Raw genomic sequence first — 72089 nt, 5'->3', positions numbered from 1 at the left:
TTTTTTTTTTTCGCCTTTAGTAAAGATATAAAATGTTTGAATAAAATATAATACTGACTATACATGTAATGGTGCAATCTGTATTCTTTCGAAATGTGAAGAATTTTTAGAAATTGATTTTGTAATATTTATATACGGGGTGCGTTATTATGACGTTGATCTTTTCCCCGATTTGTGATCTTGCCTTATTATATACCCACCATGTGGTAATATTGCTACTTTGATTGCCCACTCCTACCTTGGCCCTTAACCGGGTTGGCAGTACCGTGAAATAATAATCAAGCCTCAACTACCTTTTTTTTACACGCGATTCAAAACATAGCAGCTAGACTTGCAAAACACATTGCAAAAAAAAAAAGTAAGAAAAAACTGCGAACGGAGGAGAACGCACAGGTACGAAAACGTATAATCAACTGGTAAGCTGCGCTCATTGGGACTCAACCGAGCACTGACCTCAACTGTTCCCCGAGCTGAAAAGGCGAGATACGCTGGTCCGATGTTAGTATCAATGCCAGTAATTTGGTCTTCCACCATTTTTGCCTCGAGTAAAACCGCACCATGATCATCAGTCAGACGGACCTGAAAGGAAAGAACGAAAGAAAAAATAGATTGACTCCACTTATTACGCAATTCTACTTACACCGGAACTGAAAGCTACGACCTTATCTTCTCCCCCTGCTATAATGCCATTGACGCTACAGGTGTTTGAAAATAAATATATAATTTCAACCGAACAAAGAATTAGGATCATTAGCAACGCTCAGCCAATTTGAAACTTTTAATCGCATTGAGAATTTGAATAGTTACTTTATCGGAACTGAATTGACACGTCCTGTTCTTTCTAAACCTCACAAGTATCTTATACTGAACGCTCACTAGCCGAAATAAGTTCGCCAGGTACACGTAAGACTGCTTACATGTAAGAATGCGAAAACATTCCTACACGCAGCGCATTCTTACAAGCACCGCGCCACGTCTTCCTTTCACACAAGGTGGTGACATCCCGCTCCCCCACTGCGCAGGCGCAGCGATTCCCGCCGGCTTCACGACGGCTTCCGCGACGAAGCATCTGCGTTGCTGTGCTTTTCTTTGTGCTTTATCAGAAATGGGAATTTAGGTGCCGTTCCGCTCAGCCAACGGGAATTTAGGTGCCGTTTCGCTCAGCCATTGGGCATTTATGTGCCGCTTTTCGCGGCTACAGACAACGATAACTACGGCTTTACTCAGATAACGCTGACTTCGCTCCGTGGGACAGTTAATGCTTTCGCACTAATAAAAATATCTGATATCACGATCTCTGTAAAAAAACATACGAGCACTTAAGATTTCTTCTTTCTTTTTTTTTTTTTTGTTCCCGGGGGAGAGGGGTGGGGAGGCGGGGGGTCGGGTTGGGGGAGGGGAGTTGGAGTGGCGCTTTGAGGCAGAAAGCACACTATTTAGTAAATAAATAAATTTAAAATTTACTCACGCTGTTTGGATGGTCGGGATCCGGCAGAGGGTGCAGCAAGAGGTAAGGCACCTTCTTCACTTCGTCGAAACCGCTTTCCCTGAGAGAAACCTCAAGATAGTTGACGATGTCGACCCCGTCACGCTCGCTGCCGGACGGATGAGGCTTTTCCGCGAAGAATCTGGGGTGGAAAAAAATATTTATTTTGCTTGAAATTCATTGTACACATTATGAAACCCCACGTATTCGATGTCGCTGAAATTTTTTGTGGTTCACAAGACTTAAGACCATAAAAATTTCATTTGGTCCTGTTTCTATACAAAATCCTCAGTGAAAGTATTGTATGCATTCCCTCATATACGCTGAGAAGAAAAAGGAAATATAACAGGATGGACAGTGCACAAGAACACATGTGGCAGGGCATTGTAGCGAGTGGCACTATGGTACGACATTGCCTCGAAACAGCTATCACTTGTCGTACTTTGCGAAATGCCACTCGAGTGAGCAGCGAGTCGTTTTGCGACCCTGACTGTGGACGCACTGTGATTCATCCGCTATTTCGCCGATTTTAGATTCCCGCGACAGGGATATTAAATGTTAACTTAAAGAACCATGGCGTCCCACAATTGTCCCGTCAGAGCATTGTAAGCCTTCTTCTAATTATAACATCTCAGCCACCACCTCCTCTTGGTCATGCTGTTCTATACATACTTTGCCTTGACTCCAAAAGTCTCGTGACCCACATATATTTGATCATGTCTTGTTACATGCGTATATGTTGTTCTCAAAACAAAAACGCACTCATGACGCATAAGGCTCTACGACGAATTCCTTTTCCTCTCAGTGATTCCGTGGCTACTTAAAACTTCTGTGATGTCCATTCTTTTTGGAGCTGTATCCAAGGTTGACTTCCTCGGGATGAGGAGTTTCGTTCATGGTTCTGGGACCGTATCATAAACGAAAAATACGGAAGTTTCAACACAACCATGCGTTGAACCCTTTCAGTTTTACTTGGAATTGCAAACAAGCTCGTGGGAGAAATTGTCGCCGACTCTAGTTGCGCTAGTCATTAAGCACAGGGTCCGAAAACATTATATGATCCAGCGTTATTCAGGCCGGGACGGCAAACAAGCCACGCGGGAAGCCTCTGGTGTGTTAAGCAGTTAAAGAAAAAAAAAGTGGGTTGGAGCGGACTGTCAGATTTCCTATGATCGGAATGGGGCAGTCGGTTTCATAACTCAGCATGTTGGAGGCACCCAATACGACATATGCCCCCTTTTCGCCAGAACTAAACTGGGCCAGCTCATATTGTCGCTGACTGAACCTACCAAGCCGTCCATTGCCCATGAACCTCTCGTCTTCTTTTTTCTAGATATTGTTACATCTCAAAAACTACAAAGAGAAAATAAGGCTTCGTCTTTCGTACGGGGCCATGTCAAGGGCTTTTTATCAGTTTTCTTTTTTTACAGATTATTTTCTCCAAACGAGGAAAGAAGGGAGGTGGAACAAAACTTGACATTTCAGCTTGACGAGTCCTCTACCTCCTTTTACAATACAGCGCAAAAAAAGAAGATCCGCAGATGCACACGTAGAAACAAACAAAATAATAAGAAACACTTGTACCATATTAAACGCGATTGAAAATAATACTAGCTACGTCTAAAATGATTTTTTCCCATTTCTATCCTCATCCATAAACGATATTACTCGCCACAAAGAGTTCTTTATTATTTTTCTTGCAAATCTTTCAAACTTCAGTGCTTCTCTCATTTAGTGAGCGCCGAAGCGCGGTTCTACCACGAATAGTTTTACCTAACTTACAAGAATGGCTTGCTAAACGAAGGCAATAGCAAATCATACTCTACCGATGATAATGCTTCAGGTTCGCCCTCCGGATTCCACTGAGTCCTTCGGTAACGGCGGCACTGTCGCCGAGGGAGTACGAAGGCGTTATCAGCGGATCGACGTCCTGCGTTACACAAGCGGTTTCTCAGTCATAGTCACTGACAGATCAATAAACGCAGTTCGGGGCGAATTCCTGACACCTTATCGTCGCCTTGCGGCCATTGAGATTACGGAAATCGCTGATAAGAATGCCACAAACGAACCACAATGCATAAAGATCATAATTGTCACTACCAGACATAACCTAACCTAACCTAAACTAGGCTTGGTTAGGTTAGGTTAGGTTATGTTAGGTGAGGTGACGTGAGGTTTGGTTAAGCTAGGCTAGGTTAGGCTAGGCAAGGTTAGGCTTAGCTAGGCTTAGCTAGGCTAGAATAGGCTAAGCTACGCTAGGCTAGGCTAGGCCAGGCTAAGCTAGACTAGGTGCCCAGCCAGTGAATATAGCCTTTTGTTACGCGTTTTAAATATACCAGCCCATCACGGCAAACAATAGAAGCACACCAGCGATTGACCAATTTCAGTATACGACTATATACCCCAAAAATGCGATGCGCGAAGAGCCTACGGGCATGACGTTTCAACTGCTCAACGCTCTTGCGCTCATCACTTTTTTTTAGTTCTACACATATTTCAAGATTAGTCATTCGCTGAAATCCGCCCTGATTGTTCGCCCTGACTGGCAGTTTCCGTGTTATCCGGGAAAGTGAATTCTCCGATGTTTTCTGAGAGTGTATTGTTACGTCTACAGCGGTGCACTCGTGAGATTACATAATAGATTAGAACGATATGTTTCCATTGTATAGTATGCAGAGTAAAAAAATCCTTGTATTCATACCATGTTCTGAAAACATTGACATTCATGAAGTGGAGGCAAGACAAGATGAAAAGAGACGATTTGCACTGCAAGCTGCAATGCATGTTGATGTGTCGTATACGTAAAAGCTCCCTAGTCTAAAGTTGTCTGTCCAGCCGTACACTGTGCAGACGCACTTCAGAGGATGGCTGGAGTATGTCAAGAAAGTTTGCTGGTCTACTTAAAGTTCATATCAGGGACAGTGCAGTAAACGACAAAGTTGACCAGATGTTAAAGCACCCTCTCTTTAGTCAGATATCCTGGCTTCCGGAACTATATACGTTTACCCGTGGAAGTTTAAACCGTACGCTGCAGTCTGTGACACAATTCCTTCGTGTACGACCTTTCAGGCGGAACCGGCTAAGCTGCTTCAGTAACTAAGCCACGAGACGGGTAGTCACCACCTAATGTACTGCTTTATTCAACTCCAACAGCTGGCTTCAGAGTAGCAAAAACTACATAGTTAAATAACTTTGAATGCATATGGCTACTCTGCTGAAGCTACTGACGCGAGCTACTTCTTTTAAGAATTTTTTTGAACAACACATCTTTTATTTGAACGACCAATATTCGTCATGATCTGTACAATATTTTCATACGACTGAGTATGAATGACTATCCCGGCTATCAATTTTATACAGTGTCAAGTATACGATCGAACTTTCCTCTGCTTCTAAATAATTCATGTATGCTTTGATGTTTTATATTTAACAAAATAGAACGCCCCAGCTTTTAATTCCCGCGACAAGAACGACGCCATGCTTTGAAAAACACGATGGTGCTAAAATTGCCTAACATTTATCACATTTGCCATAACATGTGTTCCTCTCCTACTTGGGATGAAGTCCGCCCACCATAGAAAGTAACGTTTTAGACGTCTCAACAGAATAGCAAAACAAAACAAGAACAGAGATTTAATATATATGCCTGTTAGTATAGATAATTAGATTATCTGCTTCTACGTGTCTTTATACCTTTATTATTGTACGATTGCCTTATAAGAAATATAAAAACAAAACGCCCACAGAAAGCTAGCGCACAAAGCGCATCAGACATTTTACTTCGCTTGGGGCCTAGCTCCGCAGGGATGATGAAAGCAGAACTTTGAACATTGTCCCGCTTGTCGACGTGCTTGTTTTTTGGTCTCTCTAGACAGTGGTGCTCCATCAAAATAAAAAAATTGTTATAAAGCTGTCCCTGACATCTCTGCAAACAATGCCGTAGCTAAAAAAAAATGTTTAGCTTGGTAAGGTATGAGTAAGGTTATACAGAAGGGCTCTTCAGTACGCCGAGACATTGAAGAGACTTTTACAGTTTTTCGCTCGCAAACGTTTTGTTTGGGTGTCGCTTTTATAAGAACATAAAGGTTTATCAAGGTTTCAACTGAACAAAAATTGCTTTGTGGGGCACACGACTGTGAGGAGAGTTTTATTATCAAGAAAGAACAAGAATGCAAGTATTAGCTTGCGCATTTATTACAAGCTTCAGTAAATTCCCGCGATTTCGACAGGTTTACAACTCGGCCGAAATGTCTATGACATTAAAACATGTCGCAATTTCGGCGGGCCAACTCGTATGTCTGCGACGCCAGGTCAAGGAAGTGGCGCAGACTGTCGAACAATGAATGCGCAAATGCTTCAATCTTCGACGAGAAAAGATATACTGTTAATGCGCTGTAGAGGAAATATTCGTGCGTATGGTCTTTTTTATTGACCAATTTTGTGACTCCCTGGCGTCATGTACTGTACGTTGCAGGGTGTCTCTGTAAAAACTGCGGGCATGCTCTCCTAAACTTGACAGCGTTAGTTATTAGCCTGAGCGTTCTTTCCTCCGTGCTACATTTGAAAGCCTTGAAAGTGCTTGACAATGCTTAACTTTACTCTAAAAAAAGCTTTTTAATAAACTGATGTCTCATATCTGTCATATGCAAGGCAGAAAAATGTATAAATAAATAAGTGTTCACTTTCTCTCCTAGCACTCCAAGCGTAGATAAGCCGGTCGTGATATATATATAGATATATATGAAAATCCTTTGAGCTTAAGTTCCACCCGAGCGGCAAATAAAACAATCTAGTTTCGCCCAAACCGCTATCGTTAGAATTAAATATGGTGACCTCCGGGAGAAAACCTCTCATAAACAACGATGTTGCGTACAGCTATTTTTCTCTAGCGAACATGGTCGATGTCGTTTTTGCAGAGAGTGCTCTGACAACGGGCTTCGGCAGCTGTTTCGAAACGCGCAGTCCACACCACCAGAATTGCCGTTGTTGACGAAAGGCAGGTTTTCGGAGCGCGTGCCTCTTTCGGCGCATGCGTTGTGAACAGCATGCTCAACTATGCCGCCGATATGCTCCCTTTTGCCTTACGGTAGACTGAAGCGGACCTATGATACATATGATACCCTCGATAACGATACCAGATAACGGTAGGATGTGTGCGCAGAGGCGGCGGCGGAGTATCGAATATCGTTATCGGAATCGTCGCAGCGATATACCAAAATTTCTCAAGTAAATGCGTAAAATGCGTGGCTGTTCCCAAAATCGCCGTGCAGATTATTGTTAAACTGCGGCAGCATTTTTCAGCGCATTGTACTGGGTAAACGTTTACTTTTGTCAAAAATGCTTATAGATACCCGTGAAAACTCTAGGAATATTTTTTGTGCAATTCCAGGAAATTTTTTTATCGCATTTAGAACCGTCTCGCCTTGTTTTCCGATCCAACTGCCAATTTCCCGCGACAAAACCAACAACCCTTGTCGATGCATACCAGCAATTCAATTGTTTCTCTCTTAACATATAGACGTAAGCATGCATCTAAATATAATAAAACCTTCGATTTCCGTACTGGTCGCTCAAAAGCTATAGTCACTATAAAAATACGGGTACGAATAAACCCCGCTGTTTGTAGGCCATAAGTACGATCATCACTATACTTTGATTTCCCTTTACGCTCGACGGCAGCCCGCACTGGGATCCTATGGAGCCAAGCAGGCAGCACAAAAAGTGCACCGTCACGGCGCTCGTCTGAATTGTGGGTTCGCTGTCACGGGCTAAACCAATCAGGCACAGAATAAAGTGCCGATTCGCGGCGCATTTACTTTGCGTTATTGATTTAGCCGGCAATATAGAAAACACAGAAAGACGGCAAGTGCCATCACCATGCAATATGTGGCTCGGCTTCAGTGGCTGCATCGATTTGTAGCGTCGACTGCGGCCGTTCACTTGGCGAAGATCGGAGCGTACCAGCCTGAGAAGTCCCGGGACGTGATTTATTATTTTAACCCTTTTAAGATTTTTGCTTCGTGATTTATTCTGGGGTTTTCTTATTGGCTAATGCCTCGGTCTGATCGGCTACGAAGCGACAACGCACTTTCTGCGATGGTCTATTTATAGTCATGGCTCAATCTATGAGCTCTAAGCACCCTAAACAAAAAAGACAACAAAAACATTACATAGTTGTGGCTAATTTCTCTATTAAATTCTGCATCAAAGATCGACTACCTGGGAACTATTGCAGACACCAGACGGCGCCGTCTAATGTGGAGAAGCCCTCATCCTCGTCCGACGGTGCTTTCTGGTGTCTGCGATAGTTCCGTGATAGTCGATCTTTGATACTGTGATTAATAGACAAATCGGCTATGCTTAAATGTACATTCTTTTAAGGAGGTTTAGAATATTCAGACTAAGTTATGACCATCGCAGAAAGTGGTTTAGTACCCCTTTTATGCTCTCGTTGACTACTGGTGAATTCCGGTAGTAGATTTCGAAAGATGCAGACCCGCTCCGCGCTCGCGCGCTCCATGACCGCTCCACACCTACCGGCTGAATTTGCCACATAATACGTCATATCACGTTCGTTGGGCTCATTACCTCTTGTATGCATAATAGAAGTAGGCATAAGTAAAAGACATGCGCGCCGGCTTCTTCGCTGGTTACAAACCGAGAAACGGAGGTGTAAGCGCGTAGGTCGAAGTGCGTAGAATTAAGCGGAAACGCCATAGCAGTTTTCTCACCTCACACTTTTGGGACTGGAAACCGCGGTAGACGAGCACGATGCAGAGGGCGAGAATGACCGCCAAGGCTATCACCAGAGCCACTCCGATCAGCACCAGTACCACCCGGCCCTTATCTTGGCCCATCTCTGGTCGCTGTTCCTTCTCCTGCCCCTCAATCACTGTAGATCCTGTAAAAAAAAAAATTGCGATATGTTTGTGTTTAGGGGGGTATCGGTCGCCGAGTGTGATAGCTCACCGAAGCTCGGAGAACGTGGACTGAAACCTCGCTTTGCAGAACCCAGGTATTTTGAATTCCGCCTCCACCCCAGCGCCTTTCGATCTGGGTGAGCATCGGGCCGGCGTGCGGTCGTGTTTTATTAAGGCGAAAGCCTTATATGACCCATTACGCGAAAAGGCGTCGGCGTTGTCCCCGAAAGATGGCCATAAAAACACGTCGTCAAGCACGCGCCGTTCAAGGTCAAAGCGGAAGGGCCTCAAAACTAAAACACAAAGAAAAGCACAGAACGCAGATGCTTCGTCACGGAAGCCGTGAAGCCGGCGGGGGCGCCGCGCCTGCACGGAGGGGGGGGGGGGGGGGGGGGGGGGGGGGCGTGATGTCGCTAACGGACTATAGAGCTTTCGCATTGCTACACGTAAGCCGTCTTATGTGTCTTCGGCGTGTCTTTTGTGTGTTACGCACGTTGAAGATCCCCCGGTTAGCAGTCGTTCTGCACTGGCAAATTGTCTCCGAAAAAGACACCAGACGTTCACCGTGGTTTACTAACTTCCTGCTGCCTAAACAAACACCCAAAACTGTTACTTTTTTTATGTTTAGACAGTCAGACGTTCGTCAGCCCCAATAGCCGTCGGGCGTCTTACGCTACCGATGAGAAATTTAGCCAGAGCAGTATCACTGCTAGCCTGTGGTCTCTAACGCGCACAACGCAGTAGCGACACGCAAACACACGCCGGCACGATGTTCGTCCAGATCAAAACGGTCAGGGGTGTGAAAATGAAACACGAAATTCACGAGTTCATGATCGCGAGCTTTCACTCCACTTGCTCCAAGCTGCAGCGCGCTAACACACTCGGCAACCGATCCCCCTTCATCTCTTGTCTGTTCTTCCACAGAGCAGTCAGAGAGTTAGGAAACGCAGTGTGAGAAAGAATACCGGCAATTGTTCGTAAAAACAAAACAAAAAATCACGCAATGTCTAGGTTTGCTTGTGGTGCTTATTATTATGTTTCACGCGCTTCCGTCATGTTAAGTGTTATTGCACAACCTGAATTTTTAGATCGAAAAGTTTTACCCGAATCTTCAATCGTTCTTCGAGAGATCTCAGGCAATGCGCACGCACATACATTTTTGGGGTGTTAATTTTCTGGTATGTGGCTTATATATACGTTTATGTTTCAACAATAACAGCGTGCGCGTCATAAACCCCTACGATCATAAATTAATACAAAATAATAGTATTAATAAATCTTGCGAACTATTTAGACTGCTTGTTATTCTGCTCCGAAAGGATTCATTTAGCAGCACCCAATGTGAGATGGTCGAAGATTACGATTATCGCCACGTTGAAATTTCGCCATGAATGGAAGAAGCGGTTGAGGGTGGTTGGCGTTCTGCGATTTTAGAACGTAAAACAAATCTAGAGGTGTCAGGGTACGTAAGGGGTGTCTTGCGTGTTGGTTCTGTTTTCTAGCTGTTCTAAACTTACCATGGTCAAAGAAAAGGAACCGTGCCACGTCCAGGAGGTATGTTTCGAGCGTGCGAATCGGCTCAAGTGTACATGCATGACACCAGTGATTTCCCTACACAACCCCCGGGAGGGGGGAGGGGGGGTACACCACCCTTGTTTTTCTGAAGGCAACCCCTTAATTCGCATCGACTCCTCTATTCTCAATGCCACTCCCCTACACCCCCCCCCCCCCCCCCCACCCCCACGCCCCCCCCCCCCCCCCCCTTTCCTGTGTTCGTTCTGTTTGAAGGACCTAAAAATACGGATTCCGTTAGATTTGGGCATTGCTTCAGGAGCTAACCCTTATGCCGACTAACAGTGTTTCAAGTTTCTAGCGTAAATGCGTCTATTGAAACGCCGTTTACTCACACCCACGGGAAGGCTTCTCTGAGGAGTCCCCAACAGTACTGCCTCTCTGCAAGTTTCAAATGCTGTAGCATTAATTGCCATGGTGCATGCAGCCATCTTTGGTTTGGACTGGTGGACTGGTTTCTAAGGCCACGGTGCGGTTTCCGCCGTGCCCTTTCACTGCGTTCGTTCACTAGTTGCTTCCACTTTCCCTCTTACGTAAGAAGGAAAGGGGCTTCTCTCGCGCTTTCAATAACACGTCATAGTTGACACGCACTCACTCCTTTTTCTATGGAACCCGGTCGCAGGCCATATGGTTTCATTTCCCCTTCATGCCCAATGCACGCGACAACGTAAACCCGTGGCGCAGTGATGAGACCGTTTGAGATACCTGCGGGCACCCTTGAGAAAGATAATTTTTATTTAAAAATGACACTTGGTCCGCGTCATTGTTGTTTGTTGCCGGCATAAAGAAAGTGACAATGCTGTGGTCGACGGCTTGGTTCCTTGATTGTAAAGGATGTGGGACACTAGATGGGGGCCTGAATGCATGATGTGCGTTCCGGGGTGGGGTGGTCCAGCTCTCCGAGCTAGCGGGCGTGGAAGGGGTTAAGAGGAGAGAGCTTAGGTAGCATGAACGACTGCGCAGAAGAACAGGTCCTGTTCGTGTGGAGGACATTGGGCCGGGTTGCCCACATGCACCCGACAGGATGGGTAGCCGCGACGTAGTTGGCAAGGGTGAGTGTTGTTTTCGACGTTCTGTACTGCGTGTCTTAGATCTATAGGTGTCCGTTCACGATGTTGGGAGCTCGGTGTTGATGCATCACGAGCAAAGGCATGGTGATTGGGCACCCACTTCAGTAGGACACGTGAGGAGTGAGGAGTGTGCTTGTGAGATAGCTACTTTGGAATAACTATTCAAAGCGATAGCCAAAGTGCCCTTCACGTTTTCGCGTAAAATTCCCTCTCACCCGATATCTGTTTGGGTGAGAGGGCATTTTACGCGAAAACGTGAAGGGCACTTTGGCTATCGCTTCGAGTAGTTATGATTGGGGAGGTGTGGTGGGACAGGCAAATGACTTCAGTTATGGCGAGTGTTTCGGCATCAGTGGATGATGGAAGGACCGTAGGTGGCCATCGAGTGAAGCTGTGTTGGCTGCCTTTGAAATCGCCGACGCCCAGGAAAACGCACTGGCTCTCTTACTACAACGGTATGTGGACCGTTGCAAGTTTGGAATCTTCATCCTTCGCTGAGTCGGAAGCCCTGCGCCAAAGGATTTCCACGGGAATAGGCGTGGCGAGAAAAGCGACTAAGACAGTTTTTTTGCCTTGTAAGGGCGCGCGACAGTCTTCGACCTGGTTTTTCGTCATTGTTTCTGTGTCAGCAAAGAGAAAGGAATAGTTTTTCTGTTATTCACGTTTGCATCTAGACTTCGGCCACTCATGGAGTTCTGTACTTATTTCCACGTCAGCGGATATTCGAGATGCTGTACGCAGTTATCAGCGCCAGGAAGCAAGAAATGCCTGTACAAAGTTCGAAAGACAAGTGGTCTGAGTGTATCTGAAAACATCACATTGACATTTGGGATGCTCTCATCCAAGGCATGGGTGATTTGCGTTTTTAGGTAAGCTTTCAGTTGTTTTTGACAGATTAACTGGAAGTTGGGAAACTGACCTACATGCTTCATAAATGCATCGCACTTCGTTGACGTGATGTGTGTCACTCTGACTATTGTATGAGCCCTGATAATTCCCCAAAACCTTAACGCTGTTCACATCACGTCGATAAACAGCTAACAACTTGTGGAACAAAATTGGGAAGATCTAGAGAATGTGAATATGATTAAAACAACCTCCGTAAGCTTATCCAATACACTGTGACTTTTCACACTCAATTATATTCGTTTTACGTTTGGTTTCTGGCTTGCTTTTCTTTGATTGCGTACTAATGCAAATTACGCATATAGTTCCTTCCTCTACTGCAACCGTGTAATGTATTTAAGAAAGGCACTCCGGTTGCAAGAGAAGGTGATAGCGTTTGCTTCAAAAGCATAGTCCTTTTCCTCTTTGCAGTTCGTACGCTTGATTCAAAAGCTATTGCCGACATTGACAACCTTAAGAAAATTGAATGTCATAGGCCAACAAAGTGCATCATAAACAAAATTGTACGCGTAACAATTTTTTGTTTGGTCCTGAATGTAACGTATATGTTTACAGTGTGCAGACTACTAAATAGCCGTTACGGGGGGTCACGAATGACACGTAAATTTATGCGTGGCTGTATCAGCCGCCTGTAACGCCTGAAGTGTATCAAACAAGTCTTGTCAATATCGGCGTGACATGTCGCGCCGATAGTAGGCGTGAAAAATAAGGCACTTTTTCACGCCTGCATGGCCGTTACCGGAATAAGTATGTCGCGCACCTCACCTTCCGAACGCCAAGGGCAGTTAGAGCTTTCGCCGCTGCGTGAGGAGGCTATGCAAATGCGCAAAACTCTTCTTGCAAAAAATAAAAAAATAAAAAGCTTTCCCCGCAAAATTGAATAATCTCGCGGAGAAATGGATGCTTCGCACACAAGATCGAAAAAAACGTTTTTTTTTTTTGTTTTTTTTTTTTTTGTTTTTTTTTTGTTCTGCTTTGATTTAAATTGCACACCGTTTCACACGAGGTTCGAGCCAAGCCGACGGCATATGGTACGGTGAGGCCAATCTAGCAGTGCGAAAAATTGAACGTCTCGGCCTCTCGCGTCGTCTTTGTGCGTTTGCAATCACCTGCTAAACCAGTCAAGCACTGAAAAAAAAAAAAAAGGCGGGGGACACGGCATATCTACTTTGCGTGATTAGTTTAGTATACACCAACAGACTATTTACAAACAAACCTGCGTTTCGCTCGCACCAGGTGTGGGCACTGCCCATGCGCAGAAACCAGATTTGAGTGACAGGAAGCGTCTGCCCAAGCGAAGAGCGGACATCAGCGCCACCGCAATAGCATGACGTCAGAGTGTCGAGCGGGTTTCCGTAGCGCAAGTTCGTCTGCTTCTTGCGGAGGGGTTGCAATGACGTTAGAAAGCCAAACTCTTATTGGCCAAATGAAAAACAAAATAGTGGGTAGACCTCAAGGTATCTAGCATTGAGGTCTACGCACTATCCTTTCATTCACAGCCAGTCAGAACTCGGCGTCGTTGTGACGTCACCGCAACCTCTGCGCACGAAGCAGACGACTTGCTCTTCGCATATAGATTCAACAAGGCGCACGGAACAAACAGATTTATACAAATGCAAACTCATGAGCGTCGTTAGTGCGCCTCGAGGGCATTTTCGAATAACACACTCACCCTGTTGGCTCGAATAGCTTGCGCTCAGAGAACGTACAAGCTGTCGACTTTCCCCCGCAGCGCTCGTTGTGTCGGACATTTTCAGCTACGGTACGATCGCAGGGAATGACGACGTCCCTGCAATTTTCCACCAATTGCGATTTATTTTTTTTTCTTCTGGCTCATATGATGTCCTTGGCTGAGTCTACTGTAAAAAAACAACACGTGACTGCATTTAGCCTCCCAGTATAACTGTGTCACTGTCGTATGCTTTTTACCATTTTGTTTTTCTTGTTTGCGGTAAGTTTTTGAAACGAAAGCGAGCGTATGTGAATTAAAGCTTCATTTAGGGCGGCACCTGCTGCAATATATGTTTTTTTTTATTATCGAGATTGCTTTGTTTACATGAGTGTAGTTGGATGTGCAATAAAACAAATCGTTTGATCTTGTTTCACGTAGAGTTGATTAGAATTTTAAGGTGATTTGTCAGCTTCTAGGGAAAAAAAAACAACCTTAACCCTCTCATGCATCCCGTACACACATGAGGACATATGTTTTTAGTTTTATTTTTCTCATCAGAATATGTTCTCATGCCTTGCCTTCCTCCACGGTGTCCTCACATGAGGACAGAAACAGTTTTTCTAGACGGCCGACAGATGGCAGCACTTGCCGGATCTCGCACAGAGGGCATCATACCTCGTCTTCATTCATGGAGAAGCCATACGCAACAGTTCGTAAAAGTAATTATTTTTTACTAGAAAAACATTGTATGAAAATTGCAAGGAAAATTGTTTTCAGACTGTTCTACACACACTCTATGCATCAGCAATGGAAGTTTTGAGATAGTTCCTTCCAATTTTTCCTTTTGATGCCCGCTATATCTGTCCTCAAATAGGGACACCATGCAGGAACACTGCTTTGCTCTCATTCCGCTTCGCGGTCTTTCAGGCATTTGCGCGCGAAAAACTTTGAGTTATGCTTGCATATTTTTTCTTACAAATTTTTCAGTGTCCTTGGCTGAACGAAAAGGTCTCGGTAAAAGTCCTCTCCTCTGCAGCGGGTGAAAAAACGGGCCAAGCATGACGTGCCACTTGAGAAGATGCTTGACGGTGGTGCACATTTCCCCAAAAAAATCACTTTGAAGAATGCACAGTGCTGTCGCAGTAGGAACTGTCGCAGCAAGACGCGGTACACATGTGGGCGTTGCGATGGTCCTCTCTGCCCTGAGTGCTTTGAAGAGTTTCAAACCTCGTGAGATGTTCACTTTCGTCTTTTTTAGCTGAGAGCTGCTTCGTTAGCATTGTGGAATAGAAATGAAATAGTATTAACGTGTTCTATCCCGAATATACTCATTATTTTGATTAAAATGACTATTGCACAAATACCAGAAATTGAATGACTTGACCACTGGAATGCACATTGTCCTCAAATGAGGGCATGTAAGTTCTTCTATTGTAAATAGGGTTTCATTTTTTTAGACATTTTTTTACATCATTGGTGGCTCACATGAATGCCACAACACGGTAAAAAAATTTTCTGACATAGTGATTATAATTTATGCATGAGAGGATTAATGAGTCCGGATTGTTTCTAACTATAGGCACATTGTTCTCCAGATGAAATTGTCTTTTAAATAATGCGTACTTTTTCGGGATTTCTTTTTAGCTATAAAATGGCGGTTCTGTTTTTTTTTTTTTTTTTTTTTGCCTATTTTTGGTGGTAGGCAAAACAATTCGACGCGGCCGTGGGATTTCCTAATCTCGAGAAAACATGCGTGCAATACAAAAACTAAAGGAAAAAAAAAAACGTACGGAGAAAATACTATGTGAAAAAAAAATATTTTTGTGAAGTTGATGCAGTGCAGATTTGTACGTAACGAGTTACAAATAACTGATTACTTATAATCAATTACATTTTATTGTAACTTTTTAATACTTCAATTACTCTTTCTTCTGTTTGAACGTTCGCTACCATCCAATGACTATTTTTCTGTAATGCATTCCAAGTAATCGAATATATGCTTCCGAAGCAGCTAATAGTAGTGAGTTGAGTTGTTTTTACGTAAAAAATCCTTCCCTCTCGCTTGCGCCACTCGTCTTTTGACACCCAAACAACTAAAATAATATACCAAGATACCATAAGGATTAAAATGTCTAGGCGCTCAGCGATGTTTTGACTGCCAAAAGTGCATCGTTTCCTGGACACGGGTAACGTGACAGTAACTTGAAAGCTAATCAATTGCTTTCTGGTAATTCTTTTAGTTCGTTTTGTGATGCAGTGTTTGCTTGCTGTAATCAGTTACATTTTTTCAACAAAGTGATCGTAATTGTAATCGGTTACTTTCTCTCAGCAACGCTTACAAGATTGATGAAATGTCGCACACGAGACGTATTTCGAAAATCTTGTGGAGTATGCCAGCACGACAGTTTCGGCATTACGATTGTCGCATTTCCACAGAGAAAGAGAAAAATAATGAACTTTATGTCTGAAAACCTCTAAACTCGTTTTTACTTCACAAACCGTAATAATAAAAAAAAAAGTCCGGATTTTTGCTGAGCATTATCAGTTATCCCTTTATGTAGAGAATTAAGATATACGTAGGTGCATTTTAGATTCTGTTAGCCTCTCAAAACGTTCACGTTTCAAACGCCCAAAAAATCGTTTCTTTCTCCGACAACCAAATATTTGTAAGAAATACTTCGCGCGGCGTATGAACAATGTGCAAAACTTCATTTTACTCTTGATGTGAAAAAGATTAGTCCGAGGCTCGCTGACAGTATATCACCTGATTTGCGGAGGAAGAGAGGAGAGAGAGAGGCAGAAGTGAGGCCTATCTATATTCGGTGACAGGTCCCACCTCTTTCCACTTTAGCAGTGCTGGAGAGTAGGCGACCTCCTCTCCACCGTTTGCTCCGCTGAAGTGGAAAGGGTTGGGAGCAGCGATCCACTTCGTTTTTGACTTGTCACCGACTATAGACCATTCCATTTAGCGCTCTCTGGGCGGCACCATTTTCTTCGACCGCAGCGCCCTCTCCACACATCCGGGAAGTTCAGCGGGTTCGGCGGGGTAAAACGAGAGAGAGGGCACGCGCCCGATTCCGCTAGCAGACGACAAAACGGGAGGTTGCCGTTCTCCATCTTTGGGCTGTATCGGCGGGCTCCACCGAACATCGAACTCTCGCTCGTGCTGCCGTTGTGAAGTGGTTCGCGTTCTTAGAAAAGTTGTGGCTACTCCAAAAATCAGCCTATAGCTCTCTGTTGTTCTATTTTGCTAAATGATCAACTAGCATATCTTTTTTTCCGTTACTTAAATAGCATTTGAGTCAGCCGGCAGTACTACCCTCAACTACTGCTTGTATTGCGGCAGGATAGCACGTTTTGTTTATTATTTCAGACTTCCACTCATGGTCGCTAAAGGCCAACACCAGTAGTAACTTTTGTATAGTAAAAAAGGTACAGCAACCGGATTTTCTTTTTGCCAAAGAGACCGGCCAATCTGACACAGTTTTCCCTATTTTTGTTTTTTATTTGCACGCAGGTAACAGCGCAATTCTACCCTGTGAGTCCTTTTATCTAGCATAATATTACACGATAACTGGCATACCAAAATCTGCGCATCTGCGCTTGAAAGTTCCAAAATGACGCGATTTTAAACAGAGTTTGCACGCCAGCCGGACGCTAGCTACAGCCCACTCGGCGGAGCGGACGACCTGCGGGGTGAGAGGGGGAGTGCATTTTTTTCTCTTTTACCCTCTCTGCTATGACCCTAATGGAACGGTCTTATTCCACTAGGAAGAGCGGAGAGAGAAAAAATACTCTCCCTCTCCCACCCCGGGCGTCGTCTGCTCCGCCGAGTGGGCTGTAGTACCTAACATCAGGCAGGCGATCAAGCTCGGACTAAAATCGCATCATTTTGGAAATTTCAAGCGCAGATGCGCGGATTTTGATACACATGTTATCGTGTAACGCTAGGCTCGATAAAAATACTAACCGGGCTCAATTGCGCTGTTACCTGCGTGCAAATATAAATATAAAAAAGAAAAAACTGTGTCAGATTGGCCGGTCTGTCCAGCGGAAAGTAAATCCGGTTGTTGTAGCTATTTTACTATACGAAGTTCGTACTGGTGAAGGCCTTTAACGACAATGAGTGGAAGTCTGAAATAATAAATAAAAACGTGCCCTCCCGTCACAATAGACGCTGTGGTTGAAGGTAGTACTGCCGGCTGACTCCAGTGATATTGAAGTAACGGAAGACATGCTAGTTGATCATTTACTGAAATGAAACAACAGAGCGTTATCGGCTGATTTTGGAGTAGCCATAAATACTCTAAGAACGCGAATCACTTCACAACGGCAGCCACGAGCGAGAGTTCGATGTTCGGCACAGCCCGCCGGTACAGTACAAACATAGAGAACGGCAACCTACCGGTTTGTCATCTGCTAGCAGAGTCGGGCGCGTGCCCTCCCTCTCGTTTTACCCCGCCGAGCCTCCTGAACTTCCCGGATGTGTGGAGAGGGCGCTGCGGTCGACCAAAATGGCGTCGCCCTGAAAGTGCTAAATGGAATGGTTTATAAACTGTTCCATTAGGGTCATAGCAGAGAGGGTAAAAAGAGAAAAAAATGCCCTCCCCCTCTCTGCCCTATGTCGTCTGCTCCGCCGAGTGGGCAGTACCTAGCATCTGGCTGGCGTACAAACTCTGTTTAAAATCGCGTCATTTTGGGAATTTCAAGCGCAGGTGCGCAGATTTTGGTGTGCGAGTTATCGTGTATTACTATGCTAGATAAAAAAGACTAACAGAGTCCAATTGCGCTGTTACCTGCGTGCAAATAAAAAAAATACGGAAAACTGTGTCAGACTGGCCGGTCTCTCCGGCGAAAAGTAAATCCGGTGGCTGTACCTTTTTTTACTATACAAAGTTCGTACTGGTGTAAGCCTTTAGCGACCATGAGTGGATGTCTGAAATAATAAATAAAAACGTGCTGTCCGGCCGCAATACACGCAGTAGTTGAGGGCCGGCTGACTCAACTGCTATTTAAGTAACGGAAAAAAGATATGACAGTTGATCCTTTACCAAACTAGAACAACAGAGAGCTCTAGGCTGATTTCGGAGTAGCCATAACTATTCTAAGAACGCGAACCACTTCACAACGGCAGCCACGAGCGAGAGTTCGATGTTCCGTACAGCCCGCCGATACAGCGCAAAGATAGAGAATGGCAACCTCCCTTTTTGTCGTCTGCTAGCGGAGTCAGGCGCGTGCCCTCTCTCTCGTTTTACCTCGCCGAACCTGGTTAACTTCCCGGATGTGTGGAGAGGGCGCTGCGGTCGAACAAAATGGCGTCGCCCTGAAAGCGCTAAATGGAATGGTTTATAGACATGTCTGAGTGATTCGCGCGATAGCCTTTATGCTGTGCGTGCATTGTGTGCGGTTTACATGGTGCACAGCCTTGGGCGTACGGTGTAACCCCCTAAATTTGGCGTCTAACCATAATATCACGTGACACCGACAATTCAAGCTAAACGTTTCTCGGGCTAAATTTAGCCGAGAAAAAACAGTTTTTTTTTTCTCATTCAAGGGCAGTTTTAATTCTGTATTATTTTTTGTAGTTCTCATTTTCATTAAAAAAAAACACTCGGAGGTCACTTTTGATTGCTTAGCGGAATATCCATAAAACACAAAACCCTGTTTATAACGTCTATAGAATCCAGAAGTGGAAGTTGTCGTTTCAGCGTGCCTTCTTCTTAAAAAAAAAAAAGAAGACAAAACGCGGAGTTTTTTTTTTGTATTTTGTTTTATTAATTGGCGAAATGAGTACCCACATGTGCCGTGACGTGTTGTGCCTAGGACATACTTGCTTTTCTGGGCGAATGGAGTTCCCGGGTTTGACACGTGACTTGTTACGTCATCAATCGGATTCCGCTCGGTAACAATCGAACATTCGGCGAAGATTTCCGTTCGCGTTCGTGGCCAGTTAGTGCAGGGATTGAAACCACCGAACTCCGACATATTCGACGCACACCACTTCCTGTAAGCGAGCAGACTCGACCGTCGCATCCCTAGCGGCTGAGTTTAGAACTAAACCCATGGCAACAGCCACATGAACTACAGAATGAGTCAAAGAGACCGATCGCTGTTTGAAGGGACCGCATAATTTGGTTTCTGAACGTATCGAGCTAGGAGGTTGCGCGGAGGTGGCCGAAGAACCTGCATTTAGGCCATAAAATACTAACTGAACAAACTTACCTGAGCAGAAAATTAGAAATCATAAATAAAAATATACAAAAAAATGAAATGCTCTTTCTTCCGCCACCTCTGTACAAAATCTTAGCTTTATACTTTCGAAAACTTGTTCATGCCGTGCCTTCAAACAACCATTGATCCATTTGATTCGTGCTATATTTGTTTCTGTCTATGACACAGCGCTCGACTGACGTAGTTTAATTTAGTGTCAGCGTTCGGCTGGGGCTTATTAACACCAGATCCAGCCGAATGCATGAAGCATCATTCTCGTCCCCTGTGAAAACACGGATGGATACGACTGAACCTTTAAAATTGGGCGGCGACTTGCGCCACCTAGCCGAGACGTTTAACAAGCTGCACATGCAAGGCGCCCCCTACATTTCGATCTCCTTGCATGATCATTGGCAATGCAGCCGTTTGGTTGTAATGAACACGGGCTGCACGAGCCAATCAGACGAATCGATCTGCACGTCACGAACGAATTAAACAAGACTTCGGAGTTTTCTTAGATGGACTTGCCTTTGCGGAGATGATTCCGGGATTCGTCAATCTTCCATAGAACACTCCATCCAAAAGCAGCGAAATTATACCCAGTACGTAACAAATAAAGCCCACGCTCTCGGAACAACATGTGCGAAGCACAGTACGGGTTTGAATATGAGCCGTGCGCAACAGAGCGCTGGTTGCCTTAAACCTGCTGTAGGCTGCGAGGGGAACGTGAAGCCATCCGAAAGAACGCAGTTGCGGCGCAAGCGGTGTATATAATCTAGACTTGTGCCCGTTACTTCAAAAATGTAATGGAGTACAATTACAAATCACCGAGCCTTAAATGTAATCGATTACCGTTACAGATCACTTTCGCTGAAAAGTAACGAATTACTTCACTCGTTACGCTACAAATTACTTTCACGTTACTTTTGCCGTGCACTTATCCAGAAAACAATGAAAACAATTGTGATATCTTTTTTTAAATGTTCTGCAACCACTACTTTTCATTTCTCATACGCTCATATTATGTTAGTTCTTGTAAAGGTAAAATATTGCATTTAAGAGAAAGAGTGTAGGTGCACTCCGTTCACCTGTAAGTTGACACCGAAAGCTGTAACCACACCCGCCATCCTGCTAGCTTGGGGCCTCCGGAAGTGATCCCTGGAACTGTGCAGACGAAGCTAGCGTTGCGCATGCTCAGTAGCAGCGTCTACCTCCGCTACGAGATTCGGAACTAAAGAAACGATCTACGAAAGCTCCCTTTTGACTTAAGTGTTTTGCTTGTTAATCGCAATAAAATATTTAAAAAAACTTGGTTCTAACGTTACAATCTGTAGCCAATGCAGAATGGAGGTGTCCCAGCTTACCTTGATGTGTTTCCATAGATTAGAGCTCGTTGTTCTTGCTTACAACAATGTGTGTTTTTTTCGGCAAGCAAAGTGCGCTCTGAAACTCTAGGTTTCCGTTCTCCTTAATGCCCTGAATTTTGAACATTGCATTAAAAGATGGCCATGGAGACAACGGACGCTCCACGACCTAAAACTCCACCAGTCAGAGAAAAAGTGGCAGTTACGGGGGATCGATCGTTTCATCGGTGTCCACTTTCATACCAGTATTCGTGGAGGCCAGGGGAGGGTATACAGCGAGAAGCGGTGGCCATCGGTCTCACAAAACAATAGAGGATCACACCGCTTTTACGCGTTCCCTCTTCTAACTGTCAGCACTCCTTAGATGGCCTAACCCCCCCCCCCCCCCCCCCCCCCGCACACACCTTTATGTTGACAGTTCACTGTAAAGTGAAGAGTGGACTCGACCACCATGCCCAGACAAGTAAACCAAACGAAGTATCGTCCGCCCCGTCGAAGACGGGGCTTTTAGCCTCGCGCCGAGCGCTTTTCAGGTGGGCCTTAAGAGTGGCGCACATCAAAGGCAAAGAGAATTCGACCCCCTTGCACGAGGCTACATCGTATGGTACGCCAGTTGCGAACCCGCCAATCAAGCGTGTACGGACCCGCGTTTGATGTCTGTTCAGGTGGCGGGAGACGTCGAAGAAGTTGGAAAGGGTGAAACGATGTAAAAGATAAAAACAAATAAACACGAACAGCTTTCTCCTGCCCGGGAGAAGACGAAAAACACGAGGGGAGGCGACGTAGAGCCTGCTCGGTGTTGTCTTACTTGATCTTTGTCTTTCGCATATTTGTACATGCCTTGCCCGTTTTTCTAGTGCTTCTAGTGACCGGTCGTAGAAAAGGTGTTTTTCTTTTCGGCTATTCTCACCGTCCTGATGTGTTTTATTTTGTCTAACTTGATCTCCTTGTGCTGCTGAATGTTGAGCTCGTATCGCTTCAGTTGCTGCATTATGCTTATATTTTTTTTTAAGTAACGAGTAATTAAAGTAATTCATTACCAAGATTTTCTAACGAAATTACATTACAAAATATATACTTCCGAAAAAAAGTAACGTACGTGGAAATTACAAAATTACTTGAAAAAGTAACGGATTAAAAGTAATCCGTTACTTGTAACAGATTACTTCCCAAGTCTGATATAATCACCGCCATTTCATTTTGAGAGACGAATTGAAATAAACGTAAGCACATAAAAAGTCCCAGAATCCTTGTCACGCGACACATCGTCAATAGTTGATTTGTTAAGCCGGGTAGAGAACGTGGCGGAGAAGCTAGAATCGACAAGTCAACATGCAGCCTTCACTGTAAGAAGTGCGGTCCGCCGACACCCTCCCACAAAAGACTTGAGAGATCCAATCTTCGGAGGGTAGGTCGGGATGTGGCGAGCCTGCAAAGATTGGTCTTGACCAAACATGTGCGTAACGCGTTCCTACTAAAGAGTTACCTGCACCAAGTTACTTTTTTGTTAACCAGTAAAGTAAATAGTTATTTTTTTTTAGAAAAAGAACGAGTAACGTATTTAGTTGTAAGTCCAAGTAACAAGTAAAGGTATTTCGTTAATTTTGAGGAGTAACATCTACAACATCGTTTACACAGCCTCGTTTTAAATATAACTTGAGTATGCTTGTATTGCGACAAAGGAAGATGGGGAACCCGAAAAACAGCTCAACAGTATGACAGTATTGCAACCCTTATCGCAGAACACGTCAGTCTAAGCTCGCAGCTTTGAATGCCCTTCACCCAAAGAACACCAGTAAGGTTCGTTGATGGAACTTTCCAAAAACGTGTACAGACCGTATGCAAACCCAGGACCGGAGGTTGCCAAGGCGGGAAGGCACAGAACCCATTGCCAAATTAGAACTTTAAGATAAGAGAGAACAAACAAGACAGGGGAATCCCAGGTTCACCATATCTTCCTGAAGCACAACAGTGCCGTTCCTTCGAGCGCCTCACTATAGAATGAGTCTTGAGCGTCGCCGGAGTCTTCAATAAAGCGGGGAAGCATAACCGATTAAAACTTTGAGAGGCAGCTACTGAGAAGAAAACAATACACCATGAAAAAAACGAGTTGTGTATTTGGTCGTCAGAATAACGAGAAAAGTGACCCGCTAGTTTTGAGGGAAAGTGACGCGTTCCTTTTGAGAATCGCTAACGAGTAAGGTATTTAGTGGCTTTTTGAGCGAGTAACGAGTAGCTGTATTTAGTTACTTTTAGGGGGGTTAACCCATTGTCGCATAGTGGCCACTACAGTGGACAAAGTTATTTAATTTTTAAATAAAGTGCCCGGCCACATAATACCCGTACACATGGTGTCCATTTCTGTGGACATACGTATTTTCAATTGCCACTCATAGATAACGCCACCATTCCACTGGTGTTGACTTATTCAGCATCCCAGTTGGTAGCTTCTACAAATTCCAGGTAAGGCACGTGCATCCTTGTAAAAGTGTCATAAACTGTTGCAAAAACTTATTACTCCTCTGTTAAACGTTTTCATCCCTTCGAGGATGTCTTGAGGTGTAATCTGTATAAATATCAGAGTTCAATACGTCTTCATTGTTCATTAGGTGATCTATTTGTGCCTCGTCCACTGTGGTGGACACCATGAACAGAGCATTGCGGGGTCATGTGCTATGTATAAATTGTTTTTGGTCAGCACCGCTGTAAATATGCTGGAATGGTCCAATTTCTTGTTGTATTGAATAAGGCACCATAATTCTAAGTATTCGAAGAAAAAAAATATTATTTTGTTATTTTTTGTTTTGCTTTGGGGGCGAACTATCTACTACCAAACCGCATTTGAGGTAAGCAGACATCGATGCTTTATTGTATATTCCAATATCTGACTCAAAAATCAATGTCCTTTTTAAATACGGTCTGCCGTCATGAAATTATGAGGATCTTTTAGAGAGCGAGGATGATGACATCGATTATGCCATAAAGGATGGTCAAAGCAGGTGTGATGATAGCTCGGAAGATGCAACTCAAAGTGATTGCAGTGACGAAGAGGACCGCGACACAAACGAACACCCAAGCTCTTCGTCGAGTTCAAAGACGTCGAGTTCAATAATCGACCGAGCCGCCGTTTCAACTGCGCCTACACGCGATGCCCCTGCAGGCAAGCCTACCTTCCTCCTGCAATACCGGGATAGTACCCTACACTACCGCCTCCTCCGCCGCCAATACCCACCTCCGCACCCCCACCTCTCCCAAGAGGCAGCACACATGCTGCGCCTCTTACAAACACACACTTTCCCCCACCGAACACAACTAATACACACTCACCCACACCTCTTTACCACCCCCGCCTGTCCTGCCTGCGGGGCATTCGACACTCATTACCATTCTCTTTGCGAATGCCCCGCAGACCCATACCCCCCTCTTCCCTCCCCTCACCTCTGGGAGCAGATGTTGCGCGACCCGGAGAAGTCAGCCCAAGTCCTGACCACCTCCCGGGCCATGGCGATCGCGGCGGCCCTCTGGGCCTCCGCCACCCCCAATACCTGATCCCGGAAGAATAATAAAGTTTCCTCCTCCCTCGAGTTCAATAAGAAAAGCCATAGTTATGGTCATGGGATGAAAGGGATCTTGTGCCCCCAGTGCATGCTGTCCACTGTAGTGGGCATTCTGTAACTAATAAACTACATTCCGGAAAGCTAAGGGAAAAAAATCCTGGATCTCCATTCAATACAAATGGTTGCAAAAACGCAAACTTTTAAGATTTGCATGGACGTTCTTGAAGTATGCAACAAAGGGTTAACGTGTACACCCGTGAGCGATATGAAGGTGAACAGCCCTCTTGTTTTTGACGCTCCTGCAAGTTTTGGAACAAGCTCTGTTCCAGAAGAGGGCTAGAACGCAAAGTTTAGAACCTTGGCCACGTACCATTTGAGACGCTGAGAGTTAATATAGCTTTAGGGAGCCGTAAAACAGGCAAGAAACCAGGTAAGGAGTTCACCTTCATATTGCCGGCGGGTGTACGTGTCTGGCTTAGACCTACAAAAACAGCCTCCTCAAGCAGCGAACAAGCTTGACAAGTGTCGCCGCGTGCAAGAGTCTCACGAGCACCACGCTTGTAGGCGGCGACATCACGACGCACGCACGTGCCGCTTTGCACCGACTCCAGTCAAGCTTCACCTGGTTCACCGCTTGGGGGCGGGTCGAGGATTCACTAACAATGACGTCATGCTCACGCCTTGTCTACTACGTTGCATTGCACTGAGCATGATATTTAACCTCGCTCAGTATCAGTAAACGCACTATTTTTTTCTAGTTCTGGAAATATAATCTTCCTAGTCATTGACCAAGCGACCTTTATGGGCGGCATCAATTGGCTTTCCCAACTACTTTACGTGGAAATAGACGCTTCAGATTTCTTAGCGTTTCTCGCTCTCTTTCTCTCTACGCGTTGCTGTGGAACTCCACATAAACTACTGAGAAAAAAATGCTAACTATTTCACTGGCTAACATGATACGCGAATTGCATTGTTAATAAAGGCCTCTATTTACGGCATTAAAATAAACAAACAAAGAGGGACGTGGACTTGGATCATCCGTGGCGCATTTTATAACCGCGGCACTCTTTATCGAGGGAAAAGAGTTTAAACTTGAAGAGTTTTCAGTCAAACTTAATGTTAACATAGCCTTAATTTATGCATTTGGCCAAATAAGACGTTTCTTCTTTCTGAAAACCACTTCAACTTTGCATATCCTTTGAGTGTTATCTAATATGCTTGCCAATTCTTAATTGTTTTTATGCTCCTTTTTGTTTCATCCTTGCTAATGAGCGGAGGGTGACTGATACAATTTTGGACCACTGGTGAATGAGACAGTAGCGATTGGCGGTGTTTTGTGCAAGGCTTTTTGATGACGCTTGATTTGCACCATAGCATAAGCGCATTATTGGCATTGTTGATTACAGGGGGGGGGGGGGAAAGAGGGAAAGAGAACGCGGCGCAAAACGGTGGCCGCCATATTAAAACTGCTTAGGTTGCCAGCATAGGTTTTGCAGCGGAGAAGTTGCTGCGATACACGGCGGACCGAGTTTTACTTTCTTTTTCGTTTTGAAACGAGAATGTATTGTTGTGTTACATAAGCCCTCCTGCATACAGACAACGAAGTTTAATTATATTTGTCTTGTTTACTTGTTTGAAACCCTAAAAACGTGTTTTTGACGACTTATTGCTTCCATCATTTTGGAGTGCGCAAGGCTCGCTGTTCTGGTTTCGGTTACGAAAGCAAGGCAAAACGCTCGTAGTTCCCGCTCCCAATACACGTTGGACACCTTCCACACTTTGACACCGGATAACTGGATGAACAAGGATTTACATTTACTTCAGAGGTAACTTTCGCCGCTTCCTCACAGTCGAGCAGCCGGATCAGCTGGCGGCAAGCCGCGTATGAAAGGCCTGAGCATCAACAGCCTAGAGCCACTTCAACAGCCCAAGTGCACTCAGTGCCGATGCGGGCGACGCGGGCTTCTGTCAACCCAGGGGCGGACCCAAGAAGGGGGGGGGGGGGGGGGGCGACGGGACCCCCCCCCCCCACCTGCCCCCTTCTCGAAGGCCGTTTTGACATGGGCCGGGCGGATCCCCCGAAATAAAACCAACTACCGGCCTGCCAGGTGGTAGGAGGCTCGGTACTCAAGGACGAGGGTTCGAAATAGCTTAGGTCGCACCCTAGCAGGCACACTTGTACTCTGAACTTGGAGAACCACTCCGTCGCTTCAACCGAGACTGAAGTCCGCGGCGACGGTTTCAAAGCACGGCTTAGAACCAAAAGTCGGCGCAGCGGCGCACATCTAGGGGCCGTCGGCGCAGTGTGGTTCTGCGGCGGTTAAAACAAAAGGCGCAACCCGAGCCCTGTTTAACTTGCTTTAAATTTACCTCCCCCCAAAAAAAGCAACAAAAAAGAAAAAACAAAAAAAAAACGGAGTTTTGGATCTGCCCCTGGGTCAACCGGTAGCCCAGCACAATCCGTGAACGTTCCAGCTCTTCGCCATGACACGGCGTTGCAGAAAGCAGGGTAAAATACAACTACACGGACCACCGAATCAAATGCACTGTTATCGTAAATATTGGCTTGTGATCGCGCCTTTGTAGACGTTTTGCTGGAGAGGCGCAACCGATGGGCATAACAAAATCGTTTGTGTATTCCGCATACCTCGCAAAAGCACTTACCCTGTCACCATTGCGAAAAGCGCGAAACACGGAGTCCACACCGCCCTGACTTTCCAGTCTTTTACCTGCTTTAGAGCAGTTTGTATCTGCTAGTAGGTATGTCTACTGAAACTGCAACTTGAAACTAGGGGCAATGCCAGAGAGAAAAGAGACAAAGTTAGGAAAGCATGCTCGCTCTCTCCAATTTCTGAACTCTCAAGTGATTGTACCATGATAAATTCCCCAACACCTTTTTCCAAAATAAAGAAAAAACGCTATGTTCACTACGTAAAAAATGGTCTCAGTTCATCCATCTGTGGGCAGGTAGGAAACGTTGCCCTAATTTATTCACACCGCATGACGAGCGGAACAAACTCACACGAGATTTACAAGAAAATATCGGTGGTGACTTAAGTGTCCCTGAAATTCTGTATGACCGGTCGTTTGCAGGACCGAATCATCTACTCGGGCGGTGTGCGTCGCTGTGCAAACGCCAACACGAAGCATAAAAACGGCAGGTCTAGGACAACAATCCGGAGTCCATTGTTCAATTAAAACGACGTAATTTTGTTGAAAACGCCCGCAGCTTTTTACTCACGGTATGCGTCGAGAATCTTCCATATTTTGAAACGGAACGAAGGAAGATTTACTTTAAAAAGCGCTCTCTGCGTCCTCCCGGGCCAGCTGGACCGGATCAGCTGACGACGACGAGACTGAACCCGTTGAATTTCAACCCCACAATAACCAATTTGCGCTTCTTGTTAGTATGGGCTTCTACCTCCAAGCACCGCACCACACACCACGAACGTTTCAACTCTTTGTCGCATCGCCGTGTTGCACCAAACCTATCTCTATCAGAGCGAGATCGCCGAAGTCAACGGAGCGCTGTCGTGAACCTTGGCTTGTGGTTGCGCACTCGTGGGCCCTGTGACTCCCTTCGCTTTCAAAGCACACCCGACGATTACGAATGATAGTTTCCGTCTTCTGGGACCACCCCAGGGGCACTTCTCAGGTCATGTCTTCGCTACATGTGCTCGTAAACCGCGTCAAACGGGGTCAAACGGTCAAACCGGAGCTGCCGAAGCAATCCCGGCGCCATGTTGAACGTGCGTTGTTGCTAGATTTTCTCCCACCAAACAAAAACAACGAAAGCAAACCAGCTCTAGCTTCCAGCGTACATCCGCGTTGCGCCGTGGCCAGATTTTCTCCGTCAGCTCTAACTTAAAGATGATTTACAGATGCAGCAACACTGGTATCAAGTTTTAACATGGCGGCCCCCACGGAGCGCCGTAAATTCTGAGGAGGGTGCATTGGAAGCGGCGGCACCTTCCCCCCTCCCTGGTTGATTACGGCTTCACCTGACCGAGTTTGGCGCTCATTTCCGCCATGTTTCTTGGTTAGTATCATTTTTTTTTAATTTGACTGCTCAACTAAACCAGTATAAGCGACTTCAAATTAGTTCTAAGCTCCCACGTTTCCTAATTCAAGTAAGCATTTCTGAGGCAATACCATGGGCGCCCATTTCTCCAATTTCCAGTTCCAAACAAATAAATGGCATTAAAAAATAAATATATTTTGTCATTTCAAACCTTTTTTGGTTATGACTTGACATATTAAAATTTAACTCTAAGCCTTACTCGGCGAATAAACTATGTTGCAATCATAAATTTTCAAATTAAGAGGTCATTACATGAAGACACATATTCAAATATATCGTTTTATAACCTTTACATTCGGACTACTTGAGAATTGTGAGCAATTTAATTGACCACCTTGCATACGGTAATATTTCTCTTTGAGTCCCCTAAGATGTTACAACAGGCTCGGTATTGTGGTTGTGAAGATATTTTATTTGTGGCAATGCATAAGGTAAGATTACAACAACAACAAAAAAAAAAGAAACAACGAATGCCGGTACGCATAAATGTCTTGTCCTTGGAATGTTTTCGTTACAGATTGAACAAAAATACACTTGAAGAAGCATATTTAGCTTTCATCTGTGACATCATAGTGCGAAATATTTTCTGTTTACTTTGTAAAACCAAAATATTAAAGCGATGAATACCGTGCAGAAGTAATTAACACTAACTCACATATTTTACACCCTGTGTGGCACCGGTCACAGAACAAAAAATATTTACCATCGGCCGTCAAGCAGAGGTTTTCGAAAATATAATGTTACCAGGCAAAATATCAAGCAACCCAGCTGACAAAGGGTTGCCTCAGCTTTATTTTAAACCGACTGGACTTAGAGCAAGCATTTTTTTTGCGGGATTGTAAAAAAAAAGGCTTAACAGACAAATGTTCAAATAACACTGCTCACTGGTATGATAATGACTCCGTTCCAAAAAGGAAAAGTATGCCGGTGAGCTGGTTAGAAGGCATCATATCATAATCTAAACTCTTAGACCGCTCGTCTCGGTGATTAGTTTATGATGAGTAACACCTTGCTGGACAGCGTTCTCGCCTCGCATTTGAAGAAGTGCTTGTTGAGTAATTAATTTAGGTTTTGCCCGTTGATGACATGGAAGCATCATAGTGAACTGGTTCAACCATGGGAAGAAACATGAAGTATTGAATGTAGACATGTCAACTAGAGCTCCTTGGCACACCTTCTACTGCTTAAACGTTATTAAACTGGAGAAAAAATAACAAGCTTGCTATAACACAGAAGTACATCTAAAAAGCAACTGGGATGACAAATGGGTAATTTTATTTTAGACTTCGGCGAGCGCGAAAGCTCTTTTTGGTATATTGTGACTTAGTAGTAATAGTAACTCAAACAACAACCTTTCTCATCCGTGAAAGACATGTTGCCGCAATGTTAATCAAGTAAAACATATAAAATAGCGCAACAGAAACAAGGACAAGAAGTAAACAGGACAGGCGCTCTCCTGTTTACTTCTTGTCCTTGTTTCTGTTGCGCTATTTTATATGTTTTACTAAGATGAACCAACTAGCCCAACAACGTACCTTATTAATCAAGTAATAATCAATTCTAAGCTAGTCAACCTCGCAAACAACAAAAAGAAACGTCCCGGAAACACGCAAGCAACGTGGGCCGATATGCTTACCTGCATCCCTTCAACATGCACCATTATTCGTTTCAGTTAGCAAATCACCTTTTGAAGGGTGTGTTTATCTCAAAATTACTGGCATATTTTGATGTCTGGTGTGGAGTGAACCTTCCATATATCAAATACTTAAAGAAACGCCAGGTTTAAGGTAACGCCAAGGTCGTTGTTGCAGTCTTGATGGCCAAGACCAGATCGCTCAGGTAGAAGCGCAAGTTCCTCCAGCCCTGCATTTGAGAATCGGGAGGAAGCTTGTTGATGTAGTACAGCAGGTCCGAGAAAACCGGGAATCCCTTGACGTCGTAGCGGTCGAATTCAGATGGCGCGAAGGCCAGATGGTGCACCAGGGGTCTTCCGGGGAGTCCGGTTGGCTTCAGGAAGGCCTTTTCGACATTCATCATCTTGTCGTTCAGCAGCCTCACCAGGGAAGGCCTTTTAGGGGAATATGGGAGGGTATACTCTAAGAAATCTGGAAAGCCTACGTCTCCGTTAAGCACTTAGAGGTCCAGCCACTGCAATCTACGAGAGCACTCGGCGAATGAGCAGCTTAAAATTATACCAAAAAAAACGATTTCGCAGTGGCACTCACCAGTATTAAACCTCACGGTCGGTGCCACAAAACAGGCTGTTTTTTATGTTTTTTTTAAAGGGCAGCTCTTAGGGGCCCGTTTCAGGCTTGAGCGTCGCCGTCGCCGTCAGTCTCGCCGTCGCCGTCAGTGTCGCCGTCGCCTTTGGCATCGCTGCCGCCGTCGGCGTAACCGCGCGATGCATTATGGGACATTTCCCATGATGCAACGCGCGGGGAAAAGGAGAAGGAGGAGGAGGATGAGGGGAAGGGGGAGGACGAGGGGAGGGAAGAAGGAGGGGTAAGGATGAGGAGGAGGGGAAGGTGAGGGGAGGAGGGAAGAAAAGGGAGGAGGAGGAGTAGCAGGGAGGATAGGGAGGAAGGAGGAGGGGTATACCCTTTCCTCAATACCCTTCCCTCGTCCTCAAGAGCTGTGCTGTAATTCGGCGTTACAGAGTGTTGCAAACGACTTTCATTTTTTTAAACATAGTGTAAGCCTCTTCATTCGACGAGCACGCTCCCTAGATCGCAGGGATTTGCTCTCCCATGTGTTTTGCAAGGAAGTACATGCTCCCGATGGGTGCGACCATCTGCTGGTTTATCAGTGAAACAATGGCCGTGAGTCTAAAGTTTCTGAGGAGCTATCGGAGAGCAGATCGGAAACGATCAACAGAGAACGTTTGCACAATGGTGAACCCTCAAGAATTGTGTCACCAACCTTTTAAGCTTCTCGTGACATTGGACACGACATATTATGTTAAAACGTCCTTTCTTTTTTTCTTTTTTTTGTTTTTTAGGGGGTGGGTATAACACTTATGTTTGCGGATTATATAGTATAGCTCTCTAAATAGGCTGCAAAAAAACAAAAACAGGTCTTTTTTTTTCTTTTTTTTTATGTTTTCAAATGGGACGTTTTGAACGAATTTCTGATTTCGCCTTTTTATGCATGCTGGTGGCTAGAACTTCCGCACATGCTTGACGTAATTTGAATGAAACAAGGATAAAACTATGATCGAAGTGTAGTGAGTGTTGGTCCGTCCTTCACCGAGAGCTTGCGAACCAGCTGTAAAGGACCACTAGACGCTGCTCGTTTGTGGCACAGTGGAGTGTTATACCTTAGAGGCTGAAGACGGGAATAAATTACATTTCACGGCATTTTCTTACTTCTTTTCTTTTGCATTCCTTCTCTACGCTGTTCCGAGTTGAAAGCCTCAGTTTGAGCGTATTTTTATTTTGAAGGTTTCCTGATATATATTTATTTTTTATAGTGCAGCTCTTAGGCGCCCGTTTCCGGCTTGAGCGGCGTCGGTGTCGGCTTAACCGCGGCTCGCCCCCCCCCCCCCCCCCCCCCCCCCGAGGACCTCGGGAGGACCTCGGGTTCCTTCGGGGGCCACGTGACCTCGGGAGGACCTCGGGTTCCTTCGGTAGGACCTCGGGAGGACCTCGGGAGGACCTTAGATACCTTCGGTGACATCGGGGACCCCCGAGGTCACGTGACCTCGGGGGGTCCCGTCAGTACCCTTTCCTCCTCCTCCTGAAGAGCTGCGCTCTAATTCGGCGTTACAGAGAGTTGTAGACGGCTTTCACTTTTTTCTTTTTCACTCTTAAGGCACATCTGTCACGTTTATGGTTGGAAAGAAACGAAGTAGAAAGTAATAAATAGTTCAAACTTAACACTCTATTTCAAAATTACACAAAATAAACATTGGCTAGGGTTCCGAGGTTTTTTTTCAATGTACTCCCTCCGGCAATATGAAAGACCCATTTGACTATTCAGTTTACGCGTTGGTGCTAAGCCCACACTTGCGAGACAGATTATTTTTAGGGGGGGAGGGGGGGGCGGGGGAAGAACAAATTTTAATTTGTATTATCATACTTGGAAACAGTGTCCTGTTCACAACAAATTCCGCAGATCCGCCTTAAACACCATCGTAGAATGGGTCTTTCATATTGCAAGAGGCTGTACCTTTCACAATTCAAGAAGCCCACTTTCACAAGTGCACTATAAGATGTCCCTTCACACATGGCGCTGCGCTATGCACTCATGATACAAATATTCCGCTTTCCTTCATTAAGCTCAATAAACAAGGCGGGCGATTCGTGTTCAGTCTTAAATAGCCATATGATATCCGCGCAACTTTGAATGGTCACCTTTTCGCCACTTAAGCTACTGACCGCAGCAGAGCGATGCTTCCGCCTTCCACACTGGTTAGCGGATTAATGTCTACAATGCGTAGTGCTAACTTTTTTCTTTTTTAATTGTAAAAAGGAGAGTTGCGTTTTTAAACACTTCCAGAATATAACGGGTCCTTTGTGCACTTCTCTGGTATCGTTTTTTTGCGGCAGTTTTAACCGGAGGCCATCTTTAGAATATTACGTTTTGATGGAAGTGCGAGCTTGTTAAAATTGAACACAAATGCAGAGAACCGTCAGATTACAAAAAACGATGATCTAGAATGATTATCTAGGCTTGCTTACTTGACTGTCTCGAGTGAGTCGATATACGTATGCCACTCTTCAGAGGCATTGCGGAACTTCTCTATCTGCATTCGGAGGGGACCTGAAAGAAAAATGAGTAACGCAGACAAACATGTTTGTTGAATTTTACTTCTATTGTCGCAAATGCTAGGCTTGAAATACAGTAGAAAAGGGCATATACCCCGCTGAGAAACACATACTCATTTACAAGTTAAGAAAGAAGTGGGTACTACGAAGATCGTAATTTGATTCGTAGTTTTACTGAAGAAAGGTTTCAGTATGTTCCAAAATTGTTAAGACGTCAAATATTTTATGAAAGATCGACAAATGATATGTAAAAAGACTTGCTTTTTACAATATGGCTTGAAGGAAATATACTTTCCCGATACCGGAGGCCCATCGGGAAGCTAGGCCAATCAAACATTCAAAGAAAAACGTTTATTTGTTAGCGATACGCTGGAAACACCCATGGCTGATATTTTAGGCAGTTCATTAAATAACAAAGACGAGCAGACGTTGAACCCAGAAACTAGCTTCATCAAAATTAAGTCTCAAAGGATATGTAACCCGTCGTTTCTAGCAAGTTCGAACGGAAGACAGAAGATAATTTTGAAGATGCCGACATCATTTTCTAAAGAGCTCGGAACAGGTTTAACCTTAGCGCATCGAACCCTAAGATAAGACACCGAAGGAACCCACTCACTTAGAAAAAAAGTGCCGGCGCCATTTTGAAGCTTTCAGTTGTACAAAAAGTGAGGACGCGAACGAGCTAGCGTAAATTGAACATAAATACAAAGAATTAGCCTATGCGGAGCGGAAGTTCGTCCGCTTCTTTTGCAAGGGTTGTGGTGACGTCAGTGCTCGACGTTCTGACGTCACCACAGCAACCCCTGCAAAGGAAGCAGACGAACTTGCTCTCTGCTTGTTAAGTTCATGCTCCTCGCTTTGTGATTGGTCCTTTGGCATTCTTATCAGCTAATGCCGCACTGTCACTGGCTGTAGGGCGATAGTAAGACGCTGGGGATCGGTCATACCCTGCGTCTCTTAAGCTGTCAGTGACTATCTATGCTTTGAATAGTTTCCAAGGTTGAGGATGAACTTTCATCGAATTTCCATACCGAGAGATATGCCGACGCTCTCCAACTGGAAGGCGATTTGCCGGGCCTCCATGTCGTCCACGGAAGCCCTGAGGCGCTGGGCAAGTTTGCGGAAGTCCATCGGCAAAAGAACAGAATCGCTCAGAAGGATCGTGGCGGCGCCGTTCATCTGGGCGCACATCTTGGCCAGGGTCATATCCTTGTCTATCAGGTTCTGATACAGGTACAGGGTGTCGTATGCTGTGTGGTACGCCGGGAAGGTCGTCGTACCGTACTTTTTCTGTGGGGGAGACAGTCTCCGTGTTAGGACTACCGCATTTTTTTAATTATAGTGTGAGGACTATGCATGTCTGAGGGGATCTGTGGCGGTTCTTTTTATCTACCTAAGACACTTTCGAAACTCCCAGAATTTACTTTTTTCGGCATACTATTTAGTATACCAAGCACAAAACCAACTATTTATTATGCCATGCCAAAACAAACATTAAAATTTTCTCTCGTTCTCCCGTGAGGTGACGTTATATTGTGTATAATTTGCAAGTGCAGCAGGCAGCCTAAATTTTGTTTGTTTTCTTGCTGGAATGAGCTTTCCCAGCGTTCCTTTCATATCAAATTTATTGTAACCTGTCGTGAACAAGCTGCACTGTCCCATATTACAACATTTCACGCCACATTTTCGCTGTTGCCAGTGGAACCCTTTCAGACGAAATTTCAAAATTCAATACCTTCGCGAAAAAAATTATATTATTGTCTTTTAATTTGGCTTCTAAGTTGAAATGTATCCATTCAGTTGTTGAACTAATCTCGAGGCAAGTCAGTGGCTACCAATAGTTCTTCGAAGAAGTTCTTCTTTATGCTTCAATATCACGCTGTGCGGATTATCTACAGGTGCGGACTATACAGGATTCTATTTTTACAAGATGCTTTATTTGGAAGAGATGTGACGGATTTTGTGAATGAACGACTATGTTAATGATGAGTTACTACGATAGAAAATCAAATGAAATCGAAACCAAAAACAGTGCTACATACAACCGACGGGTAGTATCCTACCCGTCAATTGTGTGTGTGTGTGTGGGGGGGGGGGGGGGGAGGGGGGGGCGTGGGGGGGCGTCACGTAAGGCATACGCATGCTTCCCAAGGCAAGAGCCAACCTCCCTCAACCCCTTCCCCCTGTCCCGCATAGCTGCTTCCTCAGGAGTAAATCCATTAAGCAAATCCCGGGCCCTTAACTGGGCTTTTTCGGCGCACGTCACAAATTCGCGTGAAAGTGTGTTTAGCGCGTACACAGATGCCGCTTCGAGAAATTTGGGGCTTTTTGTATTGGCCGCTTGTTTGGGTGGGCTGCTTGCGACCCTTTCACAGTGTTGTCGGTAACGCGTTACAAGTAACGGCGTTACCAGTTAACGCGCAACTTTTTTCGGCAGCGTACTGGCTACATTTTTAAACACAGTAACGGGTAACCTACTTTCGTTATTTATATTAAGTAACGGTTAACGCACTTACGTTCCTGGGTAATTCCTCTTCCCAACGCTTAAAAGAATTACGCTTCAATTTTTTGTGTTCTGCGGCGCCACAAATATCTGATATTTTTCCGTTTGCTTTTGCGTCTTTTTTAGCATTTAGGTGAAGCCATAAAAAAAATATAAAGTACTTGCGTTCAGTTTTTGCATGAACATAATGCCTCTTGAAATATGGCGCTTATGAATATTTGTACTGTCAAATAAGTAGAACGTGTTATTTTATAACTAACAAAGTAACGTAAATGTAACGTTCGTTACTTTTATCGGTAACGGTTACGCGTCCCTTTTATCTGCAAATAACAAGTAATATATTTCGTTACTTTATTTCCGGTAACGCCTACAAAACTTCCCTATCAGAAACCGACCTCATTATATTTATGTTTTGCTTCCACGCGCGGATTAGTCCCGAAACGCTTTCAGCACTCTACGATGCATTGTTCGGGGTTTATATTCCTCGCCAAAACTAGTGTCCTCCTTCACTTTACAACCAAATATTTATCGCCAGGGGCTCCCCATCATGCCGTTTCGTAATGTGCCGTCGCGCACTGTCGCCGTGCAGCGGCGTGAACGAAGGAGGTCGGGTGGCTTAACACGCACCCCCGTGATGCAACACCCCGCCGTCCGCCACTGCACCTCCAAAATGGCGACCCAGGGCGACTCCGCCGCCGCCGACCTCGGTTAGAGCTGCCTTCTTATCTCAAGCAACAAACAACAAGTGCGGAAGGGTCACTGTCGTTCCAGCTTGCGAAAGAGCGGGACGCTCAAATAGACTAATCAGGGCCCTAGATTTGCTCCATGGTTTTACTCCGTGAGCAAACGGCAAAGCCAGTGACCAAAGCGCCCGGTGCGCATGCACAATTGGCCCTCTCCCCCCCCTCTTTTACAACGCCTACACACACACAAAACAAGCGGCAAATATGCCCCCCGTTCTCATCACTCAGGAAGCCCATACAAAAAGAATTTTTAACAAAGAACAAAAAAAGAAAACATTAATGAGACAAGCCAGACATCAAAAATGCGGAACGATGAATAAGCACTGCATAAAAAGGACGAAATCTAAGGAAACGAAAATCAGACAGTCACCCATGAAGCAGTTAAACAATATACAGCCGCAGCCAAATCTACAGGGTGCGGCTGAATAGACAGAGTGCATCAGTAAGGACTTACAGGTTTGGCACACCTTGCAAACTTCGAATTTCAAATATACATACTTGAAATTGGGCAGGCGAATGTAGTTTCGCAGGAAGTTTTGTTCATTTTGTAGAGCTCAACTCTGACGCAGTAAAATATTAGAAATAAAGCAAACTCGAAGGCCGCTTATTTCTTAAATTTTATACCAGCACGTTTGTTGTCTGCACACTGGTGCACAGGCTGGCGATGAGCCAAAAACGCTAAAATCTAAAAGCAGAGGCTGGCGATGAGCCAAAATATTGCGACAATTAATACCTTTAACGAAATGTATGAACAATGACCAAATGGAAGCAGGCTCATAAACCCGTGTGTAGTCGACGCACATCCGGGATAGGGCATAGAAAATGCATGTCCACTATTTTTGCTCTATTTTTCACATGTTACCCCCTCTGTCTTGAGCTCTGAAAAAACAGTAAATAAAAAGTCTTGCAAACCTACATTCACGTGTCCAATTTCAGATATGTACGTTTGGAATTCAAATTTTGCAAGGCGCGCCAAATGCTTTAGTCTTTACGGACGCACCCCGGACGTATGCACTTCTTTAAAATTGCGTAAACATGGCAAGAAAGTAGCACCAGGCTTAAATAATCGGGCATAAAAAAAGACAGCAGCTCTTTTGTTTGTTAATAAAGCAGGCATTTGTCAAGGTGTGGTCTGAGTTACAATTTTTTTTTTTTTCTGTGAGGACAAGCCTTTATGCGGACTAAGCGCTAAGTGCCAGCTACCTACGCAAAAACAAAACATTCAAAAAAACTTTTTTGGCTCAATTTTACGTTTAGAGACTATACCACGGGCGCGAACACTAACAAATGTCGGTTCCTAATAGTAAGTGCACCGATATAGTGTCCGAAATGGCTGGTTGCGAACGGTTTAGTAGCCGTATAGCACTGGCCACAAGGTTCTTTGAGACTAAAGTTTTCTTCTTTTTTTTTCATGTAGAAAAATGTTTTTGTGTGTGTGTGTGCGTGTTCGTGTGCTTGTGTGTGTGTGTGTGTGTGTTTGGACCACAAAAGCGTCAGCCGCATACATTGAACCCAACGTACCCAGTCGGGGACGAAACCGATGCCTATAGTAGGCACTCCAGCGAAGAAGTTAAATGGGGCATTGTCCGACGCTCCGTGGCAGGCCATTGGTCTGTCCGAACAAAACAAAAAGGAATACGTGAGACAGAATATTGTCCGAACAATGCAAAAACTCGTAACAAGGTGAAATTACGGCCAAAGTTTCCGTTGGCCGAGTGCATTAGAGCAACGCGGTTGGGAGCCCTTACACCACGGTCCCATTTCTCGTATATCATACATAAAACATGGCGTTCAATGCAAACATGCCGGCAGAATCATCAGCTGACACGCCTCAAGTATTTTCGAAACATGTTTGCCTGGTACACCTGATAGATGCAAACATGTCTGCAAAGAGTTTTTGCGTGACCGATATGACAGGACCGTCGTATAGACCAACTCAACATACTGACGTCACGCCATTGCGATGGCACTGCTGCCGGCACTGCTCATGCGCAAACGCTTCACTCCACCCTAATTTGGTTTCTGCGCACGCGCAGTACCCACACCTGGTGTGGGCATAGCGGGTTTGCTTGGAAACACTGGGTTGTTGTTTATTGAAAACTAGGTGGCGCAAGCTGCCGCCCGTTACAAAGGGTATAGCCATTACCGTACATCCGAAGAGACGAGCCTCAAACAGTGTTTAAAGATTTCCTTTTGTATGATGCATTGGCGGTGTGACCGCGAGTTTTTCAACCAAAGTTTTCCTAAATATTCTGTGTTCAATCTAAATCCAGCAGGCTACTATATAAATCGGCAGGATTGGTAGCCGTGATTACGCAATGCTAGTCATTGTTACTATTGTTTACGTGCTAATCTTTGTTACTAAGTTCATAAATTATCAGCCAACAGTAATGACGCGAGTCCCTCTATTTTAAAAACGACTGGCATAATATTCTTCGGAGACACTAAGATTGTCATGGTCCTCACTCGAGGCTGTTATTAAAAAAGTGAAAGCCGTTTACAAATCCCTGTAACGCCGAATTGGAGCGCAGCTCTTGAGGAGGAGGAGTGAAGGGTACTGAGGGGAGGGTAGACCCCTCCTCCTCCCCTCATTCTTTAATATGCTCCGGGGGGGCGGTCACGTGACCTCGGGGGGAGGTGTCACGTGACTTCGGGGAGGGGGGGTCACGTGACCTCGGGGGGGTCACGTGACCTCAGAGGGGTCACGTGACCTCAGAGGGGTCACGTGACCTGGGGGTCACGTGGGGGTCACCTTGAGGTCACGTGACCTTGAGATGACCTTGGGGAGGAGACCACGTGACCTCGGGGGTCACGTGACCTCAGAGGGGTCACGTGACTTGGGGGTCACGTGACCTTCAAAGGGTCACGTGGGGTCTTGGGGTCACGTGACCTTGAGATGACCTTGGGAGGGGTCACGTGACCTTGGGAGTCACGTGGGGTCACGTGACCTTGAGATGACCTTGGGAGGGGTCACGTGACCTGGAGGGGTCACGTGACCTTGGGGGTCACGTGACCTTGGGATGACCTTGGTTACGCCGACGGCGACGGCGACGGCGACGGCGACGCCGCTCAAGCCGGGAACGGGCCCCTAAGAGCTGCGCTCTAAAATATTAAGTAGACTCCCCGCGTAAATGCATTTCTACGAGGAGTTGAGGCTAACCGGTGGCGGATGGACGTCGCCAGGACTTACTCGGGGTCTTCGGTAGAGTTGCTGCCTTCATTCACGTACGACTTCCATAGGTCAAATAACGTCTGGTGGGATCCGGGCTTTGTAAGATCCGGAACCTGGAGACACGTTACAATGGTCACCCTCAGAGGCGTCATCACGAAGAACGAGCATGTATGGTGACAAGCAAACTCTAAAGGTGAAACGAGAGATAAAAGGAAGGGGTAAAAGCTACACGCAAAACTCTGAATGCTACTTTCCGAACGAACGCCTTTTGTCAGTCAGAGAAACACGGACTGTGTTCATTGTTTTTCTTTTCGGATAATGTAGAAGGTGTCCCTCCCCCCTCCCCCCTCCCCCCCCCCCCCCCTCCACCACCCCCCAAAAAAATGTAAGGATTTGTTTTTCGCCGAGAAAATAAACTACACATTGCCAAACGCTTATTCTACGCCTAAATATAGAGCCAGCGGTCCGCACCAGATGCCGAAATTTCGGGACTAACCGTTTTTTACTCAAAAGTTATAAGGAATTTTCTAAAATTTTCAAAGAGCAAACGGTGACCGATTGAGCACTGAACACACGAAGCTCAAAGGCGTCATTTACCGAAAATGGGCTAAAACAAGCCCAATTTTCCAATTAATTTCTTTAGTCAGTGATAGCCATTGAATAATATAACGTTTCGTTCCGAAAGTTTGGTATCTGCTCCCAACATCTAGCACTACACTTGGGTAAAAAAATTGCGTTTGGCAATGAGTAGTTATTAACACGAATAAAACAAACAGTATAATATATATAGTTTTCGGGGGGGGGAGGGGGGGGGGGGCGAGGGGGGGGTAGAAAAGGAAAATAGGATAAAAACAGCACTCTGTTTCTTTTTTCCATAATGGCAAGTGTAAGTTATAACTTACAAGCAATTGTCCCATTTCTTACTCATTTGTCTTTTGTGTAAATGATGCTAAAACCTAAAATAAAAAGAAATAAAAAAAATCCCTTGAATACAAACAACTACAATCAGCAAAATACCTGTTGCTCTAAAATGTGCTCAAAGAGCCAACCAGTGCTGGGGAGTTCGCGCTTCATGTGAGCATCTGAATCGCCATGGTCACTGTCCCATCAAACGCCTAAGCTTAGTTCTATTCATGGAGGATTATCCGAGTTGTTTATTCATGAATGGTTCTTGTGTGCTTTAGATTGAACGACTTGGCTATTCAGCAGGTTTGGTTCTTGGTTCAGCGCGAATGGTTCTTGTGCGCTGCAAACTACAAGTACTTGTTCTATAGAGTATGGTTAATCAGAGCTTAACAAGCTCGGGATGCGACTAGTTAGCAGCAACTTATTATAGCTCCCCTGTATGTATTGAATGCGGCATCAGACGATAAGAATAACAAAAAACAAATCGTCAAGTAAAAACAAAAAACGTGTCGTGACTCTACATAACCATGCCGTTTACAAACAAGCCCGCGCTTGCCTACCCATGATGTGGCCATTGCACGAGCGCAGTGCCGATAGCAGCGCCACCGTAGTGACGTAACGTCAGAAAGTTAAGTTAGTGTATAGGCAAGTTTGAGGCCACGACGTTCATGCCTGAACCCTTCATGGCCTGCAGAGATTGACCCTTTGAAATCGCCCTACCTGTCACTTAACGCAAGCTATTTTTAAAGTATGAAATGCTTTTTACGGCTACCCTCATCACAAAAACTTTTGTTCGTCCGTTCGTCAGTTTCCCGCTAAATTTAGCGGGGAAATTTATGTCACGTGACCTGACGCTACGGGACCTACAACTGAATTCAGTTTCCCCGCTAAATTTAGCGGGAAAATGTACGTCATATGACCTATGCAACAATTCAGTTGCCCCGCTAAATTTGGCGGGGAGATTGATGTTACGTAACCTGACGTCACGTGAATAATACAGCAAGAGTCCCCGCTAAATTTGTCGGGACATTTGACGTCACCTGACCTTTACTTTTCATATACAGGATGTCCCCCCCCCCCCCCCCCCCCCCCCCCAAAATGTTTAGGCTTTCTTTTTAACAGCAAATATCAACTACGCGCCGCCGAATGCTCTTTCTCCGCCCAAAGGTAACGCTAGAAGACCGAGCGAGATGCCGAAGTTTCAGCACGAACCGATATATCATTCAAAAATTATAATTAATACTGTAAAACCCTTTATTTTCGAGGCCCCTATTTTTCGCAAATCGATCACAAAGGACAATAATTGCGGCTACTAGATTTCGAAAATTCCAGTCATCTGCATTGAAACACTTAAGGACCGAAATTTTCACGTGTCCTTAAATTTCCCGAATTTTTCAATTCGCGAAATTCGCGAAAATTAAGGGCTCGCAAACATTAAGGGTTTTACAGTATTCTGAAAATTTAATTGGGCAAATTGCGGCCAAAGGAGCTCTCAAATACATGGCGCAACATATGATGCCAGAAACCGAAAACGAACGAAAATGAGCAACATTTTCGCTTTGGAATATTCAGAAAATCGCATATAACATTTATCAGTTCGCGCTGAAACATTGGCACCTTTCTTGGACCTCAGCGCTATGTTTTCGACGGAGAATGAGCGAGTTTATGATTGCAGTTACAAAAATCTAGCAAATTTGTTTTGCGGGGAAACCGTGTATATGCATTAATGCCACGTGATATGTACTTTACAAGGCTCTATATAGTCTCCTAAAAAAAATTGAAATAGTCACTTCTTAGATACAGGTGCATATCAGGCATTGTCGGACTTTGATTTGAAAATCGCTGGCAACTTTGTTGTCTTCTGTGATGTGGGGTTTTAGTAAAAGTAAGCATAAAAAACGCAGAGCGTAATGCTTTCTGATTGACCCTTCAGCATTCTTGTCATCTAATGCCCAGACTTGTGCGTAATTACTTATAAGTAACCAATTATTTATAATCAATTACATTTTATTCTAACTTTTTAACGCTTTAATTACTTTTTTCTGCGATGACGTTCGGTTCAATTCACTTACTATTTTTCTATAGCCCCTTACAAGTAACCTATTACATGTTTCCGAAACAGCAAAAATTCTTAAATTTAGTTTTTTTAGGGGTGGGCAATTGATCAATTAACCTACCGATTAATTTATTTTTAGTTTTATGTTTTAATCACGATTAATATTATTTAACCGGTTAATTGGTTAAATATTGACAAACAAAAAAAGAAGAAAAATTAAGCGTTGTAACCACACAGACGCTGACGTTTACACCTTGATGAAGGCTAACTTCAAGTGTGATTTTGACCTAAAGTAAACAGGTAGGGGCGAGATTTCAAACTCCAAAGAAGTGGAGAAGGTTATACGTGGTCCAGCCACTTCAACGCCGTGCGAATATCCGCTTAGCGCACAGGGACTGTTGTGAACAATCGAAGGTGTCGATTAATGCCAGAGAATGTCAACAAACCTATTAGCCTCTGCAGCTAAGTAATAATTTGCGAGTATGGGTGTTTTTTTGCTGTTCTCAACTACACATCAAGGTTGATATGAAATCCGAGATTGTACATTGCGCCGTTTATCACGTAATCACCAAAGACAAAGTGATAGTAACCTTTTTAAACTATTATCCGTGGGGATGAACGAAACCGATTAATCAATTAATTAATCTAACAAGGGGTGCCAATTAATCGGGTCCAAATTTTTAATTGACAACCAGCCCTATTCTTTAACGTAAGATATTTTTCTGCATGCTCGTACGTCACTCGTCTATGTTGCACCAATGTTGGACACTTTTTTTACCCTTGAACAACTAAAAAAACATACCAAGATACCAAAAGGATTCGAATGTGATCAAAGTGCTCATCGACGTCTTGACTGTCGAGCGGTCGAGAGTGCCTCGCTTCCTGTTTACGGGTTGTTACAATCCGGGTTTACCGAGGTATTACAACCGTGTTCTACACTGACCTCATCTAGCCACGATAAAGACAGCGATCCTTCCTCCCCCCTCCCCCTCCCCCCCCTTCCCCTTCATTCCATCTCGAAAGAGTTCATCACAACGTGCTCGAACAGAACGTACTAAAAACAGAAAGTTATCTTATCTACGATTTGCTTGTTGTTACTAGCCAGGGTTTTTTACTAGTCCAGCATGTGGCTGTTTATTTATCCTTCTCTCTGTATCTCTCTCTTCCACGGTCGGTCTCTATTACTGAAGGAAGTTACGAATTCTGTTAGCAATAGCTTATTTTGTTCTCAATGCGCCCACGAAGAATGTCACGTGCTTCCTCTGGAGATATAAAATGGAAAACCTTCGCTATATATTTATTTATTTACTTATTTATTTATTTGCTTTCCTCTCAAGGCCTGAAGGCATTACAGAGGGGGAGAGCAAAGTTGGGATCAGAACAATATACACTTATTCACACTCAACAGAAAAATGATTGGTTAGAACAGATCCAAAAAGTGCAGTGTCTTCGATGAATGCAATGGGTCTGGGAAGTTGGTTCCAGTCGAGGTATGTGCGAAGAAGAAGGAAAGAAGGATGAAGTGTAGCGATAGATACCTCAACTTCGTGTTGATGATCATGACGAGCAGAAATATAAAGAAGACGGGTGATTAATTCGTCGCGAAGCACAAGGTTATAACATTACATTTTGGGAAATAAAGATATAGGCTGAAAGCTAATGTCACACGAAAAGGGGGCAGGAGTAACAAAGCTGATTTTATAGAAGTGACGCTAGATGTATCATGATAATTATAAAGAATAAAATGATCGGATCTATTTTGAATGGCTTCCAACGCGATGGTGAAAGTGGCTTGTCCGGGATTCCAGACAGAAGCTGCATATTCTAACTTCGGTTGAACTAGAGTTTGATAAAAAAAATTAGCTTGAGAAAAACCAATGCTAATGGAACGTTACGCCTGACGTATCCTAACATACGATTAGCATTAGAGGTGATATGCTGTACATGGGTTTTTTCATGAGAGGTTAGAAGTTATAGGTACACCTTAATATTTGTAAGAGTATACCGTGTCCAGCTGAGCCTGATTAAAAATATAGTTGTAAGTTTAATGTGACTGGCGAGATACACGCATTGACTTTCATTGGTTAGTGTTAAAAATCATAGACCACACGTCACACCACTGATAGATTGCATTAATTTCAGACTAAAGCATGCTGTTATCATTATCATTAAGTATCTCACGGTAAGTCACTCAGTCGTCAGCAAGTAAACAAATACACGACGAAATATTAAGAGTGAGGTCGTTAAGATATATTAAAAAAAGCAAAGGTACTAAAACAGATATTTGGGAACCCCAGAGGCTACAGACGAAAAGGAAGAGTTACTATTATTGACCTTACCAAATTGTGACCGCAATGATAGACAAGATTGAATCCATGCAAGAACATTAGCATCTACGTTATGCTTGGACAGTTTCAGAAGTACTTTATGAGATACCTTATCGAACACTTTGGAGAAATCTAGGAGAATGCACTGTGGGCCTGGGATCATCATTACAGGATTCCGTGAAGGTCATGAGTGTCATGAGATACAAGCTGTGTCTTGCATGAAAATGTTTATCGAAATCCATGCTGGGATGGGCAGAAGAAGTTGTGAAATTCTAAGAAATTGACAAGGTTGGAAAATATGATATGCTCCGGGAGTTTGCAAGGAGCACCGGTTATAGAGATTAGGTGATAATTTAGAGAGGAATGTTTGTCACCAGTCTTGTAAATGGAAACCACTTTCCCCACCTTCCAATCTAAAAGAAAAATATGATCTCTGATGGACTGATCAAAAAGTTTAGTTAGAGTAATAGAAGAGGAATGCTTAGTATTATTCAAAAACTTCGAATTAACACCGTCCACTCCCGCCGAAGGTGACAATCTTAGTGTTCCTATGACGTGATTGACATCAGCACAATCATTCAAAATTGGGTTCATCGGCAAATCATCTGAAATATCTAAAAGGGGACACTCCTTGCTGCTACCACTGGAAAATGATTCTACAAAATCTTTGTTTAGTGCATTCGCACACTCTTCAGAGGGCATAGTACCACCATTTTCGTTTTTTACAAGAAAAATCTGTTTTTCTGTTGCTGATGTTTTAGAACTTTTAGCATTCTTGACTAACATATCGGGTAGGGTGCGCGTGAGAAAACTCCAGCATGGCCTTATTAATTGCTTCTTTATATGTCTCAGTTGCAGTGCGGTATTTGGATCACCGCCGTTCACATGAGGTAAATTTGTTCGCTCTAAATAAACGCTTCTTTTTATTTGAGAAACGTTTGAGGGCTCCGTTAAACCACGGAGACTGGGAATTTTCGAGTACAGCCCTAAGGGAAATATACAGGTTAGTAAGTGATTCTAGTTTATCCTTCAACATTTGCCAATTCTCTTCCACTGAACAGTTTGAGAATCCTTCTAGAAATATATCAATAGAAGTTGCTAGATCCTTGTCAATTTTGACGAGGTCAGCTTTAACATTATATCGATTTTGGTGTACCTGACAGGATGATATTGTCACTGTAGCTTTAACATAAAAATTTAATATGCAATGATCATTGATCCCTGGAAAATATGATATGGGGAAAATAAGTGAAGGTGATTCGACAGGACGGGATCAAATATGTTTGCGGACAACGGGGTCACTCTGGTTGGTTGAGTGACCAACTGAGTGAGAGTAAAATTGAAACAAAGGTTGAAAAAGTAATTCCATTCCGATGATGATGCAATTCTGAATAGATTACACTCTGTCCACACAATAAAAGGAAAATTAAGTCACCCAAAAGAAGGATCGACGAAGTGGGAAAACACAATTCTACGTTGTTTAAAGAGTCATGCAAACCTTTAACAAAAAAGTGAAAGCCGTTTACCACTCCCTGTAACGCCGAATCGGAGCGCAGCTCTTGAGGAGGAGGAGGGGAGGGTACTGAGGGCCACGTGTTCTCGGGGGGGGGGGGGGGGGTCACGTGCCCCCTCAGAGGTCACGTGACCTCGGGAGGGGGTCACGTGACTCCCCAGGTCACGTGACCCCCGGGTCACGTGACCAAAACTTTTCCGCTAGATTTAGCGGGGAAATTTTTTCCGCTAGATTTAGCGGGGAAAGTTTTCCGCTAGATTTAGCGGGGAAATTTTTTCCGCTAGATTTAGCGGGGAAATTTTTTCCGCTAGATTTAGCGGGGAAATTTTCCCGCTAGATTTAGCGGGGAAATTTTTTCCGCTAGATTTAGCGGGGAAAGTTTTCCGCTAGATTTAGTGGGGAAATTTTTTCCGCTACATTTAGCGGGGAAATTTTTTCCGCTAGGATTTAGCGGGGAAAGTTTTCCGCTAGATTTAGCGGGAAAATTTTTTCCGCAAGATTTGACGGGGAAATTTCCCCGCTAAATCTAGCGGAAAAAATTTCCCCGCTAGATTTAGCGGGGAAATTTACCCATAATGCACCGCGCGGTTACGCCGACGGCGACGGCGACGCCGCTTAAGCCGGAAACGGGCCCCTAAGAGCTGCGCTCTAAAAGAAATGATCATGACGGTGGTCTATAGCATACTCCCATAATCCACCTGTTATGGCGAGAACCTATACAGACCCAAAGTATTTCTAAATTACTTGTCACGTTAATGCAAAACGATTGAACATGATTATTCACTGCAATCAAAACACCCACCGCAACTGTCTTGCATGTCATTTCTGTAAGTGTAATTTTAGAGCTCAGCTCTTAGGGGGCCCGTTTCCGGCTTGAGCGGCGTCGGCGTCGCCGTCGGCGTAACCGCGAGGTCACGTGACACCCCGAGGTCACGTGACCCCCCAGGTCACGTGACCCCCTGAAGTCACGTGACCTCAAGGAGTCACCTATCCCTCAGTATGCTTCCATCTTCCTCCTCAAGAGCTGCGCTCTAACCGGCGCTACAGGGAATTGTAAACGGCTTTCATTTTTTTCTTAGGGGAACAAAAATCTTCACAGTCACGCACTTTCCCAGATAGCCAAGTTTCAGTTAAGGCAATAACATCCGCATCAGTCGAGTTAATAACTAAACAAAAGTCGTCTCGTTTTCTAATAATGCTTCTGATATTAGGAAAAAAACAGCGGCGACAGATTTGAGGCAGGATAATGAAATACTCTTCCCCTGGCTGTCTGCGATTCCGAATTCAACGTTCAAGGAGGGTCCGCAGCAGAAGGCAAACTTTGGGTCTCGGAAACCCCATCTGAGACGGAGGGACACCAAGCAGGTTGTCATTAACCAGCATTAACCAGCAGGTTGTCATTAACAGAATCGTAAACATAACATTTCTTATAAATGTACATTCCATGGTGTCGAAGCTTAAAAATGGTCTGTTTTGCTTTCGCAAATTCTATTAACTATTTCCGTGCTTGACGTGTTCCACGTGAGAAGTCCTTATTCACGTAAATGCGAATAAATTTAAACGATAGTCTGAACTGTAGAATTCGGTCTTTTAGTTTCTACAACGCAAATTTAACAATGAGGGGTCCACATTTATCACGACAAAAAGTACCGATCCTATACGCACAATTAATGGCTCCATGAGTCACTTGAAGTTTCAACGTCTGCCTAAATAGGTTCAATATAGTCTCCTCCGTTTGTGCCCAAGTTTCAGATAAGTTGTCCGATATCCCGTAATAAACTAGGTTATCACGATGAGAGCCGTCTTCCGCCTTGTCTAGACGTACTCGGCTAGACTAGAAGATTCTTCGCTATTTCCTACTAATTTGTTCAAATGTAACCATATGAACATATGTATGCATTTTTTATTTCGTAACAAAAGCAAAAAAGTAACGTGAAAATTAATCAATAACTTTCTGGTAAATTTTTAATTACTTTTATGATACAGTAATTGACGACTGTTATCAGTTACATTATCAAAAAGTAAGTGTAATTGTAATCGGTTACTTTACTTCAGTAACGCATACAATCCTGCTCATGCCCCAAACTCATTGGCTACGGAGCGATGGCTAGCGGAAACCTAATGTACAGGGTGTGATCGAGGAAAGTAAACGCGGTTATTCTGTCCGTAAAAATGAACTACGCATCGCATAAAGCCGAAACTGAGTGGGAACTTATGGCTATAGCGGTGGTGACAATTTGCGAAAGTTTGAGAGCATGACGTAACCCGGATCAAAAGCCACGAGAGAAAAACAAAATTTCTCTATGAGCCAACGTTCACCTAAGCTTAGCTAATATTCATTGAGAAAACAAAAATTACGTTGTGGGCGTAATTGCTTAAGAAGGCCCCCGTGGCTACCACGAGGGCAACCCACATGGGTTGCCCTCGTGGTACCCGCGGGGGGCCTCCTTAAGCAGCCCACTTAGGCTTCTGTCGAGGGATCTAGGACAAAGTGGGCTCTGCAATGGTCGGCCCCCGCGGTACCCACAGTGGCCGACGAATTTCCCACTTGGGTAGCCCACGAAGAGGCACGCTGATTAGTTAGTTACTAATAAATTTAGCAATTCTAAAATTTCTCGCTCACGATTAAAATTACAATTATTGGTGATTTAGTATAAAAATAAGCCGATCTCCAATGTTGAATTTCCAGAACGTGCAATAAAAAGTCTCTATATAGGCGGAAAGTGCCGTTTTGGGAGTTGCACAAGTAGTCCGAGTTAAGCATGCCTACTCTTTGCCGCCTTGAAGCCCACACTGTTTCTAACTTGGCCCCCGCGGAGCCAATATGGGACCCACCGGGGTTTTAAATGGACAGCCCAAGTCAGGCGTGCCCACGTTCTGCCCCCATCTTCGCTAACTCTGCCCCCGCATTTGCGATGTGGGACGCGTAGAAGTATGGGATGGGCAGCCCATATTGGGGCATGCCAATGCTTCTCCCACGTGAGACCAATGTGCTTTCTTAAAGGCTGCCCGAGCCCCCATTGGCCACGGGGGCCCCACCCCTGGTGCCACCTGGGGTCGTTTATTTATGCGGGCCAAAACACCGGGTTTTAATTTTTCCATCCATCTCTGAAGGCACTTACGAGGTGTGCTGCTGCCTGGACGGCTGACGCAAAGGTAGGGGAGGACGTCGGTGCGAACGCGAGACCTGTAATACCACAGATACAAATTGTTTTGCCTTTCTTTTTTGTGTTTTAATTTTCGAGGTTTCAAAACTTTTGGTACAAGATCCAATATTAAGAGGATTTACTCACCTGATGCACACTGATCTACGTCAATGTATCCTACGGCGTGAGCCTGCAGATCGATGATGTGCTCCTGTGTCAAGACAGACAAAAGAATGCCATATGGAACGAGGTAGTTGAGGCCGAAGTCTAACCGGAATGCAGTCACTTCATAAAACATAGACCGCAAAAGGCAAATTTAACGAACTACTTTCCCCGTGTTAATAGTTTTGTTGAACGAGTAGCGTTTGCTGAATAGATACGTGATAAGAACAGGCAGTTTAAAGAAAACCATCAACCATTGTCCACTTTTTTATTATTTTTTTTTTAATCGAAAGGATCCCGTCAAAACTACTATAATACGTTTCAGCTAAAATCCCGACGCAGCCAAGTGTTTTTCACCTTCAGAACTGTAGTAAAATAGGTCCGGCTCCTCCCGGAATATTACTAATTTCCCCTTTATGTGTAGAATTACGGTGTATATGGATTCGTTTCTGATTAGGCCTATGTGATCTTACTAGAGAGACACTCGCACCCCCCGAGAAATTCTTTTTTGCCAGTGGATTCATTATTGTGTCACAAGACTACGTAATCAATATTTTTCTACAGCGTCACGTATAAATTTAATAAAGTCAAAATACGCAACTGCTCGATGCCGACGCCGAAGCTGGACCAGGGAGGAGGAAAAGAATATAGAGGCTGAGAAGGTTACCGAAAGTCACGTGGCTGTGCAACTTTTTTTTTTTTCAACGTTATCTGCACCTTTTTTAGAAGACACAGAAATAGGTGTCACATTTTTTGTCTAATTTTAGTATTGAGTCTGTGCCTTCGATGACCCACGACTTTGATTATCTTTAGTGGTTCTATCTAAACCATAGAAAACGAAACGTAACCAGATAGAAGAGAGTCAGCGTGACTCAAACACGCGAGTCATCGATCGGCGGCTTTCGGGTGGAAAGAACACGAATTTCGAGCCGCAGATAGTGTTTTGGGTAGTTGGGCTCTAATATTATATGTCATGTACGATTGAAAACCTTGACCAGTAAAAAAATATTCTCTCAGTGTCCCTTTGAAACGTACACGTAGCAAACTACAACAGCGTTATTCTTTCTTTGTTGTCTCGATATTATTTTTAGTGTCATAAACGGTATTTCTCGTAGGTTGGTAAGTACATTTTATCTAAACAATTCTGCAAAAGAACTTTCTTTATACTGAAATTAGGTTCCAGGGACCCCTCATAGATGCCGCCAGCGTGTTTTCTCGTCGCAAGCTTTCACAAAAACTCGGCCGTATAGGCAGAGTATGTCAAAAGAGCCTTTAAAGTGGACCAGAGTAGTGTTTGTTTAATCGACCCCGTGCGACCTACCTCGACCCACTCGGTGGAGCCGATCAGACCGTACTCGCCGGCAGCCCAGCTGCAGAGCAGCACGGTGCGTCTGGGGCGTACGTTCTTGCTCTTCAGCTGTCCGAGGACCCTGGCCAGCTCCAGGAGGGCCGCAGTTCCCGAGGACGGACTGGAGGCACCGTAGCCCCACGCGTCTCGGTGGTTGCCCGTGATCACAACCCTGTCTGCGGTTGGTCGGGTGCCGGCGGCTTGCATTAGTGCTCTTCAATTGACGGGAGATCATTCTTGAACCATCCATCTCAATGTGCAAGGATTCCCAATCTTAATGCTTGGACTCTAAAGCCGGCGTCACACTGCTCATACGTCATACAAGAAAAGACGGTGTGTATACAGCTTCGAACGCGAATCGCTACGAGATTCGTGCTTCGAATGCCGCGTGGCAAAGTGTTCGAGCAGAAGCTCGGGCACGTGGCGTTCGAACCACGAATATTTCAGGTGACTCGTGTGGGCTGACTGTCTTTTGTATGGTGTGTATGAGCAGTGTGACCTCAGCTTTAAAACAGCTGTCACACTGCTCATACATAATATACGAAAGACAGAGATAAGACACTGTTTGAGACGTGTTTTTCTATGTGTGACGGCCTTGCGACACCTCTGATGCAAAAATCTTCTCTAAAGATGTTAGAATCGTACAAATGTAAGATCCAAACGTACTTCAAGGATGCTGTAGGCGTGTACGGAGGTACTCCTGTCGTCATGTTTGCAGCGAACACCGTGCCTCTTGGATGATGTATGATCACTGTGGCCGAGGCTTTAGGTGGCAGTAACCATTAACACTCTTCCCAAAAAAAAGTGAAGAACACAGTCATTTCGCTCTTTCTGCGGTGTACGATTTGCTCCGTTGGATCCTAGCGATATTTGCTCTCCGACGTACGGTGCCACGGGGCCGACAGTTCTTTTTTTTTTTTTAGTTCTAAAGATATTTTATCTTTGGTCATTTGCCCAGCATCCTCCCTAGATGACAGCAATTGACTCGTCCAAGTGCTTTCCGCGAAAGTAAAGGCTCCGGATTGCTTAGTTTGTGTCTATACGCGCAGAAAGCGGAGCCAAAGGCACGCAACTGGATGACAACTAGAAGTGTTAATATAAAATGAGCACGTTCGTACTAGTAACTTGAACCTAGGCGTATTGAAGCGCCGAAACAGATTTCATGGCGGAATATTGTGATGTACGCTTTTGTGAATATTCATCGAGCATTACCTACCGACTAGTCATTGTCTGAAACTAACGCGATAAATATATTAGTACAAGACATCTAGTTATTTAGAACACATTTATTTCTAAATCATTTTTAATTGATTTTTGTCGATGTGGTCGCAAAATACCAATATATATATTTGAAAAAGCCACCTCTGAGTGCCATGTTGGATTTTTTTTTTTTTTATTATTCAACGAAGCCGTTGGTTTACGGGTATTTTAGACAGATATATGCGTCAGAATCACTCGCTTAGAACAACAGGAGAAATCACGTGCACGTTCCAGCCACGCTTCGCTCTTGATGACATTGTAGGTAATATTCCACGCTCTTTGCAAATGCAATCCGCATAACGCCAGTAAACGGTCGTGTTTGCTACTAATCACCGCTTTATTAAAAACGATTTCATGTTTTGTTCGTTTTTTTTTCATTGACCCTTTATTATATTAGTTTTATTTTTTTATTAGAAAATTATTTTGAATGCTCGCGACACTAGTGCAAAAAAGCTTTGAAGTGTAAAGATCATCAAGGAAGCAAACTACGCCAAGTCAGTGGGCTTTTTCTGTACGCCCGTCTTTCGGTATTTCGCAAAAACAAGGCGACTGAGCATGATAGAAAGAAAGTTGACAGTCCATTAAACAAACAATTAAATTATAGCACTCAGAAGCATGATATCAGGACTTCTTCGGGCTACGTACATCGTCCACGAACGAAACACAGAGGCAAGAAGAAGGCAACACGTTAGTTTGAGCAGCAACTTTACCTGGTTCGACCGCTCCCTCGATACCACCGATCACGTTGTTGACGGTGACGACGCTGAAGAGATTGTTCACCCGCAGCCGGACGTACCTAGTGACGAATTAAGAAAAAAATTGTACGAAGTTGATTAGCATATGGGTAAGGTTTTGCAGGTGCACAACTGCAGACGATGAAAACAGTCCAATCTATAGGGTGTCCCAAGGAGGTTATCTGCTGTAAAATTAGCCGGGAAAATTGGCGCCCGTACATAGAAAGCTCGAACTGTCCCCGAATGTGCACTGAGCAGGTCAGTATTACCGTGTGAAATTTCAAGGCGTAGCCCTTTTAGAGCGCAGCTCTTAGGCGCCCGTTTCCGGCTTGAGCGGCGTCGCCGTCAACGTCGCCGTCGGCGTAACCAAGGTCACCCTAAGGTCACGTGACCCCCCAAGGTCACCCAAGGTCACGTGACCCCCGAGGGCACGTGACCCTTCCCAAGGTCACGTGACCCCCGAGGGCACGTGACCCCTCCCAAGGTCACGTGACCCCTCCCAAGGTCACGTGACCCCTCCTAAGGTCACCTCAAGGTCACGTGACCCCCTAGGTCATGTGACTCCCGAGGTCACGTGACCCTCTCCCCGAGGTCACGTGACCCCCCCCCTCCCCCCCCTGAAGTCACGCGACACCCCCCCCCCCCCCCCCCGAGGTCACGTGACCCCCTCCCCCCGAGGTCAGGTGACCCCCCCGGAGCATATTAAAGAATGAGGGGAGGAGGAGAAGGAGGAGGGGTCTATTCTCCCCTCAGTACCCTTCCCTCCTCCTCCTCAAGAGCTGCGCTTTAATTCGGCGTCACAGGGAGTTGTAAACGGCTTTCACTTTTTTTATGTAAGAACTAAGGAAAAAAACTTGCCAAGTTCAACTTTGGGAGCGCTCGCCAACGACCGAGCTAACGACGCTAATTACTTGTGGCGCCATCTCCCGATTGGCGCAGAGAGCAGACAACAATGTGCGTCGTCTGCGCGCTGCGCCTGTCGGGAGGTAACGCCACAAGTAATTAGCGTAACTAACTCCGTCTGTGACCACGCCCGATGACTTTGGCAGGTTTTTTGCTCTCATTTCTGACAGGAAGAGTACTACACCTTGAAATTTCGCAGAGTAAGACTGACTTGATCGGTGCGCATTCGATGAAAGTTTGAGCTTTCTATCTAGAGGCGCAGATTGTTCAGACCCGTTTTGCAGCGGAAGGCCCGCTTTGAGCACCCTATATGTTTTAGAAACTGACCCTGAGCACTAAACGAGTGGGATGAGCATTCACATGCACTTTTGAATGTTTTGCAGGTTACTATGGGCTTTTTTTCGTAAGCGCGCGGCGTCTAGTAGCTGCTTCGCCAGTTTATATACGAGTCCGCCCTTGTTTTGGCGCTCACTCTGAGCGTATATTGGACACTAGAGCTTCGTCAGTGTTTGGCGGCAGCTCAGCTCAGCTCATATAGAGACCGAGTGCTGTGTCAGCTTTCGGTGAGGGCTCACATCTAATTGCATCCTTCGTCCCCAAGAAATGGCGACCGCCAATTTTACTCAATGTTTTTTTTAATGCTCTGTTAGTTATTTTATATTCCTCGAAATTGTTTATGTAAGAACCTGGTTTGTTTGTTTATCGTTTCTCTTCTCACTGGTTCCAACGTGCACTTGACCCCCAGTTTCCCATTTCATTGTATCAATAGTCGCGGCCAGCTAGAGAAATGCAAGTTGTGGCAGAGTAGGACCTCTGTTCTTGCCGGGTACATGTACTTGCTGTTTTCTGTACGTGTTGTTTTCTTCCGTTCACGCTATGTTCTATATGCTACGGAATGTTTCTAACGCGCTCCAATAGTAGGTAAAGATACGTCATTCACACTTCTCCAATGAAACGTAGATGACGAGTGCAAGGACTCACTTGTCTGCGTGCTCGTCGGCGAATGGGCCGACACGGTAGGTCATGTTGAAACCACCTACGAACGACTGCGGAGCCAGAGGTCCCCCGAGCATGCTGGAAAAACATACATTCGTATCTTCAGAATAAAGAAAAATTGGGCGGCTTAGACATTTGCTTAAATGAAATGATTATGCAACAGCACTTGGTGGATTCACTTTTCAACGGGAAGCATTTTCTTATTGAAATTTAGACGACACTTTTCTTCGTTAAAGGGAAACTCCGCTCCATTCTCGGTTGTTACCAAACACTGCGACTCTCTTTAGTGTCATCTAGAGAGACCGAATGTCAAATATTATAACGTAATACCGCCTAAAAGATCACTAAACCGGCCGACAAAAACTGAGACGCGCGAAGTCACCAAAATCCGCTAATTTAGCGGGCGACGTGCGGCGCAGCCAACGTTGTATTTCCGTTGTGGCTGACGTCTGTTGCATACACAGTTTTTTTTTTGTATTTTCTTTTCCAGGGAGAGCTTACCGGGCGGCGCTACGGACGCGCTCCACGTTTGAGCAAGCAAAGAGGCGAAAAAAAATGAACGAGAACAAGAGAAACAAAAAGAGGAAGAGAGAGTTGTACGGGATGAGTTTATGACACACCTGCCAACCGGTGCCAACCGACTAGCCGCCTGTGTTGCCGCCTACATAGCCTGCTTCGTTGCTGCTTGCGTTGCCTGTTTGCCGCCGCGCCTAGGCCCGCTTTCCCTCCTCCGTCCTCGCCCTTCCCCTCGCATCCGCGTCTTTCTTGGGTTACCGCTAGTAGATGATGTGACCCCTTTTATTCCACGTGAGCGCGTATGCAACTGACGTTGTGAGTACAATGTTGCCCGGCTGCGCCGAAGTTTCAGTTTCGGTTTGCGATTGTGGTAAATAACAAGATCGCACGAAAAATATTTTGCTTTTAATGAGACAAACGGTCTAGGGTTGTTTTGAAGTACTTTTCACGTTTATATCACCCACTATCTCAAAATTTCCGAAATCAAGCGGAGTTGCCCTTTAAATTTAGTGGAGTAATTGCTATGTCACGACACCTGACACATGGCATCACATGATACTGCGTCGTCACGTGACAGAGAACCATTACATGACATCATGACGGCATATCACGTGACGCCACGATGTGGCGTGACACACTGACGGTAAGTAATGTCATGACGTCACTGGGCACGATGCTATCACGCGACATGTGAACTTGTGTGACACTATGTTGCGCGCAATGTCGTCGCGTGAGATTGTGAAGTCATGGGGCGCGACTAACTCGATCAAGAAAGGTCCTTGCAAGGCTTGCATATCGAGCTATCGCTTCGAAACAGGGGTATCAAAACTCTTTGAGTAGATGGCCGAACTGGGGATTTCTCGCAGTCTGGAGGGTCAGAAAATTGTTAAGAAATTATAAATGATAAAGTACTGCATTAAAAATCGTTCACCCTTTCCACTCTCGTGAAGAAGGAAGACCACCGGAGTTGTACTCGATACATTGTGCACTTCTTCTTCATCGTCGTCTGTCTTTCGCGCTGTTTCCTACGATGAATTCCCACCAACGCGCCCAACTATCCATTCTTCTATTATAGCTGGAAAGGTTGGCGCCATCTACGAGTGACGGCGGAAACTATACTGGTTGTGTGCTTGCCGCCGTCGCTTATAGATGGCGGTAGCTGTCCAGGCAGGTTTGTGTCGACATACCGGACATGATCCTGGGGAACCTAGCCCATAGCAGCTTTGCTGTAAAAAGCCTAAATAAGCGTTTAAATACAAAGGTTTTAACTAAAGAACAACTTCAAAAATAAATGTAAGATGAATGAATATATCCACTTTCGTTTTAAATGTACTAAGATAGTAATTATGGCATTACAAAGCAGTAACCGAGAGAACTCACCAGGCATAGACCAAAGCACACTGGAACGTCGGCATATTCACACAGGGCAGAAGAATAGTGAGAATAGTAGTTCTGATGATGACAATATGCGAGGGTGATGACACAATACACTAAGTCCGATATTCATGAGAACGCTTAGGAATTTCATTATATAGTTGCACACACATAAACCAGGAAACTACGAATAGTAAAAAATATTCTGCACAAAAAATATTCTCTCGAGAGATCGTGATGCAATTTTCTCCCACTTTCTTTTTTTTTTTTTCGTTTGCGCTTTTGGTGCGCGTCGAAGAGCCCTTTTAAAATTTTACGTACGCTTATTTTTGCGTTTAAGGCATCGGGTCGCGGACTGGGCGTCAATTAAAAGACCGCCTCTACCCGCGGGCCAGATCCTTGGTTCGGAGACCCCTGCTTCAAAACATAGCAAAGAAGAAGTCTCAAACTTTGAACTCACCCCAAGAGGATCCTGGCGTCCCGGTACCCGATGGTCTGAGCCGCAATCGCCGGCAAGCCCGCAAACGCAATGTCGATTCTTTCCGTAGATGCTGCGTCACGAGAAACATAAAATAACACATGTAAAAGCATGTAGCGCACGACCGCTGAATGGACCTAACCATTAAGACCTTTAACTTTTATTTAAAATAATACTTCTATAGTTAAGTTTAGGGAGCCCTCGATGCCTTTCTGCTGGCGCAAACGTGCGGTATAATCTCACTTTTTAGTTACACCCACGCAGCCTCGTGAGAATGCTACAGCGTCGTACAGGGAAATATTCTTGACCATAGAATGATTCCTTTGTGTTCACGCCGAATGTAAAAACTGGGCTTCCTCATTATACTAAAGCTGCTGTTACACTGCCAGTACATATTACAAAAGGCAGTCTGCAGCTAGACACTTGTAAGACGTGTTTCTTCCTTGTATGACAATCTTGTAACATTTGTCATACAAAACTGTCTCCGCAGACCCTTCTGTCACGATGCCTGCAGCGAAAGCCTTGTGCCATTGTGCGGTTTACGAGCAGTGTGGCTCCGGCTTAATGAAAGCCTCGTAGCAGACGTAATTTTGACTTCGGAAGCTACTTCCACCGCACAACTCGACCTTCGACCTGACGTCGGTAACCTTTGTTGTGTTCCAAGCTAACGTAAAACAGGCAGTTTTTTTGTTGTTTTTTTTCGCCGCTGCGCACGCGGTTATCTCTGTCGCGGCCAACTTGTTGAGGGGACTTACGTGGAATACAAGTTCAAGTTAACGGAACATTCGTGCATGTACCCCGTTTGACGCCAAATCCCATTGCTGCCAACGAACTGCGATCTATAGGGAGCCAATCATGCAGCACAAAACGTGTACACTGTCGTGGCGCTCGTCGTATATGTGCGTGTTTGCTGTCACCGGCCAATGTGCCAATCATGTTCAGCAAATACAGTGATCCTGCGCTTTTTTTTTCTTTTCTGCATCAATGGTTAAGCCGGTAATAACCAACGCACGACGAAGAGGGCGATCGCCGCGACGACACTCTCTCAGCGCTCCCCGATTGGTGGCATCGAATCGTACGGCCGCACCGTGAAACGAAGTATATGGTAACAGGAGCAGGCAGCTTGATACATTTGTCACGAACACAGAACGTGCCAGGTGACTCACGGTCGTGTCGCAACTAGTCAAACGTGTAGTCAAACACTGCAGTGCAAAAGGGCCGCTGTCGCGCAGCTAATATACGATAACACAAGCATGTGTGCTTCATGCATTTTGTATGCTTTGAACACGTCTGCAGGTAGTTTTTGAATTATCAATGTGACAAGCAAGAAATGTGTTCTAGACAGTGTCTGCAAAATGTCTTTTGTATGGTGTACGGTCGAGACCGGCTATAACAAGTCGGTTATAAGGAAATAGCGGGTATAGCGAAGCGATCACGATTTTTCATTCCCTTTTGCACTTCGTTATAACCTGTGGGGATTCCTCTGGTCTCCCTTCCCCGATGGCTGTGATAACGGCCGCGGGTCGGAACGCTCGGCCTTCTTCGCCGTGAGCTCCGACCTGTTCCTGAGGCGGAGGGCCGCCTGGCTTGGGGGGCCCTCCTCTCACTCTCTCTCGGGGGAACCTCTTTCCGTCCCCCCGCTCGGTTGCGGATCACTGCTGACGGGCGAGGAGGATTCGCCTCTTGTCTTCCCGCTTTCGGGAAAAGGGACTCGTCCGGGTGACCGCGAAAGAGATAGGACGTGTGTCGGCGACTTCTCCGACGCTTCCCCGGTCTTGGCTCTCCGGAACCCCGCGTCTGGCCAGGTAAGGACCTTCTCTTACCTTGCCGGCGCGGGGGGCATTTTGGATGGGGACATAGTAGTTCATTTTAAGAGTGTTCGAATAAATGCTCTTGGACTCTGTCCTTACTCTGGTACGTGTGTCTTCTCCTCCGCTATATTCGAGAGAGTGAGACAAGGTAAACGATCATTGGCACCGACGGAGGTAATTAATCGAACCGACCCGCGGTAATGTGGCCCTAAACGTCGTCTACATTGCCGCGGAGATGTGGGGACCGCGCGCTACTAGGTTTGACGTCTCCTTTGAGATATCGCCGCTGTTGAGACAATCCTTTGGTTACTCTATCGGTACCTGTGTTAGTTGGTAGCTAGCAAAATCCCACATAAAATGGCGCCCAACGTGGGGCCACGGCTTCCTTTATTGTGGTCGTGGCTCCTGGCCTCCGTCCCTTTCGTCCGGCCTATTTGCCGACCATCCTTGCCTTTGATCGCCCGTACCACGAGCGTCCTGATCTCGCCACTTATGGTTGAGCGATTAATGCCGAGTCGGCAACCCGCAGTGCCACTCCTTTGAGCGAGCGCAGTGTGATTCGTACGCGCGTTCCTGTTTTAAATTAGCGTGCGTCAAGCAACATTCGTTGTTGCGGGAGATCCTTTGTTCTCCATGCTTGAGGCGAACCCTTCACCTGTGTGTATTTGGGTTCCTTGCGCGCCACCAACAACTTGTCCTGAAGGGATATTGTATATAGAAGTTTTAATGATGTTTTCGAGAACCGGGTGGACTTCTATGTCCGGCGGGTAGCGAGGCTTGGCAGAAAAGAGTAGCGAAGGATCAGCAGTGCAATCTGGGAATGTAAGTATTCGCGTTTTCTTTGACTCTGAGTAGTCGCGGACACTCAGTTAGAGTCGGACGGTGCGCCTGCCAATAACGTCGATAAGTAGCTGGTACTGCTACTGACGGGCTCCGGGAGCCGGGCCGCGTAACCGTCGGCGTCGAGAAGCAGTTCGCATACTGTTGACGCGCGCGCTGGATTCACTGCTGGTATTGCAGTGGGCGCGGAGGGTTTTCTTAGGGAAAGTTTTGTTTCTGCTTGATGCCAACGTACTCCTGCAGCCTGTTGTTGTTTTCCAAGAACGACACTAGCTTTGCGTTCATGGTGGTGGTGCTACGCGGTCTGAGGCGCACTGTGACAGTATCTGGGCGTACGAGTGACTCTAAGACTTTCGGAGGTTATGTTGCTCTGAAACCCAGGCGCCATGTAGTCAGAGCGCCCTTTGGCGATATCTGTCAGACTCGTGTAATCCAGATGGAAGAGTGACTCTAAGACTCTTAGCAGTTACGTTGCTCTGAAACCTGGCCTTGCCTCAAAAGAAGGGTCCACACCGTTGTGAGCCGTTCATCAAGCCGTATCGAGTGCAAGACATGTTTTTCTATCCTCGGTAAGCTAGCTAGCTCAAATATTTGGCGAAGCTGGCAGGTTTGAGCGTGTGAGCTGCGGCCCCTTTTGTCTTCCTCCGTGGGGAGCAAGATGGCGGCTATTTTGCGCGGGAACTTTCATCTTCCCCGCTCGCAGACGCGCATGCATGGCGGTTAGTTTCTATCCGCCCCTTCGAAGTCCCCGTATCCGTTTACCTCGACTTCCGAAGACGGGTCAGCTGCAGACTGTTATCTGTTTCTGGCCACTTATAGTCAACGGACTCTTCCGGTAACTATAAAGCCGGGTATTGTAGGCAGCCTCTGTATTAGCTGCCTGCGCAAACGATTGAGAACTCGGCGTTTTTCCTAGAAGCTCTCTCCCCGGTGCCCACATTGAGCGAACTCAATTAGTTTGCTTGGTATGTGGACGCGTTTCGAACGGAGGGGCCCTCTTTTTATGGCTTCTTCTTCCGGTGTCGAATCGGGTCACTCTGGCATGTTCCTGTCACCGTTGACAAACTGGCCACCTTTTTTGTGGTTTTTGTTTGTCGTTTGCCCCTGCCCGTTTTGCCGCCTTTGCGGCCTGAGGCAGGCGATCGTCGGTTGCGCGCGTCCCCTCGTTTGGAGGCGGCGGCGCCCTTTCTTCCCTTTCGGGAGGTCTACGGCCGGCTCTGGGCGTGTTGGCTGCTGGCGCAAAACGACTTCGCAGGTCTGCTCCGAGGTCGTCCACCCCCCCTTCACCAGCCCACTGCGGCCGAGATGGCGCCGAACCCCCCGGGCGGCGTGTCTGGGACTTCCCCAGCTGGTCTCCGCTGGTGGGCGGCGGTCGTCGGTCTTTTTTGGTGCTGCCGCCTTCACGACGGCCTGGCTGCCCCCCACTGCAGGCCAGCTCGTACCGCGACACCTGGGTCCAGCAGCGTCAGCGCGGTGCCTGTGATGCTCTGCCGTGCTGTGGCGGCGGCTGTCAAGTGCTTGGAACTGGAACTTTCCTTTTCTTCGGCCTGGTGCGTGAGCTGTTGACGACGGACACTGTGAAGACGCGCGCTGGGTGTCGCGTGTATTTGTTGGGGGTGCGCAGAGAGATATATTATTTTATGAGAGCAGGTGGGCCTCCTTCATTCTTGAGACCCACCTACCGTTTTAAGGAGGGGGGGATGTGGGGATTCCTCTGGTCTCCCTTCCCCGATGGCTGTGATAACGGCCGCGGGTCGGAACGCTCGGCCTTCTTCGCCGTGAGCTCCGACCTGTTCCTGAGGCGGAGGGCCGCCTGGCTTGGGGGGCCCTCCTCTCACTCTCTCTCGGGGGAACCTCTTTCCGTCCCCCCGCTCGGTTGCGGATCACTGCTGACGGGCGAGGAGGATTCGCCTCTTGTCTTCCCGCTTTCGGGAAAAGGGACTCGTCCGGGTGACCGCGAAAGAGATAGGACGTGTGTCGGCGACTTCTCCGACGCTTCCCCGGTCTTGGCTCTCCGGAACCCCGCGTCTGGCCAGGTAAGGACCTTCTCTTACCTTGCCGGCGCGGGGGGCATTTTGGATGGGGACATAGTAGTTCATTTTAAGAGTGTTCGAATAAATGCTCTTGGACTCTGTCCTTACTCTGGTACGTGTGTCTTCTCCTCCGCTATATTCGAGAGAGTGAGACAAGGTAAACGATCATTGGCACCGACGGAGGTAATTAATCGAACCGACCCGCGGTAATGTGGCCCTAAACGTCGTCTACATTGCCGCGGAGATGTGGGGACCGCGCGCTACTAGGTTTGACGTCTCCTTTGAGATATCGCCGCTGTTGAGACAATCCTTTGGTTACTCTATCGGTACCTGTGTTAGTTGGTAGCTAGCAAAATCCCACAAACCGAAGTCGGTTTTAACGAAATATCGGATATAGCGAAGTGATTTCTGATTCCCGTTGACTTTGTTATAACCGGTCTCGACAGTATTCTCAGTGTCACAGCTGAGTTCGCCCAAAGTTACCTCACGCTTTTAATGGCATGCACTTACGCAGTGCTGGCACTCCCGGAGTCATGGGGTCACCGACAGACATCAGGGATCCCCTCTGCATGGCCGTGTCGGGCATCCAGGTGCTGTTGGGGAACACGTTGTCTAGACCTTCCCTGGCAACCTGCTCTGGGTCCAGGAAGAGAAGGGCACCGACGCCGCCTCGGGCAGCGCAGTTACGGACTTTCTGCCCCCTGTATCCATTGCCGTACCTGCGACCAAACGAGGAGTCCCGTGGAGCGTGCCTCTGCCGAATAACCGGCACTCACTGTTACAGCGTAGGCCAAAGGAATAGGCCCATTCAAAATCACATCGAGCAACATCGGTGACTCCTTGGGCAGGAAGTGTTCGATTGAACCCGAGCCCGCTCCTAACACCCACGCTACTCTCGTTTTTTGGACAAACTGTGCCGCGTTCACGTTGAACACTTACTCAGTCCTTATGGTGAATTTTTTTAATAGAGGGCAGAACTTGGCAAGCTGATTCGCCGATCCACAAGCCTCCCGCGTAGATTCGGGCCGTGTGACATAACTATGATTCCGTGTTTTTGGTAAATACCTATAAGCCCCCAGAAATTAAGACTAGAACAAGTTTTATTTCATTAGAGGAAACCCAAAGAAACCTAAATCTACATTCTTCCCCGGATGAGGAGCCATCTATCGGGAAACATTGGAACCATGCTGCTTATGGCTGGATCTGAGGGTTTTTTGGGTGGAAAACATGAGCGCCATTAGGCTTCATCTCTTCACGTTGATAGGTTTCATTTCAAGTACGTCAGCTTTCTGTCTAGCTTTTGTGGCTCCTCTACTTTTTTGGTTACAACTGAGGATGGCCGAGGACATCCCGTATCAGCCCGGCGGCTGGGTTGAGAAGCCACCGCAGTTCGCGGGCAAATCACAAGGCAAAGTGTGGCCATACCAGCACTATAAGACAGGTCCAACGAGGATGTGTGACAGGTCCAACGAGGATGCAACGTTAGGAGGAAGACCTCAGATAGCTCTCGCATATACCTCTTCCGAGGCGTTTGCCTTCCGTCGATGAAGAAGGCGCCGTACACCCCTTATCCAATTGGTTTTCGAGAAACACCTGGAGCGTCATGGCGGCAGTCCTACCTTTGGTGGACGTGGACGCGCAATTTTTCTATCGTTCGCTGCGATAGGAATTGTTCTTGTTTCGTGTCAGCGAACACAGTCGGCACAAAGTCGGTCATCTTTCTACAGCGATGGTTGTCCTGTCTAAAAAAGCGGCAATGTAACAATCACGCCACTAGTTATCGCGCTTTTTTGAAGTGAAATTAACGTGATTGACCTGGTGACGAAGTAAGCTCCGCATATTGTACACGACTTTATTTTTGCGGGCACGACATTTCTCAAACTTCTGGAACATTTTTCGGGCAAATAATTTTGCGATTAGGAGTTGTTTTCTAGGTATTCTTTATCGTAGGGTAATATATTCGTGGGTAATCTATATTTCACGCTTATATTCAAGTCGAGAAATTCGCGAAAATTAATTCTCTTGAAAATTAAATCCTTCAAAGGAGTGGAGTCTGCTCATATGCCTCCGAAGTTTTTGTAAAACCTGACGGGTCGACCCCCTTTACCGTACAAACCGACGTCGCTTTTCTAATAAAGCCGAATTTCTCACACGGAATCAACAACAAAAAGACTGGTCCCCTCGCTCGGCCGGTAGTGATTCACACGTTCAGACGCAACACAGCTCCTCGGCATCGTCCAAACACAACGAAAATCACACGGCGCAGCTCGCTGCAAACAAAATGGCAGCCTTGTTTTTCTTCCCCGCCCACTTCAGGCTGGCAACACGTGTCCTGTGTACTCTCGAACCGAAAAGACGAAAAAGGCGTGGGTCTTTCGACAGAATAACCAAAGTTTTACGAAAATGAATCTTTATCTGCAGCTTTAACTTTTGTCCGTCACCTGCGTTGTTCAACACAAACCCCGACAAACGCCGATTTTTTTTCGGATGCGAATCTGTGAATCACCGAATCTGTGGCAAAAATACACCCCGATAAAACACCCCCCGATTCGTAGGAAAATGAACTTTCAAAAACACGGAACACTAAACATAACTTCCCACTCCCTGTTTTTAGTGTAGTGGCGCGCTTACCTGGCAAGGCAGACTGCACCGTTTATGTCGACGCCCATTTGTTGCAGCATATCGAAGTCTTCGTTCGTGCCGTAGTTGACGTAGACCAGGTTTCCCTGCGTCGCGACGGTCAGACATGTTTGTTCAGTTTCTTGGGAGGGCCTTGTCGTGAGAACACATCATGAACTCTTTTACAGGAAAGTCTCACAAACTAACCACAATTTGACAAGTTAGTAAGCAACGAGTAGGCCTTTTTTCTTTTCTTTTTTTCTTGGGGGGGGGGGGGGGGGGGGGGAAGTGCTACTGTAGTTTTTGTGGTTAACCGTGTTGGTCATTGGTTTGACTAGTGCAGCTTGATAAAACTTAATTCTCGTATCATAGGAGGTACTTACTGTAGGGAAGTTTTTTTATTGTTATTTTTGGCTCAATCAATCGCTTTGTTGCACGAAAAAAAATTTGAAATATAAATTTATTGCACGTTAGAACTTGTCAGAAACCAGAGAGCCGTAAGACTCTCGCAATATTCCTCTGTGCAATTCAGATGAAAATGTATCGTGCGAATACTGTCAAGATTATTATAGTTCTATTTTATATGCCCGTAAATTGAAGATATAAAAGGTTGGTAGGGCTGTTTACATAAGGTTAATTCGCTCTACAATAAATTGTATTTTAAAACACACAAAAAAACCTGAAAAAATGCTTTACCGTCCATTATGCTTCCTGACTTCGATAAACGCCAATCCCATATCAGTTTCTTTGTTTCTTTTTTTTTTTTTTCGGGGCTAAGATTTTAATACGGCGACGACCCAAAACTTACAAGAACGTCATTAGGGGGCGAGTAGGCTAAGAAGGCCGGGCCAATGTCCGAGTTTACTCCAGGAATGACATCTTCTTGTGTGGCTGCATCGAAGAAGACCTCTCCGCTGCTGATATTCAGAACTTGAACCTTGGGATAGAAAGGAATGCTTATTTATAGTATATTTTTCATTGGGTTAATTAATGCTTTATATCCTATGGCAATTCTAATGACAAGAGGTTCTGGTTTTTTTATTATTATTGTGGGCGCTTACTTGGTTAACATGGTTTAAGGATTCTAATCAAGCTGAAGTTATAATCATGCACGCCTTGTTTTCTAACAAAAAAACTTAATGAAATTGTAATATCATTTCTTTCTTTTGAGCCGAGAGTAGCCTAGAGGAGCAAGGAGGAGAAGACGCAAAAAAGTAGGACTTGGTCATTTTAATCGTGTTCAAATTGCTTGTGTAAATCATGAATGCATCTCCGTTCCCTTTTTTCGACCCGAAATGTCGGTTGTTATTCCTGAATCTGAATCAGAGAACGCAAGAGCACGGGAAAGAGAACATGTTGCGCTAGTATTCGTGGCGTGCGTACACTTTTCACTGTAACGTTTTAGGAACATTTTGTTGTACATTTCCTCAAAAGATCCTCAGTACAAATTCAAGTGAACTTTCAGAAACTTGCAAACTCCATTACATCATGCACCATCAATAGGGGAGCGATTAACCCCCTTACATTATGGCCCTTTAGCATACTTAGGGGTCAAATATACCATAAATATTGTTTTCCAGCTATCAAAGTGATGACTGTTAAATAAAAATATAATTACGTCAGTACGTTTTTGGATTGGTTTATACATATGCTGCTAAAGGCTGAAATAGCCCTTCACACAACACTTTCTGTCAACGAAATTTAATAGAGGTCGAGCGAAAGCACTTCCGATAGTTTTACGCGAGGAATTTATCGATATCATTGAGTTTGTTGGCAGATTTTTTTTCGGATGTGAAATCGACATGTTTTCCTCATACTCTTGCTATTTTTATTTCTTAGTGTCTTAGGTAATATTAACTCGTTATGCATGTTCTAAATTTATTGTCGGTGGTAGTAATACCTACCTCTGTTGGACAAATAAATAAATAAACAAAAGAGGCAAACAGAATGTTGCGTTATATTCGTAAGCTCAGCTTCACAGGTTTTATTAACTTGAAGGCAAAAGCGAGATTTTTTTTTTTCTTTCACGATCACATATTAACATATTTTGCAAGCTATATTGGTAGCGTGCGCAACACTGGATGAGTTTCGCACTTACCGTATTGGGATCGGAAACATTGGGATAGGAGAGCAGCACGTCGTAAGACGCTATCTTCACAAAATCCAAGCCATACTCAGTGAACTTCTCTTTGATGTAGTTGGCCAGGTCATTCTCTTCTCTCGCCGTTCCGGCAACATGAGGTTCCGCGGCAAGAAATCTGTAGTTCAGCAACAATTGCCACAAAAAGAAAAAAAGAAAATAATGACCTTTTTTTTATTTTACAAGTGACGACGTACCGATCATTGTAATCGTCGGACCTTGTGATATGGTGATAGAGTCACATATTTTGTTTTCATAACTTTAAACTTTTTTGGGGGGTTTTTAGGTTTTAATTAATATTTGTAGCATCCCAGATAATTTGTTTTAAGTTAGCTTTTCTTTTTTAGAGAGATTGTTTGTTAATTTTTAAAAGCTGTCACCGCGCCATCACCGCGTCATCACCACGTCATCGTCATCAGACAGAATTTTATCAAATTGCTTATAAACGCTTTCTCTGAAAATGTAAGGAATATGAACCGGAAATTATCCATCACTCGCAACCTTTTCAGTCACATATTTGGGCATTTAACTTTCCGCCTCAATAATGGCATTTCTCCCGATTATACCCCTCAACGTCATCCATTCTCTTCTCTTGTTTTGTTAGAACATCAGTAATGCAAGGACACTTTCTTTTTTCACAGTAAATCATTAAGGCAAAAATAATACAGAGGTGCATTCGAAAAGCCATTCAGTGACATTCATCCATAATCAATTCATCCATGGTAAAGGTGAGACACATCACGGGGTATATTGCGGTCTCAGCACAAAGTGAGTTGTTCCCCACTCTGTCACTGAGACCGCATGGCTATTACAGCACGTTTCTGATCACCTCTCTTAGTGATCGAACTAATTCAAGAAAAATACGTGAGTGGTTCATTTGGTGCATCGTTGTGCACCTTACGCCCAGGAGGTTCAGAAAGTGCAAAGACGTAATACCACATAGACGACAAGGTTTGCGTCCCATCCCATTCACCTATGTCATCACTAGTGGAAGCATGCGACGCCACCTGTTCGGAGAGCTGATTCGTCTAATTATTGGGCATGAATTCCGGTGACGCTATAACGACGCCGAGCTCTAATTGGCTTTGATAGAATTGATTGATCTCAAGGCATCTAGCATTGAGGTCTACCCAATACCCTATTGGGTAGACCTCAATGCTAGATGCCTTGAGATCGACCCGCTATCCTTTCAATAGGAACCAATCAGAGCGTGACGTTCTGAATAATTGCAACCCCGGTGCAAGAAGCAGACGAACTTGCGTAGCGCAGGTTCGTCTGCTTTGGAGTCGCCAGCGGCATGGTCTTGCAGCATCTCACAACGAACGCGACGCTATCATCGCGGCGACGCCAGGCACATGCATGCATCTGGAGGCCGCTCTGCGGCCCATTCTCTCGTCGAGCTTTGGCGAGTTTTCGACTTTGGACGAATCTGGAATCCACTGATGAATATACAATGTCTTCTACAGGCGGCACTGAGCCACACCCACTGCGACTTACTTGAGATGCTCCTCGATTTTGGCCGAATCGATGGCGTGTACAAGACGCCTGACAAAACCACCTTGAGCAGGAGTCTTCTTGACGTCCTCCAGAAGCGCCTTCAGAGCGTCGCTCGCTCCGGCTGTTGCAGGCGTGGTGGTTCCCACCAGTGGCTTGTGGTCCTTGGCAGCCTTGGGTGCGTGCGGCACGGCGTAGTGGCCGATGAGGACGCCGACGCCGAGGCCGATCGCGATGATCAAGCCGGCCATTATCATTTTCTTGGTGTCCATGGCCACTGCCGGTTTGCTGTCCAAAAGATGCACTAACTTAATATTCGCGCCCGCATATCAAAGGCTGGATTTAAAATTTAATTTATGCCCTAGATGACATGTAATGAGTTAGCTCTTGAGGTCCTTTGTTACTCCTCTGAGGTCCGTCATGCCTGGCGACCTCGGTCTGCCTTAGTGCAGCTCCGTTTTCGTACCCATTTTTGTTTTTTAAATTAAGGCGGTGCACAATTATAGAACAAGCGAGAGTTTTCCGTCCTATTGAGTGCGGCGATTAACACTTCACGCTAAACTTAGTCGACAACCAAAAAATCTTTCAGCATTTCTACTGTAGTAAAGAAGGAAGACCAGCGGAGCTGTACAGTGGAAAGTAATGGCCGGCCGCAAGTCGGCAAGTCATGATGATGATAATGCGGCTGTTCCCTTTAGATCGGGCGGGGTTGAAGAATATTATTGCGAATGCATTAACTGTCTCATGAAGCGAGCTGACGTCATCGTTTGAAGCGCGAAAACGGCACATAGTTTCCCCAATCCTTCGGTTCTCGCCTCTGCGCTCGTCAGTTTCCACGACCGCTCATCCCATGGCGCTGCGCGTCCATCGGCGCGCCGTCGCTCCCCTGGGCACGGAGCGTCCAAGGTCGTGCCCGGGGGAGCACACGCGCTGACCAGCGACGAAAAGTACGCAGGAGACGAAACAGGGAGCAGACGGGCGGCTTGCATGCTTTTGCATGCAAGCTCTGTTTTATCCGGTGTGTCTCTTCCCTTTTTGTCCTTTTGCGCTGTGTCTGTGTCATTATGTATAACCAAGACCAGCTGGCCCAACTTTCTACTTTATTAATGCTTAGGTGTACCTCGATCTTTTTATGCCCAAGCCTGGGGGCGATTGCGTGCTATTGCTCCGTAAGGTGCATCTTTTTCCACAAGTCCCCTAATCGTCTCTTTGTTGCCTCGACAGAAGGCCTGTACAAGCCACTGGAGGCCATAGTCTCGTTCGAGGCAGGCCTGTCCGCTGGTGCGCCTGGCCTAACCTCAATGGTTTGGTGGCCATCTCAAGAAACAGTGAAGCCCAATACTTCGGCAAGCTCCAAGGGGCATTGAGGGTCTCGATCGTTGTCTTGTGACCGGTTTGGCCGGAGGCCTTGACATTCCAGTACAATTCGCGCTGCTGTTTCGTCGTGGGCCCCGCACACCCGGCTCACGCTCGTGGTCACGGTGGAATCGAAGTTCCCTCTTTAAGACAGCGTCCTTAGTGCCCCGGCTCGTGCCTCAAAAGTGGAAAGGCTGCCGCCATTTATGAGTAACGGCGGCAACCAGATACGTGGCTTGCCGCCATCGCTTATAGATGGCGGTAGGTGTCCAGAGTTCGGTGTCTTCACTTCTTCGCTGGGGAGACGATCCCGGGGAAAGTAGCCCTTAACAGCTCCGCTGTAAAATTGGTGTGCATCTATACACCAATCGAGGTTCTTGCACTATCTTTCCCGGATAATCGCTGCCCACTAAATTCAACCGGAAAGTTGAACTGTTTTTTGTTTTGTTTTTTACTATACAGTAGCATTGGTTTTTCCGAGAAATTTAGCTATGGACTCGTGGCGGACAAGGCACACCATATCACCGTCTGGTAAGCCCAGAAATGTTTTCAGATTTAGAGTCATTAATACTACGGTGTCTTAAACAAGTCACCGACTGCTGTCTATACCATGTCCAAAAAAGTGGTCCCTCGATTGCCGCCTAATAACGTCAAAGATGTGTCCTGCCGCCGCCGACCGCGGTCCTTGTGGTGTCAGAGCAGCGGTGTTGGGTGTGGCAGACGCCTATTTGCTGCAGGTCGCTTCCGGTTCGACAGTCAGGAGTCGGGAGGCCACGACGACGGCGACGCTCGCGTCTAGCTCGTGCTTTTTTGTTGGAACATCTAGGACCAACCACTAGGATTGCGGGAACCGACAAAGTGAAAGTTTGAATTTTGTAACGTCATTTGTTGCCATTTATGACCAATTTCGATGCACGGGCTGAATAGGACGCAAAAACACTTGTCAGAGACGCGTTCTAAGCTCCGTACAGACGGCTTAAGAATCGCAGGGTGAGGTCTATCATTATGATGATAATGCATTTAATGCAAAGGTGCGAGCGAGCTGAATGAGAATAACGATAATAAACTCCGGAGAAGGGGAACAAGTGGGAAAAAAGGCAAACACAAGTCTCCAAACAAAGCTAGATGACTGGTGCGCGACTGAAAAAATCCGCCGTGTCCTGGTATCGAACCAGGGGCCTTTTCATTTACAGTGGAGCGCTCTACCACGTGAGCTAACCAGCAATTAGACCTCAGTAGTGCAAACTGGTTTTAACACCTGCTACCAGTCCAACACCAACAAGGGTGCAATTCCACATGCCGAGTAGAGTTTGGGTGCCTAAGAAAAAATTAGGCGTTCGAGACGCTGATTACTTTATCATTCAGCGCCTGCAATTATCTGGATCAGGTTTTAAATTACAAAACAAATAGTTATTTATCTTTCGCGAGAGCTAGATTTTGCTGTAAGAACAAGCAAAAAGCACAGAGGGCTGATTTCAGCTCAAATATTTTTGTAAATTAAACAAAGAAGAAAAATCAATAATATCAATGCTGCGACATTTGGGCGGCTATGTCAAAATAAACGTTGAGTTCATTATACTATTTATTTAATCGTTGTATAAAACTTAGAAAGTACAAGAACGTAGGCTTCGTTCTGGTTTTACCTACACCGATGCACGTTCACATCATTCAGCTTTGAAACCAAATGTTCACAACGCAAGCAACATCAGTGTCTCCAGGCAGCGTGAAAACTAAATCTAACTAGGTGCAAGAAACGCGTCTTTCAATTGGATAAACCGAATCATATTTAACTTACGGGTCCAGCTTGTTTCGCAACGAAGACCGAGCCAGTCCAGAAGCAGGCCAACGGCAGAGTCAAGCGGTCCGCCGTAGGCGACGAAATGAGGGGCGGCCGGGGCTTATCCCCAAATCTCCAAAGAAGAGGGGAATTGCTTTATTGCCCCCGCAATCAGCGACGGACCCCCCCATTCGTGCCGTCGACTTCGGAATGTCTTCTTGTAAACCGGATTCAACAATACGGCGATAGCCGCAAGTGTTTGTACGACGTGTGACGGC

General features: G+C 45.5%; 1 protein-coding gene across 1 annotated transcript; it reads right to left on the bottom strand.

Moving 5' to 3' along the window:
* Positions 1-30709: 30709 nt before the first annotated feature.
* Positions 30710-68950, bottom strand: LOC8039264 (aminopeptidase NAALADL1). The gene is made up of 17 exons (XM_040205735.2): positions 68682-68950; positions 67143-67302; positions 65853-65981; positions 65057-65151; positions 62936-63144; positions 57724-57814; positions 55359-55451; positions 53451-53536; positions 51454-51656; positions 50118-50181; positions 49947-50011; positions 40041-40135; positions 38372-38462; positions 34636-34894; positions 33518-33599; positions 31910-31913; positions 30710-30906 (listed from the first exon to the last, which is right to left on the bottom strand). The coding sequence occupies exons 1-17, from the start codon at positions 68948-68950 to the stop codon at positions 30790-30792; spliced, it is 2112 nt and encodes a 703-aa protein (XP_040061669.1). The 3' UTR covers positions 30710-30789.
* Positions 68951-72089: the final 3139 nt, after the last annotated feature.

This window comes from Ixodes scapularis, unplaced genomic scaffold (assembly GCF_016920785.2).
Source record: "Ixodes scapularis isolate PalLabHiFi unplaced genomic scaffold, ASM1692078v2 PGA_scaffold10__122_contigs__length_95168666, whole genome shotgun sequence".
Taxonomy (NCBI): domain Eukaryota; kingdom Metazoa; phylum Arthropoda; class Arachnida; order Ixodida; family Ixodidae; genus Ixodes; species Ixodes scapularis.
This window is presented reverse-complemented; position numbering and strand designations above follow the sequence as displayed.

Coding starts and splice junctions, on each gene's coding strand:
- LOC8039264 (XM_040205735.2), bottom strand. CDS start 68,950: ATGGACACCAAGAAAATGATAATGGCCGGCTTGATCATCGCGATCGGC. Junction 50,012..50,117: donor CGTAGATCAGTGTGCATCAG/GTGAGTAAATCC, acceptor GTGGTATTACAG/GTCTCGCGTTCGCACCGACG. Junction 38,463..40,040: donor AACTCTACCGAAGACCCCGA/GTAAGTCCTGGC, acceptor TTGTTCGGACAG/ACCAATGGCCTGCCACGGAG.